Below are 72,089 nucleotides of genomic sequence, written 5' to 3'. Positions count from 1 at the left end.
GTGGATTCATGGACAGAAATCATCCTTGTAAGACTTGACTTTGAGCAGCTTCACTGAGTCTGGCCTTGGGCTCACTGCTACCATTGCACCAACTTTTTTTTTTTTTACAAGAGGATAAGACTGAATTTTCCTGCCTGTTTGGATTCAAATTGTGATCTTCAGATCTCAGCCTCCTGAGTAGCTAGGTTACAGGCGTGAGCCACCAGTGCCTGACAAATATAACAAACTTGGTGATTAGAACTTGTTTTAAAGTTAAAAGCAGAATAAACTGCTCTAGTATATGTCTTCTGCTAATGAAAAATGAGTTATTTTTATGTGAATGTGTGGGGGTGGGTGGGTGAGAGAGAAAAGAGAGGCAGACCACAGAGTTATTGAAGACATACAAAATAAGTCAATATAAACAAACATCTATTTTTGGACAATGGTGGTTCACAACTATAATCCTAGCTACTCAGGAGGCTGATATCTGAGGACTGAGATTTGAAGCCAGCCTAAGAAGAAAAATCCGTGTGATTCTTGTCTCCAATAAACCAGCACAAACCTGCAAATGGAGGTGAAAAAACAGGTTGTAGGCTGGCAGCCTTGAGCAAAAACGACAGTGCCCAGGACTTGGGTTCAAGCCCAGGTAAACATATATGCACCTGCATCTTTGAAGGCATATGAGAGAAAAACATATTTTAGGGCTTCGGATGTGGTTCAAGTGGTTGAAAACATGGCTAACACTCCACATGCTTCCCACTACTAAGTAACTGACAATACAAGGTTTCCTTTCCATAAAGCAGTCACGTTTCTCTTTAAGGGATGATTTGCTGAGATTAAGCATCTTTCTCATCAGTATTTAAGACAGGAACTAATTGTGCTGTACTTTTAGGATTATACACATGATCCTTATTTTTAACTTACTATTAAGTCTCCCAAATCTATTTCCTCCTCTCCTCGCCCAAGTATTGAAAGTGCAGGTTTTGTTTATAAATGGCATAGATTGTTTTCATTTCTGCTTATAAAGTTTCTATATGTTTGTCAGAAACATTTTGAGCAACAGAAAGAACAGAACTCATAGCATAATAATAAAATGACGTTTTTTTGGTTGGTTGTGGGGATTGAACTTTGGGCCTGAGCGCTGTCCCTCAGCTCTTCAGCTCAAGGGTAGCGCTCTACCACTTGAGCTACAGTGCCACTTCCTAAAATGACTTCTTACTGGATAATTCTTGGTGTCAACAATTTGTTTCTTTCACAAGGGATTTTTCTTAATGACTCTCTTATAGAAAGAGAAGGGGACACATATACACATTAAAGAATTTTTTTTTGCAAAAGATTGTTTTGTGCCAGTCATGGGGCTTGAACTCAGAGTGTGGGCCCTGTCCTTGACCATTTTTTGCTTAATAATATCGCTCTACCACTTGAGCCATGGCTGCACTTCTGACCTTTTGGTGATTTATAGAAGATAAGAATTTCATGGACTTTCCTGCCTGTACTGGCTTTGAATCATCCTCAGTTCTTAGCCTCATGAATACTTAGGATTACAGGTGTGAGCCATCACCAACAAATTAACACATTCAAGTTTGAGAGGCTCATCCTACACTGTCAGGTCTCCAAGGTCTAGAATCAAGCTTTCTTCAAAACTCATTCTAAAAATAGTTTATCTTTCCAAAATAGAATACTTTTGAAAAGGCTAAAGTTCATGTGAAGTACAGAAGGCCTGAGGCCTGAAAAGCTCACATTCTAAGTTCAAATCCTCCTCTACTAAGGTGAGAAGAACAATCAGTGCTAGAGAAAGAGGAAACATGGAAAGAATATTTGTCATGAAATCTGGGTGCTTCTAGGCATGATGACTACAAAGAGAAGGCTGAGCAAGATGGAATTTCCAGACAGAAGATGGAAACCGTCACTTGCCCTTTATTCCTCTCCAAGTTCTCCCTTCCATGACCATGGTTCAGCCGAGTTACTCCTATGGAATCTTCCCCATCCAGCGAAATGTTCCCTCTGGGTAAGGAGTTGGGGAAAACAGAAGAACTCCTCGGCTGCATTTCCCCTGAAGATGAGCATTACCAGGGCCTCTAAGTATGTGAGATATGGGGTAGCTCCAATATCTGCACTCTTCACCACTATTACAGAGGGATCAAGGTATCAAATATTCTTGGGAGTATATATTTAAATCAGGAAGTTACAAAGCTTACAGTTGTTGAAGATAAAATCACTGAAGGTGAATGGACAGATCAAAGATGGGTAACGACAAAGACCAGGAGAAGCTTTGTGCCAATTAATCAGAAAGAAGCTGGAACGGGGTTGTGGCTCAATGGGTAGAGAGGCAACCTTGAGTGAAAAGTAAATGTGAGCTCAAGGCTCTAAATTCAAGCCCCCGTGCCAGTACACACAATAAATGAGAGTGGAATAGTAGGCCAATTACAAAAAAGAACAGGAATAATTGTATATGGGAATGATTCTGCATAAAGAACCACTGAGAAGATGAATCAGAAACCAATACCTGCACGTATAGGAGCCAAGTTGGGGTCAGAAGTGGGAATGACAAAAATGAAAGGTTCCAAAAACAACCAAGACAAAGAAATGGAAGGCAAGCCCTCTACCACTGAGCCACCTTCCCAACCCCAAGACAAAAGAAATGGGAATGGAACTTTCTACCTTTTATAGAATGTTGGTTTTGAACTGGGTAATTTACACCTTTTTAAATGCATGGTAACAAAACAAAGTAGTGAGCAAGCCGTCTCAGTGGATAAGCAAATGAATCACAAGAAAAGTTTTCCAAATTCTATTTGGAACCAAATTAAAGAAAAGAGGAGGATCAGTTTCCTCTCTTCAGGGACAGCTGGCATGATTTGACCTTTGGCCTGATATTCTGACCCTGGGGCCCACAGAGGAAGAAATTTCCTTGCTGACTAAGGAATCCGAGGGAACAAGTCTATCTCAGTTAAGGGACTGAAGCAGCAGCACATAGCCAGTCATCTGGCCCAACATTCATGGCTGCTCATGTGTATTCCTCTTTCTTTTCTCTCATGAAAATACTATCTGTGTCCATGCCACCTACATGTCAGAAAGGGGCTTTTAATTCTTGGCAAGGTCATTTGGTGTTTTGGTTTTGTGTTGTAAGCTGGTACCTGATAGCCTCACAATTGCTTGGCTTTATCACTCATGAATGGTGCTCTATCCAGCACTGGAGTCACATCACAGTTCTGCTTTTACTAGGTAAGTGGAGATGGAGATTTCTGCTCCCTGGTGGCTTGAAACCTCTATTCTCCTGGTTCAGCGTTGTAAGTAGCTAAGATTACAGATGTGAGCAACTGGTGCCTTATTGATAGGTGGGTATTTTTTCCCTGTGGCATTTTTCACTATAAGTGAGCCATGTTCTTCAAAACACCCTCCCCAACTTGGTTCTTGGTGATACTGAAAGCAGTTACCCATCATCTCCAAATTCACTAACTACTGCTCCTTCCAGCAGGTTCTATGACATACTCAGCTTCGCTACTTCTTTGAGGCTTAGTCTCTTTGTTTAGAGAACCCTCTAAACCCTCTAAACCTCTGAAGCCAGAAAATGAGCAATAATGCAATCTCTTCAGTGCCTTCAAAGTGCAAGGCTCCTCCTACCTTCCTGCTCTGACCTCTTAAACCTGTGTTCTCTTCATGCTGCTAAGTTGCTCTCTGTCCACTACTAATGGTGAAGTGAGTCAACAGCCAAATGCCTGCTATGTGTGTCCAAATTCAACCAGAAAACACTAACCCTCTTAGACTCCAATATCAGGAGAATTTTACATCTTTTGTGCCAGTGCTGGTTCATATGGATATCCTCACTTCCAGGGAGGCTAGAAGGTGAGCCTCTTTATTAGGCACTGGGAAAATTTGAGGCTGTAATGGAAAAGATAGGAAGAATGGACACCAGGTAAGAAATACTCATTAATTTCCATTTAACGCTTATAGTTTACAGAGCCCCTCAGACAGTTATCAAACATCAGGGCTTAGGGATACAGAGGAGGCCCCACACCACATACATGTGTATACTCTTCTTACTCCATTTGCCCTGCCAATGTCTACTCTATATCAATATTCAATGAGGATCCTTGGCCTCTGACACCATACATCTGCCTTTCTCCTCAGGACAAAGTATGGCCTCTAGTAAAGCATTAAGGAACAGGAAAATTGTTGATAGGTTGCACTTACAGATATAACCTTCAGGAGTTAGGAGAAGGAAAAAGAAAAATAGTTGAAATCCCCTACTATCTGAAAATGTCTTTCCCTCTCTTTCTCTCTCACTCATTTTCTTTCTCTCTCACTCTCTTGCTCTTTGTTGCTCTCTTGCTCTCTCACTCTCTTGCACTCTGTGTGTGTGTTGTGGTGTGTGTGTGTGTGTGTGTGTGTGTGTGTGTGTGTGTGTGTGTGTGTGTGTGTGTGTGTGTGTTTATGTGTGTCCTGGGGTTTGATTGAACTCAGGACCTAGACACTAGCCCTTAGCTTTTTGCTCAAGGCTGGTGCTCTATTACATTGAGACATAGTGCCCATTTTGGGCTTTTTGTACTTGACTAGAGATAAGACTCTCACAGACTTTCCTGCCCAGGGTGGCTTTGAAAAGGATTCGCAGATCTCAGTTTCCTGAATAGGTAGGGTTACAGGAGTGAACCTGAAATGCCTGCCTTAAAAATTTCTTTTTAAAACCTTGCCTGAGGTTTGGGATTAATGGCATCATTTTATGAATTGGAAAAGAGCCCAGGAACCCATGTGCCTGTGCTTCATGCAGCTTCATGCATATAATCCTAGATATTCAGGAGGCTAGGGCTGAGATCTGAGAATTGAGATCCAAAGCAATATGGGAAGGACAGTCCATGAGACTATTATTTCCTATTAACTACCAAAAAGCCAGAATTAATGCTATAGCTCAAAGTGAAAGAAGACAAGCCTTGGGCACAAAAATTCAGAGACAGTACCCAGGCTCACAGTTCAAGTCCCAGGGTTAGCACAAAAACAAAAACAAAAGAGCTGGGGGTTGTGTTGTCTCAGCCTTGTAATCCCAGCTTTTCAGGAGGAAAATCTTGGGATAATTTTGCCTAGGCCAAAAAAGAATAATAAAATCATTTATTAAGTCTGCATCTTAATGAAAAAGGTTGTGTATAGTGGTTCTCATCCAAACTACATGACAAGCCATAGCTAGGAGGATGGCAATCCAGGCCAGCCCCGGGCAACAATACGACATCCAATCTGAAAACTAGCTAAAGAGAAATGGTTGAGGCATGGCTTAAGTGGTAAAACTCCTGCTTAGCAAGTGCAAGACCTTAAGTTTCAACCACAAAGCCTCCAAAAATATCAACACACATAATGAATAGTATAATATTAAAAGATATGTGGCTTACAAGGAAAACAATAAATTACATACTGCAAAAGGTTTATGGGTAAACATTGAACCAACTGTTTAAAAGGATTATAAATATTTTGTAAATGTTGGAATTTCCCCCCCCCACATGACCAGAATATATATGCTATAGCATTAGTGTGTGTGTGTGTGTGTGTGTGTGTGTGTGTGTGTGTGTGTGAGAGAGAGAGAGAGAGAGAGAGAGAGAGAGAGAGAGAGACAGACAGACAGACAGACAGACAGAAAGAGACAGACAGAAAGACAGACAGACAGAGACAGACATTGAGAGAGAGAGAGGGGCAGAGAGATATTGAGCAGCAGATAGAAACAGAGAGAGAGAGAGACAGAGAGAGAGACAGAGAGAGAGACAGAGAGAGACAGAGAGACAGAGAGACAGAGAGAGAGAGAGAGAGAGAGAGAGAGAGAGAGAGAGAGAGAGAGAGAGAGAGAGAGAGAGAGAGAGAGAGAGAGAGAGAGAGAGAGAGAGGCTAAGGGTGAGGGCTTAAACTGAAGGCCTGGGTGCTTTCACTGAGCTTTTCTGCTCAAAGCTAGTGTTCTACCACTTGAGCAACAGCTCCACTTTCTGCTACTTGGTGGTTAATTGGAGATAAGAGTCTCAAGGAATTTGGTGGCCAGACTAGCCTTCAACTGGATTCTCAGATCTTAGCCTCCTAAATAGCTTGGATTACCACCATGGGACATTAATACCTGGCTAAGCCTAGATTTTTTTAGTGGCTATTGGAGATGGAGTCTCACAGATTTTTCAGGTTGGGCTGGCTTTGACCCTCAAATCTCCACATCTCAGCTACTGGAGTATCTAGGATTCCTTTTCATTTTATATCACACACATCTTATACTGGGTGCTGAAGAGCTTGTGATCTCAAACTCAGAGAACAAACAAAACACAATGAAACAAAACAAAACCAAAGAAAATTCTCTTTATTGGCCAAAAAAATGAAAAAGTAGGGGAAAAAACAGAACTGCGAAGAAAAACACCTGTTGCTTCTTTTTGATGCCTTTTCATTTTCTCAATAACATGTAAGAAATTCTGAGGCAGGCATGCTCTGACTAAAGTCAGGTATCCAGTACTATTTGCTATATATTTATGTTTCCCAATTGACTCTCTAATTTTCCCATGATAATGTAGAGATACTGTCCCTATAAGCAGCTCTGCACTCTGCCATTTTATATTGAAGTAAGGTCTGAAAAACTAATTGCTTTTGCCTGACTTCAAACTACAATCCTAAGGACCTTCACCTCAACAGTATCTATTATAGTAGTAGTAAGCCAATCAGTTAAAAATAACAAAGCTAAAAACCATACAGGCCCTAAGGTAGCATAAATTATAATGTCTCCAGAGATTAAGTACGGCACAGAACCTTCAATCCCCTTTGGACATTGTATTCAGGTGAAAGAATTGTTCTCTACTTTTCAGGGGGCATTAGTGAAGATTCAGATGACCTAGTGGCACTAAGCAGCCTAGGACAATATTTTTCTAGAGCAATGGCTGCCATCATCAGCCAAGAGCCAACCTGAACCCCAATTACAGCATGTATGAAGGGATGTGTATACTACACAACTGCTCATATCATTGCACAGCACAGGAGGAATCCAGACTGCCTGACCCAAGACCCCACAGCAGAAGTAGGTAGCCACAATTATCACTTTAAACCTGCTCCCAAAGACACCTCAAAGATACCAGAAGATAGCTCCTACCTGGTTAAGACCTCTAGCGCTCCCAGTGGGGGTCTACAGAAATGCATGTAGGGACTCACCATTCCCAATACAAACCTTATTGCCATGAACAGTACGAGTTGACAAGCCTAGATTTGCACACAGACTACCATTCAGAAATCCTGCCCCTCATTCTCCTACATTAAAGTGAGTAATCAAAAACAGACAAATGTACAGGAAAACTGGTTCTTTAGGTTTTGTGTTCACGAGCTCCCACTAAAAAACTGGAACTACACTTCTAATCTTTGTAGGTTGCATTATAGTTTGAATAAAGTCTCACGGTGTTCCCTAGGCAGCCTTGGGCTTCCAGTCTAGAGATACAGACAACAACACATTGTGTGTATGTGTGTGTGTGTGTGTGTGTGTGTCTGTCTGTCTGTCTGTCTGTCTGTCTGTGTCTGTGTCTCTGCTGTCATAGATAGCGGATCCAGGGATTCTTCAACTCTCATTTGTCTTTTTTCCTTTTGGTGGTTGTTCTACCACTTGGGTCAGGCCCCCAGAGCCACTTTTCTGGAGTGGCTGAGGTCTGCCATCATTGGTCTTGATTAGCCTCAAATAAACATCATCCCACTGCAGCTTTGCTCTACAACTAGCTAGAATAACAGAAGATAGGCCTTAAAAAAAGTCAGAAAAATACTGGGAGATTTCACTGAAGTCAGGCTCCCTCTTTAGTTTCATAATGCTTCCTTAATTCTCTATAGTCTCTGTGCAGAACTTACAGGTGGCCCAGTAGGAGGTAGGCAAGCAGGCTGGGAGACCCTGCTAAGATCCATCCCATCCCTGCCAAACTGGAGATTCCATTTAGACTAAGAAGTTTATCAGACATGCCCTCACCTCTGCTTGGAAGGGACCCTACATCATTATTCTGAGCACCCCCACAGCGGTGACAGTAAATGGGATCCCTGCCTGGCACCATCATACTCATGTGAAGTCTGCTGATTCGGGATGGAAAGTAAAAGCCACTTCAGATCTCCTGAAGCTCAGACTTCTACATGGCCCTGATTCTTTGCCCTTTTCTAAGTCCCCCAAATGTAGGCTAGGCCATGAAAATCAATGATTCAAAATATTTTTCTCTGTATTGGAATCTTTCCCACCCATGCCCAAGATATACTCTAACATTACTGTCTCTGTGTCCCTGTGTGTCTGTGTGAGTTTCTGTATCCTAGAGTTTGAACACAAGGCCTATGCACAGTTGCTGAGATTTTTCTGTTCAATACTGGACTTCTATTACATGAATCACAACTCTACTTCCTTCTAATTGTTGATTGATTGGAAATAAGAGTCTCAAGGCCATTCTAAATCACTCTGGCTTGGAACCAGGACCTCACACCTTAGCTTCTTGAGCAATTATGATTAAAGCCATGAGGCACTGGTGCCTTGGTCAGCCTAATTTTTAGTGGCTATAGGAGATAGGATATCACAGACTATTCTGTCTCAGCTGTCTTTGAACTTCAATTTTTTCAGGTCTAATCACCTTGGTAGCCAGGACTCCCTTTCAGTTTATATCCTTCACATATTTTACTGGGAGCTGAAGAGCTTTTCATTTGGAAATTCAAATAACCCCAGACAACAACACAAACCACACCAATACAAAACAAAAAATTCCCTTGAGAATGTCAAATGGAACAAGAAAATAGGGGGAAAATTCCAGCAATAGAAAATAGTTTCTTTTTCTTGATGATTTTTCATTTGGACAATAACAAGAAAGGAACTCAGAGGTAGGCACTCTACCACTAAAGTCAGATATCCAGCTATTTGTTATTCATGTTTGTTTCCAATTTGGGGTATGTGCATTGTTGTGTATGTGTTTTTTGTATTATTGGTGATTGTGAGACTTAGAGTTATGGATTCACATAATTTTACTGTAGTTTCTTCTATGGGTATGTAGATTTCCTATGTAAATTATACAGTATTTATAAAATGTAATTTGTAAAAAATATTCAAATAAAATGGTTCAATACTAATTTTTGAACAGCACATTTATAAGCTACCTTTACTCTAATATGTGCCAACATTTGACAATTTTTTGTGTGTTGATCCTACAGCTGGAACATAGGGTCTTAAACTCATCTCTGAGCTTCTTTGCTCAGACTAGTGCTCTACCAAATTAGTCAGAGCTCACTTTGCAAATATGCTGGGGTAGTTTATTGAAAATAAGACTCTTGTGGAATTTCTTCCCCTGACTGGCCTCAAATTGTGAGCCTCAGATCTCGGTCTCCTGAATGGCTAGAATTACAGCTTGATGTACCAGGACCTGACAAATGTTCCAAGCTCTGTGATTTGACTTTTTGTGTAATGTTAAAAGCACAATAAAAGAATGTAGTTTATGCCTTCTGGTGATTATGAAAACACTATTTGGTGTGTGTGTGTGTGTGTGTGTGTGTGTGTGTGTGTGGTGTGTATACCCGTGTGTATGTGCACATGCACAAGAGAATGACAGAGTGTGTAAAAAGTAGAGAGGTATTGAAGAGATGTAAAGTAAGTTTAAAAAGTAACACCTATTTCCATGCACTGAAGGCTCATAGCTGTAATACAAGCTGCTCCAGAAGCTGTGATCATAGGACCAAGCTTTGAATCTAGTCTGGGCAGACAAGTCCCTGAGATTTTTATCCCCAGTTAACCAATACAGAGCCACAAGAGGAGCTGTAGCTCAAATAATAGAATGCCAGCCTTAAGAATAAACAGGGTTAATACTTGTAGAAAACTAAAGCTAGATCCTTACATATCACCCTGCACCAGAATCAACTCCAAATGGATCAAAGACCTCAAAGTCAAAGCAGACACTCTGAAAACATTACAGGATGGAATAGGAGAAACCCTAGGTCTCCTTGGCACAGGCCGAAATTTTCTGAATAGAGACCCGGAAACACAACAAATCAAAGAAAGGTTGGACAAATGGGATTGCATGAAGTTGCAGAGCTTCTGCATGGCAAAGGACATAGCTAGCAAGATCAATAGAAAGCCCACGGATTGGGAGAAGATTTTCACTAGCCATACAACAGACAAGGGTCTCAGATCTAAAATATACTTGGAACTCAAAAAATTAAAATCCTCAAAGAAACAACTGCCCAATAAATAAGTGGGCTAACGACTTAAAGAGAAACTTCTCTGAAGAAAAAAGAAGGATGGCCAATAGACACATGAAGAAATGCTCAACATCCCTAGCCATAAAAGAAATGCAAATCAAAACAACATTGAGATACCACTTCACTCCAGTTAGAATGGCAAAAATCAAGAACTCTAACAACAACAGATGCTGGAGGGGATGTGGACAGAAGGGAACCTTACTTCATTGTTGGTGGGAATGTAAACTTGTTCAACCACTTTGGAAAGTAGTATGGAGGTTCCTGAAAAGACTTCACATAGAGCTCCCCTATGACCCAGCAATCCCACTTTTGGGCATTTACCCAAATGTTTACAAACAAGACCACACTAAAGCTACCAGCACAACTATGTTTATTGCAGCATTATTTACCATAGCTAAGATACGGAACCAACCCAGATGCCCCTCAGTAGATGAATGGATCAAGAAAATGTGGTATATATACACAATGGAATTCTATGCCTCCATCAGAAAGAATGACATTGCCCCATTCGTTAGGAAATGGAAAAACTTGGAAAAAATTATATTAAGTGAAGTAAGCCAGGCCCAAAGAAACATAGGTCCCATGGTTTCCCTTATTTGCAATATCTAGTATATGTATGAGTCAAGCGGAAAAGGTCAAATAATGTGATGTTAGGAAAATGAACCCTTAGATATGTATTTTAATGTTTTTTCTTTCATGCATTTGTTTCTAACGCATTTATAAGATTATCTCTTTGTTGCTTTGTATGTCCCTCCCCCACAGTATAACCCTTGCCTTCACTATATTTGATGTCAGTATAACTTGTGGAGGAGATGGGGAAAAACACGTCGTTTAAGGATACAGGTGGACCTGTTGCAACAATGAGAAGTACAAGTTGTCATGTCAAAAATGAGCTTTACAACGTTGGTGTGGGGGGGGCCGGGGGGGAGGATGGGGGGGTAGGGGGGGAGGCTGGGAAGGGATGTGAAGGGTAAACAAAGGAGAAGGCTGCACTGCTTGATAAGAAATGTACGCATTATCCTGCCCATGTAATTGTAACCCCTCTGTACAGTATGTTCACAAAAAAAATAAAATTAAATTTAAAAAATAAAAAAAAGAATAAACATGGTTAAGGAACAGTTCCCAGACCCTGCTTCAATTGCCTATCTACATACATAGATATACTTGCACAGGCTCATGCACCCACACACATCTCTTTGAAGAAATCCCATATACTGTTCAGTTAATATAGGCTAATAAAATGTAACAGAAAAGCTTCTCTTAGTGCTTCATTCAGAACTGATTGGTTCTGAACTTGCCTAACATTCCACATGCTACCCAGTCAGCTAAATAAAAAGCTATTTAAATCCAAGAGACATCCAATACAAGGTTTCCTTTGCCTAAAATAGTTACATTTCTCTTTGAGGGAATACTTGCTAAGATTAGGCATCTTTCTCATCCATATTTAAAACAAGAATTTTGTTGACAAAATTTGTGTCCAACTTCTCCCTCTCTTAGCCTAGAAAGCAAAAGGATTGAAAGTGAAGAAATTTTAGGTTTGTAAACTATCTGGATTGTTTATATTTCTGCTTATAAAGGTTCTACCTGTACATGGTGACCATTTGGAGTATTGGGAAGAATAGAACTCACAGCATTATAATAAAGTGACTTTGATTGGATAATTCTTGGTGTCTGCAATTCGGTTTTCTCAGAAGAGATGTTTTAAATTGTTCTCTTACAGAAAGAGAAGGGGACACATGTACATAAAAAGGGTGTGTGTGTGTTTCAATTTGTTTTGTGCCAGTAATGGGGCTTGAAATCAGGGCTTGGGCTTTGTTTACAAGCTTTTTTTTGCTCAATGCTACTGCTCCAACACTTGAGCCACAGCTCTACTTGTGGCCTCTTGTGGTTAATTGGAGGTAAGTTACTCATGGACTTTTCTGCCTGGAAATGCTTTTTAACAGGATATTCAGATCTCAGTATTCTGAGTAGCTAAGATTTAGAGGAGCAAAAAACCTAATTCTCACTTGTCCAGCAAGTGCAAGGCAATGAGTCCAAGTCCGGGACATATGGACCTATGTCTCAGCCCACATGCCTAGTAGGAAAAAAAACCTGCTCCTGGCTATCACAATGAAGTTTGAGATGTGCATCCTGTACTGTTAGGTCTCCAAGATCCAGAATCAATCTTTCTTCCAAACCCATTCTAGAAACAGTTTTTTATTCAAAATAGAAAAATAAAAAAGCTGAAGCGCATGTGAAGTAGAACATTGTGCTATAGTTTGGATCTGCAACAGTCTGCAATGTTCCATGTATTAAAAGCATGGTCACTGTGGACTGTTGGGAAGTGGGGAAACCTTCATGATCTGGACCTTGTGCAGAGGTAGCTCACTTCTGAGACACCATGAGATGTGAAGCTTGGCTTCACTTCACACTGCCTCAGCCTGTGCAGAAAAGTCCATGAGATTCAAATGTCTAACTAACCTGCAAAAATCCCCTGCCACAAACTGCAAAGCAGTGGGGCTGAGCAATTGTGGACTGAGACCTCACAAACAGTAGGTTATAAGAAACTTTTCCTCCAAATATTTAGCTAGGCAGTTTAACCCAGGGCCAGGTTGCTGTCCCTTGGCTGATTCACTTAAGGTTACTACTCTACCATTTGAGACACATCTACACTTCTAGCCCACAGCTAGTTAATCAATGATTAGATTCTCATGGACTTTCCTGTCAGACTGCCTTGAAACAGATCTCAGCCTCCTGAGTAGTTAAATATAGGCACGAACCACTGGTTCCCATTTCTGTGTATTGTTTTTTGAACAGAGGCAGAATTCCTTGCACAGTGGGACCTAGAAATTTGTTGAACCCTAGTACCCACTCCAGACCTGTTAATTACACATTTATATATTCATATAACTCCCATGCACATTAAAGATTGCGAAGTCCATTCTCTATTGTTAGTCTTTAAGTTCTAGAATCAGAGTTCATAAGTCTTTATATTCCTGAGATCAGGATCCAGGATCCAGTAATACATGTATGTATATAATATTTTTGATTTAATGATTTATAAAATAATCCTTTGTTATACTAAGCCAAACATTAAACTCTTCTGAAATAACTCCTAACATGTATGCTCCTTTATTGGTTTTGGAATGAAAATAGATCCACATGATAATGAATTCAGCGGGGGCTCACATCTTCAAATGAAAACAAAGCATCTTTCTTTATTCATTTTGATTTTGGTTGATTTTTGGTTTTAGTAAATATCTTGGAATTAACATGTGTTGCTAACTGCAAAATGAGGCTGCACAACAGGATACTGGACACTAGAAATGAGAAACTACAGAGACAGGTATATACAAAGAAATTTGGTGGGAACCGGGGGATCCCAGGCTCACTGGCACTTGGGCTCCACGTTCCCACAAGCAAGCATATGTATTTGAGTTCACAAAAGGAAGGTTAAAATGGATATATGCAAAAAATAAAGCATCTCTACTGATATTACAACCAGAGCCCAGAAAGAGCTTGTGAAAAACTGTTTGGAGAAAGGAGAATGAACACAGGCAAAGTCCAGATATGTATTCCATTTTATCTAGCTTTTACAGAGTAGCTCTCAGCCCTTCATGTTGCCTTCAAGGTCTAGCTCTCAGCCTTTCCAGTACTAAGGAAGGGGGAGGAATTCAAGTTTTCTAACCCTCTACAGAGCTGCCTGTTTTAATCCTGGCCAGTCCTCAAACTTTTTCCACATTTCATGTCAGCTTCAAAGGTCCCTACAGGGACACCTCTATACTCTGGTTCAGCCTCCCTCTTGAATGATAGCAACACCAGTGAAGATGGAAAATATTTCCTCTGGATGCTTTGTGTCACTGGGATTCCTACTCATTCTCAACTAATGATGCCTAAGGGGAGAGGCCAGGTTCCCCATCACCATCCGCTACATGGCTACAGCCAGTGAAGGCACCCAAAGCCTAGAGACCCCATTTAATGTGTGATGACACAGTGGCATTATTGTTCTCTAGGGCCAGAGTTGTGAATATATGTTCTGTGCTGGTATGATAGACAGCATGATCTTGTTATCCTAGATACTCAGGCAACAAAATTGAGGATTCTCAATTTGAACACGGCCCAAGAAGGGAGATGTTTTGACCTCAATCTCAACAAAATAACAGCTGATTGAATTGGAAGTACGGAGAAGGTGACCAATTGGTTCCCAGGAGCAAGAAAGCAGATTAAATTTTAAGATTAAATTAATCCCTAAATAAGAGTCCTATAATCTCCCCACCTATACATGCATGGATATATACTTCAAGGTACACAAACCAAAGGGATATCAGATTGGTGGTTCATGTTTTGCTTCATTGAAGCAACAATTGATTGAGGAAGATATTCTGAAACCCTATTCAAAATATAACAACCTAAAATGAGTGGTGGTGTAGCTCCAGTGGTACAATAATGCCTGTTTTCAAAAGAAGATCACCTAATGAATCATTCTTTTCAGGAATCCTACCCTGTGGTGTTTTCATTCTGGACCAAGAAAAAAAAAAGCATGGAGGGAAGTAGAGATGTTTTGGATTTTGATTTCCAACTGGATCATTTGAATTGTTCTTGGGAATCATATGAAGAACCAGTCATATTGGCATAGCAATTCAAGGCAAAAGAGGAGTAGGTGGAGATAATCTGTATGATCTTTCTCAAAGATGTTCTGTCCAGCAGCCAGATCCTCAGCCAGCTTCGTGACTGAGTAATCTTCGACACCCAGTATAGCATAGAATTTCTTCATTATTACATGGTGGGCCCTATGTAAAAAGTGGCCCACCAAGTCCACTCAAATTATAGAACTGTGACAGTTAAATACCAAGTAAATACCAAGACAGCTTGCTATCAAACAACAAACACAACACTCTGAAAGGAAAATAATGTTTTTCATGATTGCATTTTGAAATTAATCCAAATATAGTAATGTTATAAGCATATAAATATATTTATCTGTTTCACTGAAAGTCAAATAATTTTGCTATTAAAAAAAGTTACTCAGATAAAAAAAAAAGAAGTGGAAACATTTCCTTCCCCCTCCCCTATAAAGTACTATATTTCTTCCTCCCTGTACTACTGATTCTGAATCGTTTCTAGACTAATTGGGAAGGTGAGGTCCAAGTGTCATGCTTGTGTACTGTGGGAAAATCCAGGCTACTGAAGACTCCATAGGGATAGCACAAGGCCCAGTGGAGGGGGTGGGGGTGAGCTTTCACCTGCAGTGTCTGCTGACATCGCTGGGGGAGCTACAGATTCAAAATTAATAAGAACTCTGTTCTGGCACCACTATGGCAGAGGGAATTGCCTTCTAGTATTTTTTTCCTGACACTTGGGTCACAAGTCTTCCCCACAAGTCTTCTCATGATGAGGCCACCAGGTAAAGATGAGTGGGATGATAATTGCTCTTTGGATTAAGGTTCTAGTTGTGGCCACCTGCTTCTGCTGTGGGATCCTGAGGTCAGTACTTCTCCAGTGATGCCAATAATTGATCAGAATACCCCTGTCACTCCTGCCTGGTACAATTATTGTTCCATCTTGTTCTTGAACGTGGAGGCCAGCCAGTGGAGGAGGGAAGTATTTCCCAGGCCATCAGGTGCCACTTGATCTCAGCTAATGCACCCAAGAAGGGCATGGTTCCTGCACTAGGTTAAATATACCAAAGAGCACTACATAATACCTCCTGAGTATGTGGTGGTGAGGTGGCATTTTGATTCAGTAGGGCCTGTGTTGTTCATGTGGTATTTATCATGGCTATGGTGCCCAATCCTTGTATATAACTAATTTGGAAAGGAAGGCCAACATGGGTGAAACTTGCTTTTATCTATGCCCAGGTAAAAACTTTGCATGCCCTCTATCTACCCCAAAAATTGGATGTGAGTACTGGTAGTATTGCTCAAGGAATAGAATGACCCTCAAAGCAAGAAATCTAAGCTAGACCTTAATCCAAGTCCTAGGTCCAGAGTAGACACATCAAGTGTCCCTTTCAGGTGGTGCTCCTCTTGCTAGACTTGAAGCTCTAGATGGTATAGGGAAAATTGTGAGACCTCATTCAAAATATAATTCAGTTTAAATGACCTGAGTATAGGTACAGGGTCAGTTTATGAGTACAACTCTGAATGATACTCTGACACAACCCCCCACCCCCAACAGAAAACTACAGTCAGTTCTCCATATCTTCCCATCTGTATTTGGTTTCTCATCCTAATTGGGAAGATGAGGGACAGTGGTTACTGCAGGCCAGCTACTTGAATCTTAGGGCATCTGAACACTTTCAAAGGGTAGGGCAATGGTTTGTCATTTGAATCGCTATTTACAAGGTCTGCAGATGCCTTGATTTAGCTCTAGAGGTCTTGGCCGCACACAAGCTCTGAGTTGGCAGCAGGAAATAGCCTCCTAGCTGTGTGGAGCCACCAGGTGGAGAGAAAAGGGAAGACCAGTGCATGTTTGGGAGCAGATGGAAGTTCCAACTGTGGCTACCACCTTATGCTATGGAGTCCAGAGTTAGGCAATCTCTATTCCTTGGTTTTCTAAGTGTCTTCTGTTGTGCATAATAGCTCTCCTCCTAGTGTATTTAGGTTTCCACTTCCCTTAAGGTGATTCCACCAGCCAGTGAGTGAGGCAAGGATGAGCACAGACACAGATACATAGTGCCCAGGTGCCTTCCCACTGAATTTCAGCTAATGCAGCTTGAGAGGACAAATGCAGTTCTTCCTCTTGGCTGCAGAACCAAATGAGGAAAGAAGGCTGTAGGTGAAATCAATTTATGGTGACAGAGTGGCGTTGTATTTTAGTATATCCTGTGCTATTAAAATAATTATTCTGGGGATTGTGTGGTGCTCACTCCTTTTATCCCAGCCAAGTCTGGAGCGCAGGTAGGGGTTGAAGAGGGAGTGTGAGAAGCCAGGTCAGGCAAATGTATATTCCTGATTTAGTTTTCTGAAAAAGTGTTTGTGTGTCCTGATTGCATGGGCTGATGTATAACAACTCCTGGTAAATGGAGGAAGGTAGACCCTAGGCAGAGAATTCTGCATCCAATAAGGCCAGAACTGTGCAGCAAACACAGTTCAGCTTGCCATGATGTTGCAATTCTCACTTAAAAAGAAGCAGAATTCAGCTGTGGGGTAACTGTGAGACTTTATGGAAACCCTAAGGAAACATGAAAGGCCTGGGGTGTGTCTCCACTGGTGCAGTGCTGGGTTGTGAGGACACACCTGAATATCTCCCAGCCCGATATCAACCCCCCCATTTCCCCGCCTTCTCATGTTTGTGATTGGTCCCTCACTATGCATGGTAGGTGAATGGCAGGAGTTGGTGTTGGGTCAAGTATGCTTCAATCACGGTATCTAGATCATCCACAGGGTCACAATGACCCATGTGTGCGTGGATGCATAAGCTTGGGCTTGGTGCGCAGGCGCAGGTGAGAGCGCTAGAGGTCTAACAGTCGGCGTGGTGTCCACTGGCAGTCCCGGCGCTGAGGAGATTCCCGCCTGGCTGTTTGCCGCGTGGCGGCTGCAGAGGTCTGCTCTTCAGTGGGTTCTTGGAAGACGCCAGCAGGGAGAGAAGAGGGGGGCACGTGGTTCTTTGGGAGCGGGGGTACAGTGGTGAGGGTGACTCCCTTCTCGTGCTGGGGCTAGGCCGTAGGCGTTCCTGTCAGGGATCCCGGATGCCAGCAGTAGGGGGAACACGTCTGGCTCCTCAGCCTGGTGCCATTGGGGTGCGGCTCTCTCTCGAATGGCGCCGCCGGGCAGTGGAGGGGAAAGGATGAACCCAGGTCATGGGGGACCCTGGGTCACCTCAGCGAATGCAGTCCAAGTGGAGGGACATACATGTCAGGGTGGGGACGGGGAGTAGAGACATTGTGTGGACGCCGACTCTCTGCCTTCCTCATCCACAGACACAGCCGGCTGCAGGCACAAAGGCCCTAAGGGCTCCCAAGATCTGCTCTGGCTGTACTAGCTGGGTCCACTTTCCCGCCTGGCTGTTTGCCACCTTGCTGAGTCCACAGATCTGGTCACCAGGTGTTGCTTTGAAGACACCGTCAGGTAAAGAAGATTGGATGACAAGTGCCCGTATGTGAGCAGTGTATTGTTTTTGGTTTGTTTGTTTGTTTGTTTGTTTTAACATGTGGCTTGAATTGGTGGTCTGGATGTTGTTCGTGAGCTTTTTCACTGAAGGCTAACGCTATACCACTTTCACCCACAGCTCCACTTCCCGATTTCTGGTGGTCAATTGGAGATTAGATTAGATTCTCACTCTTTCCTGACCAGGATGCCTGATGCCTTCTAACGATTCTCACTCTTTCCTGACCAGGATGCCTTCTAACCCGCCATCCTCAGATCTCAGCCTCCTGAGTAGCTATGATTACAGGCATGAACCACCTGGGCCCACTTCTTGGAGCAGGTTTTAAGTGCTTCCTGTAGTTATTTCTTCTGCTGCCGTGGTCCTAGGTCTGGTAATTTGGAGTTTTCACTGAGGATATATCCACTGATGCCAGCAGTTGGGCAGAGAGAGTCTAATTCTGGCCTGATCCAATTGGCATTCCACCCGTACTTGATTGGTGTCAAAGGAGTATTATTTCCCAGGTCCCTTTCTTCTACTGGGCCTTCCACCTGAATTTTAGCTAATGTACTCTGAGAGGTGGCTGCCTGAAGCTTCCAGAAGAAACCCAAAGTCTCTATCCCTACTTTTTTGTGGTAACTACATGTAATTATGTTTCAGTAGGGCCTCTGATGTTCAAACAGTGTTTCTAGTGGCTGTGCTGATCCACTCATGTTATCCTAGCTACCTGGGGAGCAAATTTGCTATGGGTTGATGTTTGTATGAGGCCAGTCCAGGAAATGGCATGGCCTCATACTCTCTAGCAATGGGGCTGTGGCACTGGAAACCAAGCCCAAATGATAGCACACCCACGAAAAAGAATAAAGACAAGTCAGAGTGGGAGAATCCATGGATCCATCACCTATGGCCAACAGAGACTCAGACACAGACAGACAGATATACATGCACAATGTGCTATTGTGCCTCTTGCTGGACTGGAAGGCCAAAACTGCCTAGGGAAAATGTTAAGACCTTATTCAAAATGTAACCTAAAAAGATTAGGAGCACAGGTCCAGTGCTTCAGTGCTGGCTCATGAGTAGGAACTCTAAAGCACCAGTTTTTCTGCCTTCTATCTGTTTGGTTCCTCACTCTAATTGGGAGGGTGAGTGGCAGAAGTCCCTGATAGTTGGCAGTGTACAAATCTGGACTTCTGAGGTTTTTCATAGGGGGAGGGGAATAGGGTTTGTGTTCCTGTCTGCCTTTTCTTTAAAACATCACTGGGAGTGCCAGAGATCTTATGCAGGTATGAGCTATCTTCTGGTAGCATTGAAGCTGAAGGAATTGCCTCCTATCCATTTGCCACCCCCTCCCCTGGTGTGAAGATCTAATCATCAGTTGGTCTTTTGGTGATGCCCACATGTTGGTATGTGGGGCATGACAAGTGCATCTTTGGGAGTAGGTTTAAAGTGCTAATTGTGGCTATCTGCTTCTGCTGTGGGGTCTGGGTCAAGCATTCTGGGTTTTCCCGTGTTATCTAATGATTTGAGCAGTTGTGTAGTATATATCCCCCCTCGTACAAGGTAAAATTGTGGTTCAGGCTGGCTCTTGAATGATAATGGTAGCCAGTGCATTAGGACAATATACAGACTGCTTGGTGCCACTAGGACTCCCATTTGAATTAAGATTAATGCTGCCAGAAAAGAGGAATACAATTCTTCTACCTAGATACAGCATCAAAATGGAATAGAAGTTTTTGTTTTTTACTTTACTTTCTGTTTTGATATAGGAATATATTGTTTTCAGTAAGCAAAAATCTCATAATCAAACAAAGGAACCGACTCATATAAAGAAAAATATGAACAAATTGTAAAAATGAATTTAAAGATACTTTTCTCTCATTTCCTGTGGGTTTTTTTGAGTCCTTGGGCTTGAACTCTTGGCCTGAGTACTATCCCTGAGTTTCTTTTGCTCAAGGCTAGCTTTTTCTGAGCATTTGGTTACTAGGAAGTCTCACAGCCTTTCCTTCTAATGTTGGTTTTGAATGGCAATCCTCAGATTTCAGCCTGCTCAGAAGTTAGGATTATAGTCTTGAGCCCCCAGGGCCCAGCTTCTGTTTCTTTTTTTTTTTTAATAACAAGGTCTTCGTATGTAGCCAGGTGGGCCTTGAGCTCTCCATAATTTGTCTTCCGCCTTTCTGTCGCTAGGATTAACATGTATGTACCAACACATGTGTCATATTTTTTTGAGAATTTCTCATATGACATTATAGCTTTATGCTTCCTTAGGGTCTGTGTAGTTTTAGCCTGTTTTTTTTCTCTGATGGGCTTACCTTTCGTATAAAGATTGTGAGGAGTGTGGTTTGAGGCCATCCACAGAAATTAGTTTTTCATATCATATCTCGATATAATGTCGCACAATATGCAGTTGCATATTGAGGCAGTGTCTCCAACTGGGAAAAAAACATGTATAACAAATACTACGGGATACCTGACTTTAGTCGTAGAGCACCTGCCTCTGAGTTCCTTTCTTGTCATTGTCATTCCCTACTCTCTCATTCCTTTGGCCATAATCAAGTTTTCTTTAGTTTTGTATTATTGTTTTGTGTTGTGTTTGTTTGGTTGTCTTGTGTTATTTGAATTTTAAGATCACAAGCTCTTCAGCTCTGAGTATAACATGTGCAGGATATAAAATGAAGATGAATCCTTGCTACCCTGGTGGCTTAGACCTGAAGAATTGAGTTCAACAACAGCCCAGGCAGGAAAGTCTGTGAGACACCATCTCCCACAGCCACTAAGGAAGGAGGCTGACCACTGCCTCATGGCTTTAAACCGAGTTACTCAAGAAACTGAGTTCTGAGAATCTGAGTCAAAGCCAGACTGGCCTGGAAAATTCTAAGACTCTTATTGGAAATAAGACATTATTTCTAATTTAGCAACAATTAGGAAGAAGTTGAGTTGAGATTCATGTGGTAGAGGTCTAGTATTGAGCAGAAAAGCTCAGTAACAGCACCCAGTTTTTGAGTTCAAGCTCTAGGATACACACACACACACACACACACACACACACACACACACACACACACACACAAACATGCACACACATCCCCAGATGATAATGCTAGAGCAAATCCTGGGCATGTGTGATGAAAATTTCAATATTTTAAAAAGTATTTATACTTATATTCAACAGTTGGTTTTTAAATTTTTTCTCATGGATCCTTAGAACTGTGTAATCTTTTCATTTTCTTGCAACTGCTAGAGAAAATACAAGTCACATAATTTCACAATTACACTCATTAAGTTTCTGTTTTAGGTGGAATTGGGGTTTAAATTAAGGGCCTTTCCTTTGCTAGGTTGGTGTTTTACTACATAAGCCATTTCCCCCAACCTTTGCTTCAATTTTCAGTTTGGATGTTGTATTCTTGCCAAGGGCTGGCCTGGATTGCCATGCCTATCTATGGCCTGTTATGTAGCTGGGGTGTGTACCACTAGACCCAGCACTTTTCATTAATACATTGTTTTGATAATTGTTTTCTTTTCTTTTCCCTCTGCTGCTTTCAAACTCCAGTTCTCCCACGGTTTGCCTCCAGGATAGCTAAGATTACAATCCTCAGCCAACATGAATCTCCAGGGGTTTTATTGTTTTTGTTTTTGTGCCAGTCCTGGTGCTTGCTCCAAGGGCTTGGCCACTGTCCCTGAATTTTGTGTTCAAGGCTAGCGTCCCACCACTTTTAGCCACAGCTGTTTCTGGGTTTGTAATTAAATGAAGAATCTCACAGTCTTACCTGCCGAGGCTACATTTGAATCATTATCATCAGATCTCAGCCTCCTGAATAGCTAAGATTATAGGCACAAGACACCAGCAATCAACTTCCTCCAGGTTTTTTTTTCCCAATAGCAATGTCCCTAACCCCAAACCTCACAAAAGTTGTAGAAAACATATTTTCAAACTGGTCATCACTGGCTCATGCTTATTATCATTGCTACTCAGGAGACTGAGATCTGTGTCTCACCATTCAAAGCCATCCTGGGAAGGATACTCAATGAGACTCCTATTTCTGGTGAACTACCTAAAATCTGGAAATAGCACTATAGCTCAATGTGGTAGAGCACTAACCTTGAGCACAAAATCTCAGGAACAATGCCCAGGCCCTGATTCCAATCAGGCCTAGGACCAGATCTCACACACACACACACACACACACACACACACACACACACACACACTTTTCAGGTAGCCACAGATTTCAACTATGTATTCTTTTCTTTCCTCTATTAACTCAGAAAGACTCTATCAGCTACTGCAAAACATAATGATTTTTCCAATTCCTTAATGCTTTAGTAGAGGACCTACTTTTTCTTGTGAAGATAAGCAGATATATAGAGTCAGAAAACAAGGATCCTTATTAAATGTTGATCTAGAGTGTACATCAGCAGGGTAAATAAAATAAGCAATGTATACACATGTATGTGGGGGTGTGGTACTCTTAAGTTGAATCCCAGGTGCTTGATACATGTCTAAAGGTCTTTGTAAACTAAACAAATTATAAGCTTTATGTTGGTAGTAATAAGAGTTTCTTACTATATATCTATTCTTTTCCATCACAGTCTCAAAATTTTCAACATGCCTAGAAAAGAATCTCATCTTCAAGCCTCTCTTGAAGCAAGGGTATCTATTTGATCCAGCTCTAGCAAACAGGATGTGAGAACCTCTTGATTTTGGCTTCTAAGAGAGTTATTGTTTTCTGGTTGAAATTGGGAAGCACTGGAGGGCGTTTGGCTGTTCACCTGCTTCACTATAAGTAGAAGACAGAGCAGGAAGATAGGAGACGCCTTGCACTTTGAAGATACTGCAGAGATTGCATTGTAGAATGACCAGCATGTTTCTCATTTTCTGGCCTCAGGTGAAGGTCCTCTACTCCCTGCCGCATTCCTCCAATAGTAGTCAGCTCAAACTCAGCATTCAGTGTCCCTAGAGTAGCAGAGTCCCTTCCAACAGATTTATATTTGCATTAATCCAACTACTGTTTGCCTCAGGCAGTGTCCATTTGTCTGAAGTCAAGAGGAAGTGAGTAGAGAATTTCTGTTATAGGTCTACAGAATGCTTATGCCCTTTGGAAAAGAATGACATGGAAATCAAACTTTTGAGGCAAGTCATGGTGTCCCTCTCTTGTTGTTCTACCTATTCAGTGGGTTGAGATTTGGCAGAGTGTGGTTTGAAACCAGTAAGGTGAACAAGTCCACTAGAATCTACCTCTACTTAACAAGCAAGAGTCAGGCTGGAGTTATGGCTCAAGTGGTAGAGCTGTAGGTGAACAAGGAATTTGAGTGAGCACAACAAGATCTAACAGTCCAAATCCTGGTCTTGGCATGCACGTGTGTGTGCACACATGCATGCACACACACATCCACACACACATACAAAATACAACAACAAAACGAAATAAGCCCTCTGAATTAGGGGAGAGCTAACACTGGGGCTAGTAACTTGTATTTCATAGAATGTTCACAATGTCTAAAGACAAGGAAACTAGACATTTTATTCACAGGTGGTTTGTAGCAGAGGTCAATCAAACTCAGATACAATGCTTCCCAGATAAACCCTTGGTGATTGCACCTCTGCCCTCAGTAGTGCTGGAGGATGGGTAGCATTGGGACTTGGAAAGTAATCCCAGATATGGAATGGAACAGAAACATAGCCCAGATTTCATCACATCCAGCATTCATGAGGGAAAATGGCTAAAAGTTGGTATTCTTTTTATTTTTGCCAGTTATGGGACTCGAACTCTGTGATTGGGTGCTGTCCCTGAGCTCTTTTGCTCAAGGCCAGAACTCTACCAGTTGTATTACAGCATGACTTTCAGCTTTTTTTGGATTAACTGGAGATAAGAATGAATCAGACATCCTGACTGAAGTGGCTTGAACCAAGATCCTCAGATCTCAGCTTCCTGAGTAGCTGGGATTACATAAGCCAGGCAAGAACCTGGCAAGTTTCTGTTCTTTAAGCAACAACTCAATGTCCTGTGACATTCACTGTGAGATATGCTGTTCTGGGGAAAATACAAGGCAAGTATGTGTTGTTCAACCAGCCTTGTTCTCTTCCTCCCTCCCTCCTCCTCCTTCCTGTATTTGTACTTTCCACTTTCTTCTTCATATTTTCCTTCCTCCTCCATATTCATTGTCCTTCTCTTTCTTCCTTCCTCACTTCATCCCTTTTGCCCGTTCGTATTTTTCTTCCCCCTTCTCCTACCATCTTCTTTCCTCTTCTTTTTCCTACCTCTTTGTTTTCTTCCTCTCTTCCTCCGCTGCCTCTTGTTGCTGTCTTTGCCCCTTCTCCCCACTCTCTCTTCTTTTGATGGAAGCCAGGGTCTTCCACATGATAAGCTTGCACTCTCCCACTAAGCTTCACCACAGCTTCCTATTCCATGTTTGAATTTGTTTCTTTGTGCCAAATGAGAGACTTCAACTCAGGACCCCAATGCTGTCTTTTGTTGCTCAAGGTTAGTGTTCTGCCTCTTTAGCCAAAGGTCCACCTCTGGCTTTTTGGTTGCTAGGTATCTGAGGCTCATGTACTTTCTAGCCTGTGTTGGCTTTGAGCTGAATTCTGAGATCTCAGGCTCCTGAGTATCTAAGATTACAGAAGTGAGTAAATAACACATGTGATTTTTCACATATATGATCTATAAGAAAATAATTATCATCTGACTTACACAGAATTCCAATGATGCAGTTAGGGAGACATTTCAGTTATTTAAGATTCCCAGCATGGAAAGTGTCACAAGATGATTCAAAACTAGTAATAAGGAAAGGACCACAAATTCTACACTCTGCCTGTGGGGCCTCTTTTGCCACAGAATGGGAGATGCTCAGTAGCAAGAAACTATAAAAACCCCTCAACTCAGGATCATGAAAGAACACTGATGTGGTCAGAAAATGGTGAGTGGGATACAAAATGCAGGACGAGGCTGTGAAAATAAGAGGATGTAGAGACATTGGTATTTTCTCTTGTTACACTGACAAAGAATGAAATTGGGACCATGTATTAAAAACCACCCTCGCAATACTTAACATCTGTTAAATAGCTACTTAAGAGTCTGAAATCTGTGTATTGTGATTCAAAGACACCTTGAGTAGGAAAGTACATGAGACCCTTCTCTCCACATAACCAAAAAGAATCTGGAAATGGAGCAAGGACTCAAGTGGTAGAATAGTACCCTTGAGGAAAACAGAAAGAACAAAAGAGAAAGGAAAAAGGAAAGAAAAAAGGAAGGAAAGAATGAAGGAAGGAAGGAAAGAAAGAAAGAAAGAAAGAAAGAAAGAAAGAAAGAAAGAAAGAAAGAAAGAAAGAAAGGAAGGAAGGAAGGAAGGAAGGAAGGAAGGAAGGAAGGAAGATAGGAAGGAAGGGAGGGAGGAAGGGAGGAAAGAAGGAAGGAAGGAACGAGGAAGAAATAAAGAAAGAAAAGAATGAAGGAAGGAGAGGAAGGAAGCAAGGAAGCAAGAAGGAAGAAGGGGAAAGAAAGAAATGAAGGAAGGAAATAAGGAAGGAAGAAAGAAAGAAAGAAGGGAGGAAGGAAGGAAGGAAGAAGGAAGGAAGGAAGGAAGAAAGGGAGGAAAGAAAGAAAGGTGACTAAACCCTAAAATCAGACTTAAGTACAAAGAGGCTCAGGGACAGTGCCTAGGCCGAGTTCAAGCTCCAGGATTGGCAAAAATGAAAAAAAGGACTTGTAGGTGTGACTCCAGTGGTAGAGTATCAGTTATGAGTGATAAAGTCAATCAAGTGTGAGGCCCTGTGTTAAAATCAAGCTACCAGGTACTGGCATACAATATCCAATAAGTAACACTAAAGAACATTGACAAGATTTAGAAGATCCCTTCTCCAGTGCAGATAGAATTGACACAGATAGGATTCTTCTTGGAGGAAAGGAATGCACATGAACAGCTATGAAAGTTGTGCCAAATGACTTGCTGTGTGCTGCGGCTCCCTGTCCCTTAACGAACATAGACTTCTAACACAACTCTTTGGTCAGCAAGTTCAGGCTAGGGTCCAGGACTAGTCAATGTTATCAGGCCGAAGGTCAAATCATGCCAGCTTTCTCTGAGAAGAGGGAAATGATCTTATTCCTTTCCTGAATTCAGTTCCAAGCAGTATTTGGAAAACTTCCTGGGCTTTTATTTCCTACACTACTGAGACTACTTTCTCTTGTCTTTGCTTACCTTCTACTTTTTCTGTTTTGTTAGCATTCATTTTAATTTTTTTCATATTACATGGAGAAATGTAGAATCACTTCTATTTTTGAAGCAATTCATTTGAAAATGCAAATTTATTTATGAAGTTCATAAACCAACACTATATAAAAGGCAGAGTTCCAATGCTATTTCTTTTTTCCTGATAGGATTTGTAAGGTTTCAATTTTGCATTCCCATATCTGAGCCAAGTCTGTGTGCTACAGATGCATGCATTGGATTCTGATTCATCTTTCAGTGGTTCTTTATTCAAAATTGATCACATATACTGGTAGAATTTAACCTTTTCTGAAGTTGTCACACTGCTCCATTCTCATTTTTGTGTGTGTTGGTAATAAGGCTTGGACTCAGAGCCTTGAGCTCACACTTTCCTTTTTTTTTTTTTACTCAAATTACCACTCTACACATTAGATCATACCTTCACTTCCAGCTTTTTCTGGTTAATTGGAAATGAGGCACTCTCAGCCTTTGCTCCCCAGGCTGCCTTCCATCTTCCAACCTCAGATCTCAGCCTCCTTATTAGATAAGATTTTTTTTGTGACCCACAGGCTCCAAACTCAGTCATGGAGTTGGAGCCAAATAGCATGATTCACTTCAATATAAGCAGAATGATTTGGGGGTCTTGTTTTGAACCTCATGCTTATTTTAGTGGCATTGTTCCTGTCTTTGATCTGTTCATTCACTGTCAGTGCTTTGTGTATTCAACATTGGTAGGCTTTGTAACTTCCTGATTTCTATATATACTCCCAAGAGTATTTGAGACCTTGTTCCCTCTACAGTGGTAGTGAGAATACAGATATTGTGGTGCCACATGTTTCACATATTTACAGGCTGTGTTACTATAGTCTTTGGGATAAATGTAGCTGAGGAGTTCTCTTCTCTTCTCCCCAGCTCTTTGCCCAAAGGGAACACTCAACTGGATTGGGAAGATTCCACAGCAGCAGGCTGAACCACAGTCACAGAGGGCAGAACTTCCAGAGGAATAAAGGGTGAGTGACTGTCTCCATCTTTTGTCTGGAAATGCCCTTATTGTCCTAGCCACCTTCCTAGAGACGATTCGAATGTGGGCTGTGCAGGCCTCAGCCTTCTCCAGCATAGGAGATCTCCATCACCAGTCTCACTCCCCATGGGTGTCTACGGGTGTCTACTGGAGTTTGAGGTCAAAGTTCTAGATTATGATCAAGGGTCTCTCCCTAAGGCCTCATGGAAATGGATGATGTGGGCAGGATTCATACTGGCTCTAAAATACCCTAGTCAAACATATACTATGTCATGTTGATTTCATCCTTTGATAGATTCCCCAGTGCCTCAGATCAACCATGTGACCCTGAAGAAAGCAGATTCTTAACTAAGTTTCTGCCTTCTTCAACTGGTAGAGTGGGACAGAAACTGTAGTTTCACTTTGTATATGAAAGTTGGTTGACTTTGTGTATGTCACACACTAAGGCAGTGCCTGGCTATTCTAGCAGGTGCTCTGGAATTTGACTATTTTTACTGTTGAAGAGTCCAGCAGAGTAGTTGCAGGTAGGAGTTTTGGAGTGAAAATCTCTGGCATTGGAACCAAACACTGCTTAATATATTTTTGACCACAGGTATCTTAGGTAAACTGTCAAAGCTTTGATCTTTTCAATTGTAGCAACATGAATATTTGTCATGCCTATTTATTTGCTGAAAGATTGGAGAAATACAACAATTAGCACAAATGCTCACAGGTAAGACGTGACCGTACCTTAGCAGCATTTGAAAACGTAAGCCTAAATATCCTTAAAGCTTTGTTCCCCTGCTGCTATGGTGAGACACCTCTTCAAATTGTGAGAAAAAACACAGTGACTCAGAAAAGTGCACTTACCACATTATACAACTGCCCATGTACTGAGAGCCTCTTTCTTTTCCCCAAAGGCAAGCACACTGGAAAGAACACAAGCAGCGGCCTAGGCAGAGCCCTGCCCTTGATGAACTCTGGCTTTCTGCATTTGGGACTTTGCCTGAACAGACCAATGAAACAAACAGTATGTTTGTACTAGATTTCCTAGCTGCTGTGTGAATGTACTTACTTTCTGACCTGAAAAATGGCAAGCACCCCTCTCCCCAATGCATTCTCTCTCTCTGCTGAAGCCCCTGTTAATAAACAACAGGAAATGGTCAGAGAGAGAGAAACCCTGCACTTTCACTCATGCAACTCCATACATTTTGACAATGTAGCCCTAGATTTTACCAAGGACAAGTGGATTTTATTGAGTTCAGAACAGACAACCATGTATAGGGATGTGATATTGAAGAACTGTGAAAACTTGAGTCAGGTAGCATTTTACTTCAGCAAACCTGTCATGCTTAGTGAGAGTGAAGAGGACAGAATGGACAGAGAAATTCCTCTAGGTTTCTGTTCAGGAAGGATGACTCCCCTTATATCCCAACAAGCACAACTTACTCAAAATAGTTTGCAACCTGAAACACAGAACAGCAAGGAGGAGTCAACACATGAACACAATCTTCCCGAATGTAACTCCATTGGCGAAGCCCTGTGCACAGAAGCTACCATTGCTCCGAATAGGAAAATGTATAGTGGATGGCAAAGCCATGCATGGGATGACTCTGAGGTTGATTCTGGAGAGTTCTTCCATGGTTGGTCACATAATAAACTTTGTAGTGAGGAAAGATCAAAAGAAAACGACAGAGATACAAACCCATGTGGTATAAGCTCTTCTGTAGCTAAGCAGGATAGAAATCAGATAGAAACAAAAATTTATGAATGCAAGGACTGTGGGAAACTCTTAGTTTCATTCACACAACTTTTGGAACATAAGAAATATCATACTAGCCAGAAATTGCTTAAATGCAGTCAATGTGAGAGAACATTCCTCTGTCCCAAAGCTTTGCATTTGCATCTCAGAGTCCACACTGGTAACAAACAACATATATGTAACAGTTGTGGAAAATGCTTCAGCTCAAGTTCTAACCTTAAAAGACATGCAATGATTCATACAGGGGAGAAACCTTATGAATGCCCAGAGTGTAAGAAAACCTTTAGAGATAGCTGTCTTCTGATGCAACACAAAGTAATTCATTCTGAACAAAAGCAATATGAATGCAATGAATGTGGCTTAGCTTTTCATAGGCGTGCTCATCTTACCAAACATAAGCTAATACACACTAGAGGAAAAAAGACTTCCCTGCACTGTGTATACTAGAACATTCAAAATTGTTTTGTTCCTCAATAAACATAAGCCACAGTCTCTGTGGAAACATTTATGGCACTCCATCAAATCTTAAGAGATACCTGAATAATGCTGCAATAAACATAGTTGTGGTGGTAGCTTTAGTATGGTCTTGTTTGTGATCATTTGGGTAAATGCCCAAAAATGGGATTGCTGGGTCATAGGGGAGCTCTATGTGGAGTCTTTTGAGGACCCTCCATACTACTTTCCAAAGTGGTTGAACAAGTTTATACTCCCACCAACAGTGTAGTAAGGTTCCCTTCTGTCCACATCCCCTCCAGCCCAATTTGTTAGGAAATGGAAAGACTTGGAAAAAGTTATATTAAGTGAAGTAAGCCAGGCCCAAAGAAACATAGGTCCCATGGTTTCCCTCATTTGCAATAACTAATATATGTCTGAGACAAGCATAAATGGTCAGATAAGTTGATGTTAGGCAAAATGAACCCCAAGATAAGGACTCAAATATTTTTCTTTCTTGCTATTGTTTCTAACATATTTATAAGATATTTCTTTGTTGCTTTTTTTTACTTTAAACTTTTCTTTATTTTTTTATTGTGAAAATACTGTACAGAGTAGTTACAATTACATGGGCAAGATAATGAGTACATTTCTTAGCAAGCATTGTAGCCTCCTCTTTTGTTTCCCCTTTCCATCCCTTCCCATCCTCCCTCAACCCCCTACCCAATCATCCCCGCTACACCCCCCTGCCCCGCACCAAAGTTGTAAAGTTCATTTTTCGACATAATGACTTGTACATCTCATTGTTGCAATGGGTCCACCTGTATCCCTAATTAAACGATTTGTTTTTCCCCTTCCCCTCTACAAATTATGCCGACATCAAATGCAGTGAAAGCAGGGGTTATACTGTGGGGGAGGGACATACAAAGCAACACAGAAATAATCTTATAAATGTGTAAGAAACATTGGCATGAAAGAAAAAAAAATTTGAATACATATCTTAGGGTTCATTTCCCTAACATCACCTTATCTGACCTTTTCTGCTTGACTCAGATATAATAGATATTGCAAATAAGGGAAACCATGGGACTTATGTTTCTTTGGGCCTGGGTTACTTCACTTCATATAATTCTTTCCAAGCCTTTCCATTTCCTAACAAATGGAGCAATGTCATTCTTTCTGATGGAGGCATAGAATTCCATTGTGTATATATACCACATTTTCTTGATCCATTCATCTACTGAGGGGCATCTGGGTTGGTTCCATATCTTAGCTATAGTAAATAGTGCTGCAATAAACATAGTCGTGCTGGTAGCTTTAGTGTGGTCTTGTTTGTAAACATTTGGGTAAATGCCCAAAAGTGGGATTTCTGTTCTTTGTTGCTTTGTATGTCCCTCCTCCAAGGTATAACCCCTGTTTTCACTGTACTTGATGTTGCTATAATTTGTGGAGGGGAAGGAAAAAAACCAATTGTTTAAATAGGGATACAGGTGGACCCATTGCAACAATGAGATGTACAAGACGTTATGATGAAAAACGAACTTTACAACTTTGGTGTGGGGAGGGGTGGTGGTGCAGGGGGTGGTAGTGGGAGATGGAAAGGGATGGAAAGGGGAAACAAAGGAAGAGGCAACAATGCTTGATAAGAAATGCACTCATTACCTTTCCCTTGTAATTTTAACCCCTCTGTATGGTATTTTCACACACAAAAAAGAGAGTTACCTGAAGATACACAACAGGAGAAACATCTCTGAGGTGTGTTTACTGTGGGAAAGCCTGTAGAGCAAAGTATGCTCCTCTTGTACATGCAAATCTTCACACTGCATAGAGCCCACATAGGCGCCTTTGCTGTTAGATATCCTTCAGGGAACACTGTCAGCTTAGAAGACGCCTAAAAATTCATCCTGGAGAAAAGCCCTTTATATATGAGCAGTATGGGGAAGGCTTTGGTATAAGTCTTCCCTGACTTATAATAGGACAAATGACCCATCAGATTGAAAAAGTGTCTCTAAGTATGTGTGAGAGTTCAGGGATCTTATACCTCACAGGGAAACAAAGCCTTTAGCAAGAATGCAGACGTTCCTTGAGAAATCCCAGTGTAATCTATGGGAAAAGTTTCAGGGGAAAGTGGTATTGTTGACCAGATAACATATCCTGTGCATAAATGTAAAAATTGAACTTTTAAATGTTTTATTGAACTTTTAAATATTTTTGAACCTGTATTCTCTGTGTGTGTGTTTCTTTTCCTTACAATGTTATTGTAGTCATAAGCTAGTGTGGATGAGTTCAGGTTTTAAAATTTGTTATATAGTTGATAATGTGCACTCACTGTAACACTAGTTACCGAGGAGGCTGAGATCTCAAAATTAGGGTTTGTGGCCAGCTTGGGCAGAGAAGTTCACTGGCCTTCATCACCTAAAGAACCATAGAAAAGCCCAGCTGGATACATGGCTCAAATAGTGGAGTGCCAGCCATGAGCAAGGGTTACTGTCAAAAAAATTATATAAGTTTTGTAAATTGGGTAGGGCTTGAATTTAATAGGTATGTATTGAAAGCTTTTAAAGCAAGTATAATTCATTATAGGCATCCCATTTCTGAGTGTTTCTTTTAAGAGAGATTGCTGCAGAATGTGTAGAATGGCTCGAAAGGGGTAGGAGGGACATGGCAAAATCAGGGAATCAGTATGAGTGGACATAATGAGTGTATAACCTATGTAAGTAGTGAAATTCCTGTATAGTTCATATTGTGTTTACTTTAATAAACAACTTAAAATATATGTTGTGATATGTGTTATTATAATTTTTAAAGTATTGGTCACAAATACAAATTTAGAGGAAAGAAAGAAGAGCCTTGTAAGACTATGAGCACCTACTACCTTATGGTTGACATGTAATGCTGATGTAACAACCAGCCAGCACTTACCTCAGTGCTGTGACAATCAGTATGAAGGATACAAATAGGTCACAAATACTAGTCTATCTATTGATTTTCTTAATTGTTCTACAAATACATGTTAATTCCAAGAAATTTACTAACACCCTGTCATCCAAAATGGATAAAGAAAGGTAACTTTTGTTCCCAATGAAGAGTTGTGCCATGGGAAAATTCAGAATCATGCAAATTTTTCTTTTTTTTTCATTTCAAACCCAAGCATGGAGAATACACAAAAGGAGGAATTGCACTGGAGATTAATCTTTGGTTTAGTACAAGAGACTTGTTTGTGAATCATTAAATCAAAATATTATATATATATATGTGTATGAATCACTGATCTACTCAGGTATATAACAATTTCTGAACTCTGAGAACTTTGAGATGAACAATAAAGAATGGAATTTTCACCCTTGTAATGTACACATGAATTATTTGAATATGTTTTAGTAAATACGCACAGAACAGTTCTAGAGTGGGGCACAAGGGTCCAAGCAGTTTCTAGGTTATGCTGATGGTGCTGGTCCCACTGTGCAGGGAATGGGCCGTTCAGCCTCTGTTCAAAAAAATAATGCACAGAAATGGGACTTAGTTGTTCATGCCTTCAGTCCTAGCTATTTATGAGACAGATGATAGTTTCAAAGCAGTCTGGGCTGGAAAGTATATGAGAACCTTTCACTGATTAACCAGCCATAGGCCAGAAGTGGAGCTGTGGCTCAAGTGGTAGAGTGGTTATCAAGAGACAGCAACCTGGCCTGGGTTTAGCTGCCTAGCAGCATGTTTGGAGGAAAGGTTTCTTTTGACCCACTGTTTGTGAGGTCTTAGTCCACAATTGATCAGCCCACTGCTTTGCAGCATGGGGTATGGAATTTTTGATGGTTAGTTGAGATTTGAATATCATGGACTTTTCTGCATTGGTGGAGGCATTGTGAAGTGGAACCAAGCTTTCCTACCACATGGTGGCTCACAATTTGATTAAGACAGGAGGGGCTCACTGTCAGTGAGCTAATCTCTTCACAAGGCAAGCTCCTGAAGGTTTCCCAACAGCCCACAAGTCTGGTGTCCACGCTTTTCACACATGGGACTTCACAGACCATCCCTGCTCCAAACTATAGCATAATGCTGTACTTCCCATGGGCTTTAGCTTTTTTATTTTTCCATTTTGAATGAAAAATTGTTTCTAGATCAGGTTTGGAAGAAAGCTGATTCTGGATCTTAGAGACATAAGAGTATTGGATGAGCCTCTCAAACTTCAGTGTGATAGCTGGGCACAGGTGACTCCTGCCTCAAATCCCAGCTACTCATGAGGCTGAAACCTGAGTATCCCAATTTGGAATCATTTCAGTCAGGAAAGTCCATGAGATTTTACCTCCACTTAATCTCCAAAAGGCCAGAAGTTGAGCTGTGGCTCAAATGGTAGACCAGAGGCCTTGAGCAAAAAAGCTCAGCGACAGAGCCCAAGCTCAGATTTCAAGCCCCATTTATGGCACAATCCTAACCCAAACACAAAAACAACCTTTCTGTTTACATGTCTGCCCATCTATTTCTATAAGAGAACCATCTTTTTTCTTTCTTGCTATTGTTTCTAACGTATGTATAATGTACCATGTGATTTTTTTGCTTCTTTGTATGTTCCTCCCCCATAGTACAACCCCTGTTTTCACTGTATTTGATGTCAGTGCCCTGCATCTTGTATATACACTTCGCTAATTCAGGGAGGGGAAGGGAAAAAACAAAATACTTAAATAAGGATATAGGTTGACCCATTGTAACAATGAGATATACAAAACACTATGTTGAAAACAAACTTTACAACTTCTGCTGGGGGGGGGAGCTAGTAGTTGTGGAGGTGGGAGGGAAGGGATGGTGGGGAGGGGAAACAAAGGAGGAGGCAACAATGATCAATAGGAAATGTACTCATTACCTTGCTCATAGAACTATAACCCCTCTGTACAGCATTTTTACAATAAAAATGTACAAAAATGTCCCTTCTGAACCAAGCAAATTGTCAACACTTAGAATACCCAATAAGAAGTAATTTTATACCTGGGCACCAGTGGCTCATCCCTGTAATCCTAGCTACTAGGGCAACAGAGATATAAGGATCACGGTTCAAAGCTATCCCAGGCAGGAAAGTCTGTGAGACTCTTCTCTCCAATAAACTAATCAGAAAGAGATGGAATTGGTGCTATGGATCAAGTGGTATTGTTCTAGCCTTGAGCACAAAACGACTCAAGGACAGTGCCAAGTCCCTAAGTTCAGGCCCCAGGACCAGCAAAAAAAAAAAGTTGTTTTATTATACTTCTGTGAGTTCCGTTCTTCCCAATACTCCAAATGGTCGCACAATGTACAGGTAGAACCTTTATAAGGAGAAATAAAGAAACAATCCAAGTAAGTTACATAACTAACATTTCTTCACTTTCAATCCTTTTGCTTCATGGGTTAGAAGGTACAAGTTGGATACCAATTTTTCAGCGCAATTCTTGTTTTAAAAATGGATGAGAAAGATGGCTAATCTTAACAACTATGCAAAACAAACCTTGTTTTGGAAGTCTCTCAGATCCAAATCTCTTTTTGTTTAGTTTCCTGGGAAGCATGTGGACTGTTGGCCAAGTTTTAGCCAATAACTCACATACATCCTAAGCACTAATAGAGACTTTTCTGTTACATTTTTATTAGCACATATTAACTGTGCAGGATATAAATTTTCTTCAAAAAGATGTGTTTGGTTACACATCCTCTGGTACTCATGATCATACCCAGGTGTACTTACGTAGGTACACTGGTGTTTCAACTACAGTATGGTCTATATGAACTATAGTATGAACTATAGTATGGTCACTGTCCCTTAACCATTTTTTCCTTAAAGCTGGCACTCTACTACTTGAACTACAGCTCCTCTTGTGGCTGTGTACTGGTTAACTGGGGATAAGAATCTCAAGGACTTTCCTGCCCAGACTAGGTTCAAAGCTCAGTCCTGGGATCTCAGCCTTTGAGCAGCTTGGGTTATAGCTATGAACCATCAGTGCATGGAAATGGATGCTATTTTTAGACTTACTTTGCATCTCTTCATTACCTCTCTCTTTCATACATACTCTGTCATAGTCTGGCACACACACACACACACACACACACACACACACACACACACAGAGGTATACATGCACACACATTTACCCATGAAATAGCAACTCCATTACCAGAAGACATAAACTACACTATGTTGTTGTGCTTTTAATGTTAGACACACAGTCAAATCACCAGGCTTTGAACCATTGGTCAGGCCCTGGTTGCTCAAACTGTAATCTCAGGTACTCAGGAGACTAAGAACTGAGGAACACAATTTGAAGCAAGCCTGGGCAAGAAAGTCCATGAGAGTCTTATTTACAATAAACTTCCCCAAGTAATCAATATGTACTTTGCTGTTCTGTGAGTAAATACTACTTTTTGAGCAGCACATTTATAAGCTACATTTACTCTAATATGTGTCAAAATTTGACAATTTTGTTGTGGTGATCCTTCAGCTTGAATTCAGGGCCCTGAACTCATTGTCCCTGAGCTTGTTTTGCTCAAGGCTAGTGCTCTACCTAGAATGTGAAGTAAGTCACACTCAAAGAACCATAGATCCCATGGTTTCCCTCATTTGTAATAATTAGTATATGTCTAAGATTAGCAGATTAGCATAATAGCTCAATAGCTATGTATATATGACCATATAAGATGATGCTAAGCCAAATGAACTTCAAAACTTGGCAACAAGGGTTTTTCATTGTTGTTGCTGCTGTTGTTGTTTTTATTGTACTATGTGATTTCTTTTTTTCTTTTGTTTTTTCTTTTTCCTATGGTTTATCACTTGTCACTGTATTTGAATGTGATATTCTGGACATTGTATATATATTTACCTGAATAAGGGAAGGGAAGAGGATCAACAAAATGGTGAGACAAAGGACAAAGATTGAACCAATGGAACAGTGATACTCACAAGACAACATGTTGGAAATGAACTGTACAACTTGTTGGGAAGGAAAAGTGAGAGCAAGATGAGGAAGGAGGTCACAAGTTCCACAAGGCGAGTACTCACTACCTTGGGTATGTAACTGTAACCCTTCTGTCTATCACCTTGACAATAAAAATTTTAAAAAAGAAAAAAATAATATTTAGCCATTTTCATTTATATATGAAAGCTACACACCCACAAAAGAAAGTTAGGTGAAAATTTCAAATATCCAAGTCCCACAAACACCAATAACACACACGTACACACCCACATACATATTCAAACACATGAACCTACACCAACTCACAGTGGAAAAAGGTTTCAGTATGAGGGTGTACTTTGTGTTCAATCGCAAGAAAAATTTGGTGTAGAGAAAATCTTTATGCCTTATGCAAAATGTATAAACCTATAAAATACAGTGGTGTAGCTCCAGTGAGACAAAGTAGGTTGGGGATGTTACTGGACACCTGCAGGGTCTGTAGATGCCAGCTTTGATTGCAAGAAGTCATAACCATGTAGAAGCTATGGCCTGTCAACAAGATGGAAGAAGTTGCCTCTTAGCTATATGCCAAAGGCAAGGTCCAGAGCTTGAATCCTTGACCTGTTGGTTGTGCCACCTGGTGGAGAGGAGGAGTATGGCAAATGCATGTTTGGGAGAAGGATGCAAATAACTAAGGCCACAGGCTTCTGCTGTGTGATTCAGGATCATGCAATCTGCATTGTCCTGTAGCTCTCTAAAGGATGCCAACAATTAGGCAACATACCTCTCCATTCCTTCTTTGTATATTGGAGGGTTCCACTCCCCTTGAGGTGATGAGAGGAGGAAAGTAGAGAAAATTTGCTTGTTTCCACTACACCTTTACACTGAATCTCAGCTAATACAGACTGAGAGGAAGAATGCAGTTCCTCCACCCAGCTGTAGCCACCAAATGGAGAAAGAAGGCTGTAGCCAGAAATAATTAGTGATGGTAGAGTAACATTGTGTTACAGAATAGCTTTTGTAAAGTAGTGATTTGTGTTATTGTGATGCCTAGTCCTTTATGCTACCTAATGCTGGGCCATAGATGCGTGTGTGTGTGTGTGTGTGTGTGTGTGTGTGTATGTCTGTGTGTATGTTTGGGTCCAGACCAGGAAAACATATGTCTGGATTCACTCTTTGCAAAAAAAAAAAAAAATGGTTGTGTGTGCTGATTGCATGCCACAACTAAAACAACGTCCTCTAAAAGAAGAAAACAAAGCTGATGCAGCAAATCCCTGCATCCTAGTCCGCAGATCAGCATAGGACTCACAGAGCAGATTGGCGTGGTGACACAACTCTGGCAAACAGAATCAGAAGGCAGTTGATGGATAATTGTGAGCCATTATGAAAACCCTAAGGAAATGGAAAAGGACTGGTGTGCCTCCACGGGTGCAGTGGTGGATTGTGAGTACATATCCGAGTATTTCCCAGCCCCATATCAACCCCTCATTTCCCCACCTCCTCCTGTCTGTGATTGGTCCCTCACTGCATGGTAAGCTGAGTAGCTGGAATTGGGGCTGGGGGAGTGTGTGTCAATATGGGGAACTACATCATCCATAGAGTCACAACAACGTGTGTATGCGCATGGGGTTATGAGCCTGGGCGGCATAGTGCGCAGGCGCCAGTGCTGGGGGCGTGTACGTCAGTCCCGGAATCTAGATCTTCCACAAGGTCACAATGATGCGCGTGTGTGCGTGGGGTCATGAGCCTGGACAGCATTGTGCGCAGGCGCCGGCGTGGGCGCTCGAGGTCTAACAGTCGGCGTGGTGTCCACTGGCAGTCCCGGCGCTGAGGAAATTGCCGCCTGGCTGTTTTCCGCGTGGCGGCTGCAGAGATCTGCTCTTCAGTGGGTTCTTGGAAGACGCCAGCAGGGAGAGAAGAGGGGGACACGTGGTTCTTTGGGAGCAGGGGTACAGTGGTGAGGGTGGCTCCCTTCCCGTGCTGGGGCTAGGCCGTAGGCGTTCCTGTCAGGGATCCCGGATGCCAGCAGTAGGGGGAACACGTCTGGCTCCTCAGCCTGGTGCCATTGGGGTGCGGCTCTCTCTCGGATGGCGCGCTCGGGCAGTGGAGGGGAAAGGATGAACCCAGGTCGTGGGGGACCCTGGGTCACCTCAGCGAATGTACTCCGAGAGGAGGGAAGACGCGTGGGGGGGGGGCGGGCTCGAAGTCGAGACTCTTCATGGAAGCTGATTCTCTACCTTCATCATCCACAGACGCTGCCGGCTGGCGGCGCAAAGGCCGAAGAAGTCTGGAGATTTCCCCTGGAGGTGTTAGCGTGAACCACATTGCTGCCTGGTGGTTTGCCACGTTGCAGAATCCAGAGTTCTGGTTCTGACTTGGTTTATTGGAGACACCATCAGGTAAGAGTTGGGATGACACGAGCCTCTTTGGGAGCATGTGTTTTGGTTTCAGTTTTTCTTCGTTTGTTTTCATTAGGGGTGTTGAACTCGGGGCTCTGGGTTGTTCATGAGCTTTTTCACTCCGCCTAGTGTTGTACCGCTTTAAGGCACAGCTCCACTTCTGGTTTGCTGATTGTTAATTGGAGATAACTGTATAATAGGCATTTTCCTGCCTGGGCTGGCTTCAAACAGCAACCCGCAGATATCCACCTCCTAAGTAGCTAAAACTTGAGTCTTCAGCCGTGGACCACTGGCTTTGGGAGCATGATTTAAGTGCTTCCTCTGCTTATATCTTCTGCTTCATTGTCCTGAGTCAGGTGATCTGGGTATCCCCTAATTCGTGTCAGAAGTTGGACAGATAACTCTACTCCCTGCCTCATCCAATATGAATTCCCTCTTACTATTGGTTGGTGTCATAGGAAGAGGAAAGTATGTCATAGGCCCCTGGGTGCTACTGAGCCTCCCATCTGAATCTCTCATAAGTAGGCTGAATGGAGGAATGCAATCCACAACCTTCCTCCAGCTTCAAGAAGAGATCCAAAGTATCCATGGTGCTTATTTTGTGAGGACTGCGGGCATTATGTTTTAGTAGGGTATCTGGTGTTAAAATTATGTTTTTGGTAGATGTGATGTGTTCCTACTATTCAAGCTAATGCAGAACAAAGGTGGTTTTCATTGGATCTTTCCTTGAGATCAGTGCATGGAAAATTTACAATGGCCTTAGTTAAAAATATCATTGGCCATGGTACTACTACTAGCATGGCCTGTCTGATGGAACATCCCTCCACCCTCCCCCACAAAGAAAACAGAATGCCAAGCAAGTGTTGGTGTATCCCTCAATCTACAGACTAAGTATATAGGACCAGCATATAGACAATGTGGCCTCATGTGGCAATTGTCCTCTTTTTAGACTGGAATCCTCATGTTGCTGATAAATTGAGAGATAAGTGTGAGACCTTGGTCATATGCTACCAAACAGTAAAGGCTCTACTTTTACAGCTCTATATTATGACAAACCAGAATACTACCTTTCCACAGTTAAAAAATAACCCTCATTTCTCCATGTCCTACTGTGTGGTCCTTCTTTATAATTGATAGGGGGAGGGGCACAAGTTATTCCTGTTAAACTGTGTGAAAGTGAAGACCTCTCAATCTCATGCAGTGCCAGGAACATGTGGCAGGTTCAATTGGGGGTAGGGGTTGGTTATGGTAGGGGTTTTTGTGATGAACCTCCTCATGCTGTTGTCTCCTAAAGCCTGTTGCAGGGAGCTAAAGTTCCTAACCACTCATGAAACCTCCACTGGCAGTACTGGAGTAGATGAAGTTGCTGCCTAGATATTTGAAGCTCCGTGGTCTAGTGTCAAATTCTCAGGTTGGTTTGTTGATAGTGCCACAAGGCAAACAGGTGGGATGATGTGTGGTAATTAGAGAACAGGCAGAAAGTGCTAACTGTGGCTTCCTTGGTCAACTGCGAACAGTACTCCTTTCTGGGTTTGCACTGATGACAGCAGTTGGACAGTATACATCTCCCACTTCAGTCTGGTATAGTTGGTGCTTCAGCTTCCCAGTGCATCCTGCAGCCAGGCAGTGTAAAAGTATGGCCCCAAGTCTCTTGCTGCCTCTGGGCTTTGTTTCCTTTTTGCAGAATATCAGCTAATTAACTCTGAGATGAAGAAAGAGGTTCCTCCACCAGGCTTCAGCCTCTAAAGGAGACTGAAGATTCTAGCATGTTGTAGTCTGTGGAAGCCAGGTAGCATTATTTACAGAAAGCTGGTGTCTAGTCCCTATTGAGTAGGTAGTGACAGGGTGGCGTTATGTTTCAGTGGGACCTCTGGTTTTGAAATGGTGTTTTTAGTGGCTATGGGACCCCTCATGTTATCTTAGCTATCTGGGGAGCAAATTGCTGTTGTTTATGTTTATTTGAGGGCAGTCCAGGCAATGGCATGTCCTCATGTTTTCAGGAAAAGTGGCTATGGCATTGGACTCCTGGTCCTAGTGATAGAACAGCCAGCAAAAAGAAGAAAGACAAGTGAGAGGGGGGGAGATGGGAAGGGAGGGGAAGGGGAAACAAAGGAGAGGCAACAATGCTTGATAAGAAATGTACTCATTACCTTGCCCATGTAATTGTGACCCCTCTGTGCAGTATTTTCACAATAAAAAGTGAAAAGTGGGAGACGTGGGACAAGTGAAAGTGGGAGAATCCCTGAATTCAATACCTACAACCAACTGAGACAAAAACAGACAGATTCATATGCACAATGGGCTGTGTGCCTGTTGCTAGACTGAAAGCCCAAGGCTCCCTAGGGAAAATGGAGAGACCTTAATCAAAGTGAAATGCATCCTAAAAGGATTAGGAGCATAGGTTCAGTTCTTCAGTGCTAGCTCATGAGTAGGAATCCTAAAGCATCAGTTTTCCTACCCTTTTGTCCAGTTTGTTTCCTCGCTTCAATTGGGAGGGTGAGTGGCGGGAGTCACTGGTGGCACACAGTGTGCAATTCTGGACTTCTGAATTGTTCCTAGGGGGGAGTGGAATGGGGTTTGTGTGGGGAATGGTGAGCCCCTGACTGCGTTTTCTGTAAATCATCACTGGGAATGCTGTAGGTCTTATCCAGGTATGAGTTATCTTCTGGTGCCATTGAAGTCCATTGATACCCCTCATCCAGGTATGAAGATCTTATGGTCTGTTGGTCTCTTGGTAATGCCAAAATGTTGGTACGTGGGGGATAACAAGTATGTCTTCGGGAAATTAGTCTTTCAGATTTTATCTCAGTATAAAGTGGTACAAATTAGAGTTTCATGTAGAGAAAGTATCTGTAATGGAACCTGGGAAACTTTGAGAATAAATCAGAAAAAAGTACACAAATTACACAGGTACTGCCTCTGAGTTCCTTTCTTGTTATTGTTAACATGGAAAGGCATCAAAAGAAGCAAACACTGGGAAGGAAACTCCTTGAGACTTTTATTTTAAATTAACTACCCCACACTGGAAATAGCACTGTTGATCAATGTGGTAGAGCACTAGCATTGATCACAAACGTTCAGGGACAGTATCCAGGCTCTGAGCTCAATCAAGCCCTAGAACCAGAGAGAAAGCATGTTCACACACACACACACACACACACACACACACACACACACACACACACACACACACACACAGGAACACGTATCTGCACAGAAAAACATTTTCAGGGAGTACGACTTTCAGTATGTATTTTCTGCTTTCCTAACTCAGGAAGACTCTATCTGCAGCTGCAAATGATAATGAATCTTCCTAGTTCTTAATGCTTTACTAGAGGACCTAATTTGTCCTATGGAGATAGGCAGAAGTATAGAGTCTAGGATCCTCATGAAATGTTGATCTAAGCGTACATCAGTAAGGCAACTTTAAAAAAAGGCTATAGACATGTATGTGGTATGGTGGGCACTCTCTAGCCTGAACACCTAGTGTTTTGTACCTGTCTAAGGGACTTTGTAAATAAAACAGATGTGTTTTATGTGGGGAGTAATGACAGTTGCTTATCTGATATCTAATTTTCCTATCTTTTCCATTACCACCTCAAATTTTCATCTAGCCTAGGAAAGAGGCTCACCTTCTAGCCTCTCTTAAAATAAGGATATCCATTTAACCCAGCTCTGGCAAATAAGATGTAAGTGAGAATCTCCTGATTTTGGGTTCTAAGACAGTTGCTGTTTTCTGGTGAAACTGGGCAGATTTGGCAGTCATTGGGATGTTCACCTGCTTCACATTTAGTAGTGGGCCTCTGGAGAGCTTTCTTAGCAGTATGAAAAAATACATGTTTAAGAGGGCAGAGCAGGAAGATAGGAGGAGCCTTGCAGTTTGTAGACATTGCAGAGACTATATTTAGAATGACCAATAAGTTGTTCATTTACTGCCCTCTGCTGTCAGTCCTAACTCATCTACCTCCCTCCCACAATGTTCAACTCCTGCTCCATATGCAGTGTCACTAGGACACTGGAGTCCCTTCCAGGAAGTATATATTTGCATTCAAACCACTGTTTGCCTCAGGCAGTACTTAGTTGTCTGAACCCAGGACTAGTTGGTTTGAGAAGGCCTGCTATAGGTCCAAAGAAAGTTTGTGACCTTTCAGAAAAGTATGACACAGAAATTAAATTTTTGAAGCAAGTCATGATGGCTCACCCGTCATCCTATCTACTCAGTGGGCTGAGATTTGGAAGATTATGGTTTGAAGCCAGTCAGGCAATAAAGCTCATCAGAGTCTACCTCTGAGTAAAAAGCAAAAGGTCAGACTGGATGTGTGGCTGAAGTGGTAGAGTTCTAACTGAAAAGCAAGCCAAGCAAGAGCAACAGGCTCTGAGTCCAAACCCTGGTCTTGGCCATGCATGTACACGCCTGCACACATGCACACACACACACACACACACACACACACACACACACACACATGCTACAATAGAACTACTCAGGATTAGTTGAGTGCTAACACCAGGTCGAGTAGTTTTTACTGTATTTCATAGAATGCTCACAATGACTTCTGAGCAGGCAGACCTCTTAGAGATAAGGAGAGTAGACATTGGATTGTGGTGGAAGTCTTCACAGGTGGTTTGTTACAGATGTTAGTCAAACTCTGGTGTGAAGTCTCCCAGATCCACCCTTCGTTTTTGTACTCTGGCCTGATTAGTCCTGGAGTTTGGCTAGAATTTGAATACTTGGATGGAGACTTTGGAAAGGAAGCCCAGAATGGAAATGAACAGAAACATTGACAGACTTCATTGATTGCATCCCATCCAGCAGTCGAGAGGCCAAATGGCTAAAAGAGAAGTATGTGTTCTGCAAACGACTACATATTTGTGGACACCTAAATATCCTATGGCAGTCAGTGTGGGATATGCCCTTTTAGGAGAAAATACAAAGCATGTACTCCCTGATCAACAAGTCTTGCTCTCTCCCTCTCTCCTTCATCTTCCTTCATGCCTTTCTTCTTTCCACCTTCTATATCTTCTCTATTCTCTTCTATATTCATTGCCCCATTCTTTTCCTTCCTCACTCCTTTCCATTTTTGTTGCTAACTGCACCCCGAGGCAGGACAATGGGGGTACCAGAGCCTAAGAAATGAGAAAAACATAGAGATGCAGAGAGAGAAGGAAATGCAGTGGGAAACAGGGAAACCAAGGTTCACAGGCCCCTGGACCCAAAGTTCCCGCAAGCAAGCATATTTATTTGAGTTCATATGAAGAAGGTTACCATGCATATATGCAGAAAATAAAGCATCTGTACTGTTATTACAATCAGAGACAAAACAGAGTTTATGAGAAAAACTGACTCCCTTATTGTTTTGTGAAGAAGATGGTAAGCCAGGCAAATTCCAGAAATATATTCCACTTTATCTAGTTTTCAAGGTCTAGCTCTCAACACTTCCAACACTAAGGAAGGTGGCAGCATTCTAAGCTCTTAACCCTCTTCAGAGCTATCTGTTTTAACACATCCATGGCCAGTTCTCAGCATTCTGAGTGTTGCTGAGGGAGCATTCCAACCTCACAAACCTTTTCCAGGTTTTCCAGCGCAGCTTCAGAGTTCCCTACACTTTTTCTCATTCTTCTTTCCTCTTCCCCCTTCTGCTACCCTCTTCTTTCTTCTTCTATTAACTCTTTAGTTTCCTCTATTAACTCTTTAGTTTCCTCTTCTTTCTGCCTTCCTCTCTTTTTTCCTCTGTCTCTTCTTCTTTTCTTCCATCCCTCTTCCCAACACTTTCTCTCTTCCTTACCTTGAAGCCAGAGATTTCCACATGATAAGCTTGAGCTCCCCCACAAAACTACACATCAGCTTCTTATACCATGTTTCAATTTTTGTCTTTGTTCTAGTCCTGGGACTTGAATTCAGGGCCCCAATACCTTCCTTTTTAGCTCAGGGGTAGTGTTCTGCCACTTTAGCCACAACTCCACTTCTGGATTTTCGCTGGTTAGTTGGAGATATGAGGCTCATGGACTTTCTAACCTGTGTTGGCTTTGAACTGAAATTCCTACATCTCTGGCTCCTGAGTAGCTAGGATTACAGGAGTGAGTAACCAGTGCAGAATTTTTCATATTTGTGGTATTTGAGAAGGTGATTTCCCTTTCCTCGACGAAGGGGCTTATCATCTGAATTACTCAGAAAACCAATGGTGCGCTTACAGATACATTACAGTTATTTAAGCATCCCAACATAGAAAATCTCACAAGATTATTGAAAAATAGTGATAAGGAAAGGACCTCAAAGTCTATGTTCTACACATTGGTTCTTTTTTTACAATGCAATTGAAGATGCTCAGAAGAGAGGAATTATAAAACCTCTCAGCTCAGAATCAAGATAAAAGCCTGGTGGAGTCAGGGAAGGATGAGCAGGACACAAAATGCAGTATGAGGTCATGAAAACAAGAGGATGGATTGTAGAGACACTGAGAATTTCTTCTGCTACATTGCCACAGAACAAAATTGATACCATGACTTAAAACCCAACATTGTACTCGGATACCAGTGGCTTATTCCTCAGGAGGTTGCTCAGACCTGAGGATCATGGTTCAAAACCAACCCAGGAAGGAAAGTCCCTGAGACTCTTATCTCTAATTAATCACAAAAAGCCAGAAGTTGCACTATGGTTAAATGGTAGAGTGCTAGCCTTGAGCAAAAGATGATCAAGAACAATGCTCAGGCCAAGAGTTCAATCCCTAGGACCTGCAACAAACAAACGGTGATTGTTATTCAACTTCTGTAAACTAGTTATTTGTAAGTCTGAAATCTTAGTATAGTGGTTCAAAGCCAGACAAGACAGGATCATCCCTGAGACTCTTCTCTCCACTTAGCCAAAAAACATTCCACAAGTAGATCTAGGACTCTAGTAGGAGAACAGTAGCCTTGGGACAAAAATAAAGGCAAAGACAGAAAGAAAGAGAGACACAGAGAGACAGAATGAAAGAAAGGAAATAGAATGGAGATAGAAAGAAGACAAAAGAAAAGGAAAGAAAACCTATCTTATAAGAATCCTAAATCCTCACTCCTTCCGATATTTCTTTCAGGTGTTTGGAGGTACTAAGTCCAGACTTATGGTCTCTATGAGTGAACATGTCATTTATTGAATAGTCCCCTTGCACTCTCCCCCCTCTCTCTCCCCTCTCCCTCTCCCTCCCTCCTCCCTCTCCCTCTCTCTCTCTTCCTCCCTCTCTCTGTGTCTCTCTCAATTACAAACCTGATGGGTTTTATACAGCTTATCACATACAAATAATACTGATTTCCTAATTTAGAGATTGTACCAAATACTTGTTAAACATTTGATATAAAACTTTGTTGTTTAAAATAATAAAACTTAATATGTAGGCTACGGGTTGGTAGGGGAGACTAACAATCTTAGCTACTAGACAGGTCTCAGGATCACAGTTTAAAACTAGCCCAGGCAGGAAAGTCCACTAGAATTTAGTGTCCAGTTAACCAGCAAAAGGCCAGCAGTGGAGTTGTGGCTCAAGTGGAAGAACACTAGCTTGATTTTTTAAAAAAATCTCAGGGACAGCATGTTTGCTCTTAATTCAAACCTTATGAGTATAACCCACATAAAAAAATCTAGAAGGGGCAGGTAGGAGACTGCAGGCAGGAGACTCATATCTCAGGAGACTGAGATCTGAGTATTGTGGTTGAAAGCCAGCCCAGGCAGAAAAGTCTGTGAGACTCTTACCTCCAGTTAACCACCAAAAACCCGGAGTGATACTGTGGCTCAAGTGGTTGAGCACTAACCTTGAGCTAAAGAGCTGAGGGACAGCACCCAGGCCCAGGCCCAGGGTTCAAGCCTCACAACTGACAAAAAAATCAAGAAGGGAAAAAGAATGGAGATGAAATTAGAGGAGTAAGGCCTGGATGTTATACCATGATGACAGCTGATGTGGAGAGGTGAAAGGAGGGCTGAGAACATGTGGAGCCAGCCAAAGAGACTAAGCCTCAAAGAAGTAGGAAAGTAGAGTATATCACAGAACTTGATGGAAGAAGCAGTGGTCAGAGAATTCCTAGATGGTGTTTCACTTCTTTCAAAATCACAAAGAACCAAGTTGGAGAGGGTATGTTGAAAAACATGGGTAATTCACAGGGAAAAATGCCACATGAATAAATACCCACCTGTCAGCCACGTGTCTGTGGCGTACATCTGTAATCCTAGTTCCACAAGAGGCTGAGACCTTGAAAACAGAGGTTTAAGTCCACAGAATGAGGCAGAAATGTCCAAAAGACTCCATCTTTAATTAAACAGCAAAAAGGAGGACTTGGAGGTAGAGACAAGTCATGAGTGATAAAGCAGAGAAAGTATGAAGCCCTGATTTCAAACTAGCTACCAGGTACTGCTGTACATCACAATACCAAAAACACCTAGGGACCGTGACAAGATTGAGAAACCCCCTTTTGAAGTATACTGGTATGGACATATACTTCTGAGAGGAAAATGAAGAGGAATGCACATTAGCAGCTATGCAGGTTGTGCCAGCTGACTTGCTAAATTCTGCTGCTTCCTGTACCTTAAAAGGTGGAATTCTCCTTCAGCTCCCTTGGTTCACAAGGAATTTCTTCCTCCCTGGACCCCAGGTCCGGGCCAGTCTATGATCAAAAGTCATAGCTCATCTCATGTAAGGTATCTCTGAGAAGAGGAAACTTAGCCTCTCCTTTTCGTGAATTTGGTTCCACTAAATATTTGGAAAACTGATCCTGGGCTTGTATTTAACCTACAAAGACTTCTTTTCTCTTTTGCTTTCCCACTACACTTTTCTGTCTTGTTAGTATTCATTTTTAAATACAAATCTACTTACTAAGTTCTTAAATCAACATTGTATAAAAGATAAAAAGTTCCATTCCCCTTTCTTTTCTTCTGGTTTTGGGAGGTTTCATTTTTGCATTCCCATATCTGACCTCTGGTACAGGTACATGTATTGGTTTCTGATTCATCCTCTCACTGGTTCTTTTTGCAAATTTAAGCACATATACAATTATTCTCTAAGTTTCTGTGATGTTGGCACACTATTGCACTCTCATTTTAGTGTGTGTTGGCACTGGGTTTTGAACTCAGAGCCTTGAGCTCATACTTGTCACGTTTATTCAAGGCTGCCTTTCTACCCCTTCAACCACACCTCCTCTTTGAACTTCTTTCTGGTTAAATGGAAATGAGGCTCTCTCAGTCTTTGCTGGACAGGCTGCCTTCTATGTTCCAACCTCAGATTTCAGCCTCCTGTATAGGTAAAATTATTGTTGTGACCAACAGTATTCAACCTCACGCTTGGTGATGGAACCTAACAGCCCTACTTGCTTCACTATGCAGAGAATGATTTGAGTGTCTTTTGTGAACTTCATGCTTACATTAGTGGTATTATTTTCATTTTTGATCTGTTCATTCACCATCAATGCATTGTATATTTGACATCTGTAGGCGTTGTGACTTCCTGACTTGGATATATACTCCCAAGAGTTTTTAATACCTTGTTCCCTCTGCAGTGGTGGTAAAGAGTGCGCATACATGTTACTCAATCACACACATACTTGTAGGCTCTGGGAAGGCTGTTCTTTGATGGAAATATAGCAGAGGGTTCTCTTCTCTTCTCCCCAGCTCCTTGCCCAAAGTCAACATTCAACTAGACTGAGAAGATTCCACAGCTGCAGGCTGAACCACATTTACGGGAGAGGAACTTTCAGAGGAATAAAGGGTGAGTGCCAGTTTCCATCTTCTCTCTGGAAATGCCCTCTTGCTCAGCCTTTCCTTTGTATTTATTATGCCTAGAAGCCAAAGCACCTGGGCTTCAGGATAAACATAATTTTCAGTTTTTTTTATCTTACTGTAACACTCATTGTTATTGTCACCTTTATAGAGGAGGATTCAAAGTCAGATTGTGGACTATGAAGGCCTCAGGCTTCTCCAGCATAGCAGATCATCACCCCCAGTCTCAATCCCCATTGGTGTCTTACTGGACTTTGATGCCAAAACTCTAGATAATGATCAAGGGCCTCTCCTTGAGGCCTCATGGAAGTGGATGATGGGGGCAGTATTCATTCTGGCTCTACAACATCCTAGGCAAATTTATCCTAAAACATATTGATTTCATTCTTTAATAGACTCCGCAGTGCCCCACATCAAATATGTGAGCCTGAACAAAGGAGGTGATTGACCTAAGTTTCTGCCTCTTTTTCCTGGGATACGAACTCAAGCAAGGGAAATAACAAAATGCTGAAATAGGGTTACAGGATGTACCATTGTAACAATGAGAAATGTAAGACACTATGTTGAAAACAAAATTTACAACTTTAGGAGTGGGGAGGGAGAAGTTGTGGAGGGAAGGGACAGTAGGGGAAAAACAAAGGAGGAGGTAACAATGCTCCATAGGAAATGTACTCATTACCTTACTCATATAACAGTAACTCCTCTGTACAGTATTTTTACAATAAAAATATATACAACAAAAGAACCCAATCCTCCTGGTTTCCAAGCAGTCCTGACAGCTCTACTTTGGCAAATCAAATCTCTAGATGGGTGTTCCCACCAAATCTGTCTGGGACTTAGAATTCTGACAGTTCATCTGGGTTCAAGCCATTTGTACAAACAGTGTGGTTATCCTGTGGTTTTCTACTAGGAGTTGGACATTTTCTCAAGTGTTAGACAGGGGTGTCCTGTGTTGCGGATGTGACCAGTCCCCAATAATATCTCAAGAACTAAATTTCTAACAAGCTACTCTGATAGACAACATTTCCCTCATTTTGTTAGGACTCATTGCTGCAGGAGTAGCACGTCCTAGGTAACTAATGGGAAAGGCCCCTTGGAAGTCTAATAATTTTAATATATAACCATCATGCTCCTAGTATTTAAGGTTAGCATAATATATTGTTTTTTACCCTTTTAAGCATTTGTGCTTTTACATAATTTCTTTTAGACAGCATATACTATTTTTAAAGATATATTTTACAGAATGACAACATGTGTTAAGTTACATGGCATCTGTCTAGCAGGTGCTAAAGAGAAGAAACATTTTGTGAATATCTTCTCATTCATTTATTTTGACTGTTTAACCTGAACCTAATTATTGTGCTTAGGTATAACTTTTTGTGGAGTGAGGTTTGAATCCAGATCTTCACACTTGCTTGGCTGTTTCTATAACACTGAACCACTCTTAACTGCTAAGCTTTTGCTGGTTACTTGGAAATTGAGTCTAGAGCACTTTTCTTCCTGTGCTTGCCTCAAACTGAGAGCCATCAGGTCTCAGCCTCCTGAGTAGCTAAAATTACAGATGTGAGCACCTGGGAAATTCTAACATTTTCTTATATTTTGTTTTCTGTCTGTTTTTCTGTTTCTCTTTCCTGTTTTCCTTTCTTACATTACTGTGAGGTGTTTTAATATTTTGATTTAATTAGTGTTTTGAATATACCTTTTATATTTTCAAAAGATACTTTAGATATTAAAATATCTGAATAATTAATCATAGTTTACAGTTGTTAATATTTTTTATGTCTGCCATAGCACTGAAACACAGACTAGTCGCTGTTCCTGAGCTTCTTTTGCTCAAGGCTCACACTCTGCCACTTTTGCCACAGCTCCACTTCCAGTTTTTCATGGTTATTGATAATGAATGTCACAGACCTCCGCCATCTGAATAGCTAGGATTAAAGACATGTGTTACCAGCATACAGCTTTGTTATCAAAATTGTTGATTGCTACTAAATGGAGAGAACTTATTTTCAGCTAGGTAGGTTTTTATCCTCCTATTTGAGAATGTGTTTTGTTTTGGTGGTATTGAGATTTGAACTCCAAGCTTTGTGTTTAGTAGGGATTATTCTATTCCATCATCCACATATCCAGCTCTTAGAATATAAATTTCTCATGTATTTTTGTATAGATGGAACCCATTATCAGGTCATATTATAATTTTTCCTCATCAGTTCAGCATGATTTAAAATTAGTACAAGGAAAGGTGTGTCTATTATAACCACCCTGATTTATACATATTTCTTGGTTTTTCTTTCTAAGGTTCTAAGCCTCTTTCTAATACTGCTTTCTTTTTGTATGGAGAACTTCCTTTAGCTGGACATTATTGATACAACATTAGTGAAAATTTTCTGAATTTGCTGTCATCTGAGAATGCCTTATTTTCCCCACTTTTCATGAGGATATTTTCCATGAGCCTGGAATTCAGAGCTGACAGTTCTTTACTTTCACCCATTTGAACAATGTAACCCTACCTTCTAGACTTTTCTGGATTCAGGGAAGAAATATGATAGCATTTAAACCATTGCCCCTCTGTAGGTAATGTGAGCATTTCTCTCTAGCTGCTTTGAGGTGATTTTTTTTTCCTTTTATTTTTCATAAGTTGCTTATGGTATGTCTCATTAGGGATATTTTTGGGGTTTGCCTGTCTGGTTTTGTGGTTGTGATTCCAAGGACAATTTAGATTTAGCATCCTGGCGGTGTGTGTCTGGTTTGCTTCGTTTGTCTCTTACTCAGAAGCCAGGGTGAAGCTGAGGAAAATTCCACATGGATGTATGGTTTTTAGGTCTGTATGCATGGTGATTTGGGAAGTTTCACAATGAGTCTGACTGGTGTTTTTTTTCCCCTAGGAATAACCATAGAAATTTGACAGAAAACCCCTCGGTGGTGTCTGGAGCTTGAGGCTTGAGAGCCAGAGTTGCTACAGAATTGTGACCTGGAGCATCTGAGGTTAATAATAGCTCTTCATATCCACAATTAAAAATGACCTCCAAGGAAACTAGAATTCCCAAAAGAAAGAAAAAGAACAGAAAACCTGAAAATGTTGAAGAAGAAGAGCTTGAAGAATTTGAAGTGGAGAAAGTAGTGGGCAAACGTATAGTAGCTGGCAAGGTAGAATATCTCCTGAAATGGAAGGGATATTCAGATGATGATAATACCTGGGAATCAGAAGAGCATTTGAATTGTCCAGACTTAATCGAGGCTTTTCTGAATTCTCAGGAAGCTACTAGTGAATCTGAAGGTAGCGTAACAACAGAGAATAGCGAAGCTAGTGATAATCCAACGGGGTTTTCTAGGGGTCTAGAGCCTGAACGAATAATTGGTGCCACAGGAAGTAGTGAAGGATTGATGTTCCTCATGAAGTGGAAAGATTCGGATAAAGCTGATTTGGTGTTGGCAAAAGAGGCTAATGTTAAATGTCCTCAAATTGTAATTAAATTTTATGAACAAAGGATAGTTTGGGATCCTTCATCAGAAAGTGATGCTCAGTGAAAAATACATTACATACATATAAAAGTATAAACAAACTTTGAGTCTTGGCTCTTGTGTTAATGGTTTGAAACAATAACTACAATCTAATAAAATCAAATTTGATATGTTGGTTTTGAAAACAGTGACAGAGTTGAGATTTTTTTTGCTTCAGTTGTGCTGTTACTTTGAAGAAGTATAATAAAGACTTTCTGTAGTTGCTTCCTCTTTTTGGTGTATTTTATTCCTCTGCATTCAAAAACAGTAATTTTTCAAAGTTTCGACGAACTATTTAATTGTTAATTAATCAGAATTACTTGCCTTTAACTGCAGTTTTCAAGGTCCACTCTGAATTTGTGTGTGTTTGCACACGTGCACATATGAAAGATTCTTACATCGAAGTTTATACTTTGGGAGATTTTGTTTGTTTACAAGTGCTGGGCTCCAAACCCATGCATATGACAGGTAAAGTATATTACCAGCAAATGATATATTAATGAGTGACATCCCTGCCTCCCCTCCTTTTTGAGACAGGGTCACTGAGAAGCTCAGGCTGGTCTTACTCTTGCTAGATAGCCTCACTTGCTTCAAATTTTAGGTACTCTGGTATTGGCCATAAATATGTAAATGTAATAGGTTTTTGCAATTTTTCCTGAAAGGAATAGTTATCCCTATCAAGAATATCCTAGCTTACAGGTGGACCCATTGCAACAATGAGATGTACAAATCATTATGTCGAAAAACGAACTTTACAACTTTGGCGGGGGGTGGGGGGGACGACGACAGGGAGTGGGGGGTTTAGGGGGGTGGGGGGAAATTGGAAGGGGTGGGAAGGGGAAACAAAGAGGCAACAATGCTTGATAAGAAATGTACTTATTATCTTTCCTATGTAATTGTAACCCCTCTGTACGGTATTTTCAATAAAAAAAGAAAATCCTAGCTAGATAAGATTAAGACAAATCTCCTTTCCATTAATTAGCTAAACAAAACTCAGTGGACATTGAAAATTTTGTCTATTGAGCCATTTCTTTACAAAATATTGGAATTGTTTAGTGAAAGCTCTTGAATTTGGAGATATCTTAGACTGAGCTAATGGAAATGTAGTCACCTGCTTACAGATTTTGAAACTGTACAACCTCCTGGCATAAATGAATGAACAAAATTTCATAATTATTGACTGGTATGCCTTTCTCATTAACTCAATTCAATCCTTATGTACAGGTTCAATCTTCTCAATATTGGATTACTGGTTCTAAAAAAGGCATAAAATCAACTTTTTAGTAAGCAGAATGCTACCTTACTGTTTATAAATAATGGGGAACTGTGGTCAATAATATTTTCTTATTCTTTAAACAAAATTGAAGTGCTGGTTGCCAGTGGCTCATGTGTGACATTGTAGCTCCTCAAAAACCTAAGTTCTGTGGATCAAGTATGGAGGCTAACCTTATTAGGAAAGTCCCTGAAACCCCCATCTACAATTAACTTCCAAAAACACCAAAAGTGTAGCTGTGGATCAGGTTGTAGAGAACTGCCCTTGACAAAAGTAAACACAGTGGCAGCATCTAAGCCCTGAGTTCCAGCCCCAGGACATTGGCACACACTCTCCCCCCTTTCTCTCTCTCTCTCTCTCTCTCTCTCTCTCTCTCTCTCTCTCTCTCTCCCTCCCTCCCTCCCTCCCCCCTCTCTCACTGTGACTTCACACACACACAGTTAATTAGAATTACCTTTCCCCATGCTCTGAGCTCTGCTCTCTGATATTATTCTTTCCCTCTGCTTGGAAGTTTGAATGACACAAGTAGCCCCTGTGAAAATCCTAGTGTTTACTGTGATTCCTGGCATGGTAAAAGTGACAGAAAAAAAGGAGGAAATACCTGTGTGCAACTTTTCCAGGTTTCCTTTGTTCAAGAGCACAAAGAATCTACCTTCTCCCAACCAGCTAAATGTTGACAACAATGTGGAGGAGGAATCTGACAACAATGTGGGGGAGGAATTTGACTCCTTGCTATATACCTGAAGACTCTGGTATGCAGTCTGATCCTTACTTGGTATGGTAAAAGTACCTTCAGCATGTGGATATGAAAAAGTTAATTAGAATTACGTGGGTGCTCTGGTTGGGAGAAGAGTTAAAAATACAAACTCTGGATACCTGTTGGTGTCACTGGGAAGTCATGTGAGCAGAGGAACTGGGGCCACCTCAGAAATGCACTGATGCCAGTACTTGGGGCAGAAGACACCTTCCCATGGTGCTTGGTGCAATTGAGCCTATTCTTGGTTGATGATCCCAGACAACAGAAGAGGAAAGTATGGCCCCAGGCTGCAGGAGGTAACAAGGTCCCATTAGTGGGCTCTGCACCCAAAATAGACAAAGTCTGTAGTTATTCTGTGGTTAACCAAGTAGCAATAGGGCCTGTATGGTTAAAGTGGTGTTTCTAATGGCTGTGGCAGCCCATTCCTATTTTGCTAGCTAATGAGCGAGCAAAAGTGTATTGGGTTGGTCTAGGCTTGGGAAAAGCCCAGGCAAAAAGATTTCCTGCCCACAGTCTCAACAACAACAAAGAAACAGTATCTGTTCAGAGTGGAATCATGGCAAAAGTGATAGAATGCCTCCTGAAAGCAAAAAAGACAAGAGGAGGGGAATGGCTGAATCTAAGTCCCATGACCACCTTATACACACGAGCATGCACACAGGCAAGCAGGCACAGACAGTCATTTGTTGTGATGCTTACCTCTCACAATGGGAAACATAAGGCAGCCAAGGGAATATTGGAAGACTTTATTCAAAGTGTAAGTAAAACAAAAAGGCCTGAGGATATAACTCCAGTGGCAGTGCGCTGGCATATAAGTTCAATCTACAGCAGACCTCCCTGCTACCCCCATCCCCCCAGAAGAGACAAACCCTCTGATTTCCCTCTGCTCACCAGCCCATGATTGGTTTCTCATTCTAATTGAGAGGCTGAGAGAAATGAGTCAATGCTGGCATACTGTAAAATATAGCTTTTGAAGCACTCTTCATGTGCAGGAAATATGGGCAGAAGAGTAATAGCCACCTGCATCAACCTGCAGAGGATGGAGGTTCTAACTCATGAGTTTGTGCTAGCATCCTGTGGCAGAAATTGACTCCTGGTCAATGGATCCACTGTCATAGCTCACAGGACTGATCCTTTTTTGATCTGGTGATTTTTATCTCAGGTAAGAATATGGGAAATGAAAATACTTGTTTGGGAACCGATTTAAAGTGATGAATCTACGTGATTCGCCTGTGGGGTGGGGGAGGATAGGGTAGGTGGTGATCCTCTCTGGGTATGCATTAATGACAGTAATTGGTGGAGTATATCTCTATATTGTTTCAGCCTTCCTCTTAGATGATGCCAGAAACCAGTGGAGGAAGAATATCTTTCCCCAGGTTGCTTTGTGTAACTGGGATTCCCCACTCAATCTCAGCTAGTGATTCCTAAAAGAGACAAGGGATTCCCCACCGCAGCTTTCCCACTGGCTGCAGCCAGAGAAGGTGCCAAAAGTATGGAAGCTCTATTTAGTCTGTGAAGACACATTGACACTGTGCTTTGGTAAGGCCTGTGTCATCCAAATGTGGTTTCTGCTAAGTATTGTGACTAGTTTTCATTAGCCTAACTGTTCATGGAACAAAATCAGAGATTCATAGTTTGAGAACAGCCCAGGAAAAGGCTTGGACTGGCCCCAATCTCAACAAAAATGCAGGTGTCTGAACTGGAGGCTTACTACAGGTGATACATCAGACCCCTCAAAACAAGAAAGCAAGATGAAATTGAGTTAATCCCTAATTCCAAATCACATAATTACCCCCTCCTTGCACACACAAACCTGTGAACACACACACACAATTCACACACACAAGTTCTCAGTGTGGAGGTGCATGGTGTGCTGGATTAGAAGCACATGTTGGTCTAGGGGAAAATTTAAGACCTTATTCAGAATATAAGTAAAACTATTAATGTCTGTAGTGTAGTTCCAGTGGGACAATATTGGTTTGGGATGTGACCTGCCATCCACATGGTCTGCAGATGCCTGCTTGGAATGCTAGAGGTTAGAACTTCATATGAGCTTTGAGTTGGCAACAAGATGGAAGAGGAAATGACCTATCCTACGTCTTTTTTCCCACTGGCCTTGAATAAAAAGAGTGCAAGGACAGCATCCAGGTCCTAAGTTCAAGCCCCAAATGGCACCAAAAAAAAAGTTGGTCTTTTTGTTCCCTTCACATATTAAAGATACCTGAAGCTATTTTATGGTAGTTACCATAAAATAGCTCCATAACTATCAGTCTGAGGCTCTTGTCTTTCTTAGTGTGTTCCATCTTAAAATCTACCCCATGGCCCAGTGTAATTGCTGGAGGCTAATGTCACTCTGGTCATTTTTGTCTATTTTCTTCAGAGTGAAGAAAGGCCAAGATATTGGAAGGGAGTGGGGTTGTTTGTTTGGTGGTGCTTGTGCTTGAACCTAGGGCTTGTGCATGCTAGATAAGCACTCTACCACTGAGCTACATCTTAGCTCTTGATTTTTTTTCAAAATTTTTGTATATTTTTTATTGTGAAAATACTGGTTTTTTAAAATTGTGATTAAGTGGTTACATAATTTCCCAAATTTTACAGTATTGTGGGATAGTGATACTCAGTTAAATTCACAAACACATTCCAACTTTCCTGGAGAAAATTTTTTATCATGGTCTATAACATTTATGAGTTCTATGAGCTTTTTGTGGGGGGGGGTCCGGTCATGGGGACTGAACTCTGGGCCTGGGTGCTGTCCCTCAGCTCTTCAGCTCAAGCCTAGCCCTCTACCACTTGAGCCACAGCGACACTTCCGGCTTTTTTTCTTTTTGCTTATGCGGTGCTGAGGAATCGAACCCAGGGCCTCATGCATGCAAGGCAAGCACTCTACCACTGAGCCACCTTCCCAGCCCCTTCTATGAGCTTTGCGATAGCTATTGGTTGATATGTACATTTCTTTTGTTTTGCATAGCATCAGCTGTTCCCTCTTTTCCACTTGTTCCCTCCCTCCCATCTCTGGCATTGCGTTGCTTAGTTCATTTTGGTCAATGTCCAGTGCAGCTGATGGGTCCCACTGTTTTATGTTTTTCCCTCATTCCCTCTAAGTTCTGTGTCATCTTCCTGGTTCCCCTCTGGTGTACACATATATACCATACATGTGATCAGCAGCATGGGGCTACTTAGTAGTGATTTGACCAGATGAGTGGAAGTCCTTTGTTTCTTAAGTCCTGTTAATTTTGTCGTATCACCTAACATTTTGGATTTAACATCCACTTATCAGGGAGACTATGTACCATTTGTCTCTTTGCTCTTGGCTTACCTTGCTCAACATGATTTCTTCTACTCCATCCATTTCCCTGCAAATGCCATTATTTCATCATTTCTAATGGCTGCATAATATTCCATTGTGTATAGATACCACAATTTTTGGATCTATTCTGTGGTGGGACATCTGGGTTGTTTCCATATCCTAGCTATTGTGAACAGTGCTGCAATAAACATGGAGGTGCACGTGTCCTTGTATACTGGTTCCTGTGGTTCAGGGTAGATGCCTAGAAGTGGTATGACTGGGTCATAAGGGAGGTCAATATTTAGCTTTCTGAGGACCCTCCAGACTGCTTTCCAAAGTGGTTGTATAAGTGTATATTCCCACCAGCAGTGTAATAGTGTTCCTCGTTCTCCACATCCCCTTCAGCATTTGTCATTGGCTGACTTGAGGATGTGGGACATTCTGACTGGGGTAAGGTGGTATCTCAGGGTTGTCTTTATTTGCATTTCCTTCACAACCAGGGATGGTGAATATTTCATGTGTTTCTTTGCCATTTTTATTTCTTCATCTGAGAAGTCTCTCTTTAGTTCCCTTGCCCATTTAGTAATTGGTTTGTTAGGTTTGGGAGGGATTAGTTTCTTGAGTTCCCTGTATATACTGGATATTAACCCCTTGTCTGATATATTGCTGGTAAATATTTTTTCTCAATTAGTTGGTTGTTTTTCTAGCTTTGTTGCAATAACTTTAGCTGCGCAGAAGCTTTTTATTTTAAGGTAGTACCATTTGTCGAGTCTCTCTCCAATTTATTGTGACACTGGGACTCTGTTCAGGAAGTTCCTGCCTGTGCCTGTGAGTTCAAGTGTCTCTCCTATTCTGTCCTGCAGTAGTTTCAGAGATTCAGGTTTAATGTTAAGGTCTTTAATCTATCTTAAGTTGATGTTGGTGCATGGTGATAGGCTGGGGTCCGCTTTTAGTCTTCTGCATGTGGCCGCCCAGTTTTCCCAGCACCAGTGGTTGAAGAGGCTGTGTTTCTTCCATTGTATGTCTTTGGCTCCTTTGTTAAATATCAGCTGACTGTAGGCATGTGAATTTATTTCTGGATCTTCTATTCTATTCCATTGGTCTTTCGGTCTGTTTTTGTGCCAGTACTATGCTATCTTTGTTATTATGGCTCTATAGTAGAGTTTGAAGTTCGGCATGGATATCCCTCCCATGTTGTCTTTATTCCCTAGAATTATTTTGGCTATTCTAGGTCTTTTGTTGTTCCATATGAATTTTTCGACTGTTTTCTATATTTCAGAGATGTATGTCATTGGGATTTTCATAGGAATTGCATTGAATTTGTATATTAATTTTGGCAGTATGGCCATTTTCACTATATTAAGTCTGCCTATCCAAGAGCATAGGAGGTCTTTCCATTTCCTAGTGTCTTCTGTAATTTCTTTCTTTAACTTTTTATAGCTTTCATTAAATAGTTCTTTTACATCTTTGGTTAGGTTAATTCCTAACTATTTTATTTTGGGGGAGGTTATTGTGAATGGGATTGTGTACAGAGTTGATTTTGTATCCTGCTACTTTGCTAAAGTGATTTATGATTTCTAAGAGTTTGAGGATGGAGTTTTTTGGATCGTTAAGGTATAGCATCATGTCATCTGCAAAAAGGGATAGTTTAACTTCTTCTTTCCCTATGTGGATCCCTTTAATGTCTTTTTCTTGCCTTATTGCCCGGGCTAAGGGTTCCAGGACTATATTGAAGAGGAGTGGAGACAGTGGGCATCCTTGCCTTATTCCTGATTTTAGGAGAATAGGTTGTAGCTTTTCCCCATTAAGTATAATATTGGCTATTTATCTGTCATAAATGGCTTTTATTGTTTTAAGAAATGTTCCTTCTATTCCTATTTTCTCCAGAGCTGTTAGCATGGATGAATGTTGAATTTTCTCAAAGAACTTTTCTGCATCTGTGGAGATAATCATGTGATTCTTGACCTTGGCTCTGTTGATGTGTTGGATTACATTTGTTGAGTTAGGTATGTTAAACCATCCCTGCATCTCTGGGATGAAGCCTACCTGGTCGTAGTGTATGATTTTTTTTATGTATTTCTGGATTCTTTTGAATCTTGTTGAGAATCTTTGCATCTGTGTTCATCAAGGAAATTGGCCTGTAATTCTCTTTTTTGGTTGGGTCTTTGCCTGGTTTGGGAATGAGTGTGATATTGGCATCGTAGAATGAGTTTGGGATAGCTCCCTCCTTCTCTGTTTCTCTGAAGAGCTTGAGGAGTATGGGTACTAATTCTTCTTTAAAGGTCTTATAGAATTCTGTTGTGAATCCATCTGGTTCTGGGATTTTTTTGTTGGAAGAATTCTAATTGCTTCCTGTATCTCGTTGTAGGATATTGGCTTATTTAATTGATTTACTTCTTCTTTGCTCAGTTTGGGCAACTTGTATTTCTGTAAAAATGCATCCATTTCTGCCAGGTTTTCTTTCTTTAGAGAGTATAACTTTTGAAAGTAGTCCATTAAAATTGTTTGGATATCTTGGATATGTGTTGTGATTTTTTCTCATGACATCCCTAATCCTGTTAATATGGGTTTCCTCTCTTCTTTTTAAAATTAATCTTGCCAATGGTCCATCAATTTTATTTATTTTTTCAAAGAACCAGCTTTTTGTTTGGATAATTTGGGCTATGATTCTCTGATTCTCTAATTCATTAATCTCCACTCTTAGTTTGGTTACCTGGCTCCGTCTAGTAACTTTAGGTTCCATTTTTTTTCTTGTTTTTCTAGCTGTTTTAATTGCAAAATGAGATTATTTACTTGGTCTGTCTCTATTTTCTTTATGTGGGCACTGAGGGCAATAAATTTGCCCCTCAGGACTGCTTTTGCTGTGTCCCACAAGTTTCTTTGTGAGGTGTTTTCAATTTCATTGAGTTGTAGGAAATGTTTAATTTCTTTTTTGATCTCTTCCATTAGCCAGGCATTGTTTAGAAGTGTGCTGTTCAATTTCTATGTGTTTGAGTAATTTCTGTGGTATGCTTTGTTATTGAGAACTAGCTTGATTCCACTGTGGTCTGATAGGATACAGGGGATTATGTCAATCCCCTTGTGTTTGCTTAAGTTCCTTGCATGAACTATGATATGGTCTACTTTGGAGAAAGCTCCATGAGCTGCTGAGAAGAATGTGTACTGTGTTGTTTTAAGGTGAAATACTTGGTAGATGTCAGTTAATTCCACTTGAAGTATGGCCTCACTTAATTCGGTAGCTTCTTTGCCAATCCTCTGGTTGGTAGACCTGTCCTTTGGTGAGAGTGGGGTGTTAAAGTCTCCTAGTATTATCGTATTGGGATCTATTTTATTCTGTAAGTTTGAGAGTATTTGATTAACATATCTGGGTGCACCAATGTTTGGGAATATAAGTTGATGAGGGTAATATCCTCCTCTTGGATTGTTCCCTGTATTAATATGTAGTGCTTTTTGTATTGATTTTAATGAAAAGTTTATTTTGTCAGATATCAGGATAGCTACACCTGCTTTCTTACTGGGGGCATTTGATTAGTATATCCTTTTCCAACCCTTCACTCTGAGTTTGTTTGTATGTTTGGCTGAGAGGTGGGTCTCCTGAAGGCAACAGATGGATGGCTCATGTTTTCTGATCCAATCTGCAGTTCTTTGTCTTTTGATTGGCAAATTAAGCCCGTTAATATTAAGAGATAGTATAGAGAGATGCATTGTGGTACCTGTCATTCCCTGTTTTCCTCAGTTTTTCTTCTTTCCTTTCCTCCCGTGCTTGCTCAGTTAGACTTCTATTAATGCCTGGGTCCCTGTTCCTGGTTGCTTTCTTCAGGTTGTGTTCCCCCTCTTAGTATTCTTTGTAATGCTGGCTTAATGTTTATGTATTCATTCAGTTTTTCTTTGCTATTAAAAATTTTCAGTTCTCCATCGAATGTGAATGCTAGCTTTGCCAGGTATATCAGTCTGGGTTGGCAGTTATTGGCTCTCAGGGCTTGTATGGTACTTTCCCAGAACTTACTTGCATTCAATGTTTGGGTGGAGAGATCTGCAGTGATTCTATTTTTTTTCCGTTGTAGTATAGCTCCTTCTTAATTTTTGCTGCATGCAAGATTGTTTCCTTATTATTCAGATCTATCATTTTTACTATAATGTGTTTAGAAGTGTTTCTCCTGGGATCTTGCTTGTTAGGTGTTCTATATGCTTCTGTTATGTAGGTAAGATGTTCTTTTTTGAGATGAGGAAAATTTTCACCGATTATCTTGTTGAATAGGTATTGCATTACCTTGCTTTGATATTCCTCACCTTCGTCCACTCCAATTATACAAAGGTTAAATTTCTTGGCACTGTCTGCTTGCTCTTGAATTTCCCTTTGGCATAATTTAAGTGATTTTTTTCCATATCTGTCATATTTTGGTCCAGTTGGTGTATTCTGTCTTCTGTATCTGACACTCTACATTCCATTTCGTTCACTCTGTTAACTGTGACTTCCATTGTGGTTTGCATGGAGGCAATGGACTCATTTATGGATTCAATGTTGGTCCTCAAAGTACTAATCTCACCTCTTAATGAGGTGTGTAGTGCCTCTATTTTTGCACTAATCTCACCTCTTAGTGAGGTGTGTGCTGCCTCTATTTTTGTACTAATCTCACCTCTTAGTGAGGTGTGTGATGCCTCTATTTTTGCATGCATCTCTTGTTTGATATCATGCATCTCTTTTGATATTTCAACTCTCTGTTCTTCCAATTTCTGGTCTATTTCTCGCTTTATTTCTTGAGTCATTCCGTCCAGCATCTCTTGGATGTAACTTTTGTCTTCCATTCCTGCTTTGCTCCCACTGGGGCTCTCCCCTGGGCGACTGCTGGCTTTTGGGGGATAGCTTGCTATCCTGGGTGTTGATAAATGTTGTAATTTTTCTCTGTGATTTTCGCATGGGGGTTCAGGGATTATTGGAGACTAATCTGAAATTTTGTTTTGGTCAATAGATGTCTTTCTTTGCTTGGTTGCTATTTCTCTGCTGGTAGAGTCTGTACCTGTTCTGTTGGGGGCCAACCTCCAGCTGCTGGTCTGACCCACATAGAGTTCTCAGCTCTCTGCTGTAGATCACAGGTGGTTCCCACCTTTAGAAGGATTGAGCAGCCTAGACTGTTCCTGTTTGCTCCTACAGGTGCTCTTGGTGAGATCGGATGTGCTAGATGCACTCTCCCAGATGCTGGAATCTGCTATGGGCTCCTGATGTTTTGTTTTGTTTTGTTTTGTCTGGTTGTGGGCTTGAACTCTGGGTTTGGGCCCTGTCCCTCAGCTCTTCAGCTCAAGGATGACACCCTACTATTTGAGCCACAGCACCACTTCTGGCCCTTTCTGTTTATGTGGTGCTGAGGAATCAGATCCAGGGCCTCATGCACCCAAGACAAGCACTCTACTGCTTAGCCACCTTACCAGCCTGAGCTCCTGACTATTATCAGGTGCTGGCAGCCTGTGTTGTCCAATTCCCAGCCTAGGATATATAGGTCGGGTTCTGGTGGGGTTTGGGCTTCTCTTGTCCTGAACCCCCAGATCTTTTGCTGTCACAGGCGTGATTCCCAGGGGGTGCAGTACCCTGTTTTTCCCCCCTCTGCTGAGGCGTATGCTCAGCTTCTGATTTCAGTTGGGGGGAGTTGGTTGTGTTGCTCAGGCACTGGATCTCCAGGCCTGGTCCGGGCCCCGGCCTGGGGCACGCCAGTTGGACCTGCGCTGCTGTGTATCCTGCCTAGGTTATGCAGTCTGGAGTACACAGTTCAAATTTTTTCCACAGTTGGCTGTTTTGACCCAGGGGTGCTGTTCCTGGCTTTGGCATTTAAGCTCCCTTCCAGGGGCGCTCTTGCTCTAGCCTGGCCAGCTGAGTGTGCTCCACGGGCTGGTGGAGCTCTCGAACAGTTCCCAGTTTTAGTGGGTCCTGTGGTCTGGGTGTTGGGGTAGGGAATCTGGATCAGGGTCTGGTGATTCCCACCAGCTCTGGTCTCCCTTGAGGGATACATTGTCCCCTGTGGGGTACTCACCCTGGAGCTAGTTGTAGTTTCTGTGTGATGTAGGTCGTTGGTTGCCGTTGCAATCAGAGTTCAGTTGAGGTGGTTGTGGGTGGTGGTGGCTCTGCGTGTTTCTCCTCTGTCTCTGCCTCGGTTGATGCTGTTTGGGTTGCACTGTGGGATGGGCCTCAGGCCTCCGGACGGGGGTTGGGGAGGGGCCTCCATGCAGATTCTGAGTGCCAGGGCTAGTCTCTGTGCTCTCCGGATCAGCACCAGTTCCTTGCAGGTCTTCTGCTCTGGTGCTCTGTGGGTGTCCCATGTAGCTCTGGGGTTCCCGCCATGGGGCCGAGTAGCTTTGGTGGGATGGAGCCTCTCTGCTCCCATGGAGAGTGAGGGGTGGGGGTGGGATCTTTGTGCAAGCTCCCAGCTTGGAGGTTTCTCTGTTCGTCTCGATCAGCGGGTCCAACACCAGTACCTCAGGCGGCTTCTGCGTGGGTGATCTGCAGACAGCCCCCTGTGTCTCTGGGACTCCGGCAGCCCCCGCTGTGCAGGGCTGGCCGCAGCTTGGTGCACTGCCCCACAGCCAGTAAAGGTTGGAGGAGGGGTCTTCGTGCTCCTCTGTTCTGAAATTCTTCTTTTTCTTTCTTTTTTTCTTTTTTTTTTTCCGCCTCCTGTTTTTCTCTAGGTGTTCATCTTTTTGTTGTCATCGGTCTCTTGGGGAGATTAAGCATTGGAATTCAAACTCTTTTTTTTGTTTGGGGAGAGCCATGGCGTTTCCCTACTGCCCCGTCGCCATCTTGCTCCCTCCTCCGACCTCCTACTTCTTTACCAGAGACCAGGTCAAGAGTTTCAATCCTTGATGGTCCCACCAGGTGGAGAGGAAGGGGTGACAAGTGCATGTTTGGGAAGAGGATGCAAGTCCCTACAGGCTTCTGCTGTGTGGTTCAGGCTCAGGCAGTCTGGATTCTTCTCCAGTTCTCTAAGGGTGCCAGAGGTTGTACATAGTATATATTTCCTTGTTGCCTGATAATTTGGGGGCTCCCACTCCCCTTTGGATGATGCCACCAGCCATTGAGGGAGGAAAGTATGAGTATAAACCACTTGTTGCCAAAGGGCCTTCCAGCTGAATGTCAGCAAATGCAGCCTGAGCGAGAAGATGCAGCTGATCCACCCAGCTCCAGCCACCAAATAGGGACAGAGGCTGTAGCCAGCCTTAATTTGTGGTGTAAGAGCAGCGTTGTATTTTACTATGGTCTCTGTTATTAAAGCAGTGATTCTGTTGACTGTGATGACCACTATTTTCCTAGCTATTCCTGGGTCATAGGTGTGTGACTCTGTGTGTGCATGTGTGTGTGTGTGTGTGTGTGTGTGTGTGTGTGTGTGTGTGTGTGTGTGTGTGTGTGTGTGTGTTATGCAAGGCCAGGCAAATATATGGTCAGGATACAGTCTTACAAAAAATTTTTTCTGAGTACTGATTGCATGGTCTAAATTGTAACACCTCTGACTAAAGCGAAAAAAGCAACATTTAGGTGGGAAATCTCTTCATTCAATCCTATGACTAGGGCAACACATATAGGCAGGTATGGCATGGTAGTGCAGTGCTCACTCAAACAGAAGCAGAATGCTTCATATTTGTGAGCCATTATGGAAACCTTAAGGGAACATAGAAGGACTAGTGGTGTGTCTCCACTGGTACAGTGCTCAGTGCTAGGTTGTGAGTACACACTGCAACAACTCCCAGTCCCATATTGAACCCTCTTTTCTCCACCTCCTCTTGTCTGTAATTGGTCCCTCACTGTGCATGGTAGGGTGAGTGGCAGGACTTGCAGAGTATGCGTCATTCCAGGCATTTACATTGTCCACAGGGTCACGATGACACGTGTGTGCGTGGTGTCCCCTGGCAGTCCCGGCGCTGAGGAGATTCCCGCCTGTCTGTTTGCCGCGTGGCGGCTGCAGAGGTCTGCTCTTCAGTGGGTTCTTGGAAGACGCCGGCAGGGAGAGAAGAGGGGGGCACGTGGTTCTTTGGGAGCGGGGGTACAGTGGTGAGGGTGACTCCCTTCTCGTGCTGGGGCTAGGCCGTAGGCGTTCCTGTCAGGGATCCCGGATGCCAGCAGTAGGGGGAACACGTCTGGCTCCTCAGCCTGGTGCCATTGCGGTGCGGCTCTCTCTCGGATGTTGCCTCCGGGCAGTGGAGGGGAAAGGATGAACCCAGGTCATGCGGGGACCCTGGGTCACCTCAGCAAATGCACCCCAAGAGGAGGGAAGATGCGTGTGTAGGGGGGTGGGGAAGTGGAAAGAGACATTGTGTGGACGCCGATTCTTTGCCTTCCTCATCCACAGATATCACTGGCTGGGGGCGCAAAACCCTAAGGGCTCGACGATCTCCTCTGCTCCACATTGCGGCCTGGATGTTTGCTGCCTTGTCGAATCCACACGTCTGGTTCTCAGGTGCTCCTTTGAAGTAGCCATCAGGTAGAGAAAACCAGATTACAGGGGCCTCTTTGGGAACAGGTTTAAAGTGATAACTCTGGTTATTTCTTCCGCTGTGGGGACCTTGTTCAGGTGATCTGGGTCCGTCTCTGGGTATTCACTAATACCTAATACTAGCAGTTGGATTCTGTCCTTCCTGCCTGGTACAATTGGCATTCCCACTCACTCTCATTTGGAGTCATAGAAAGAGGAAAGAATGTCCCATGCCCTCTGTTACTAATGGGCATCCCATCTGAATTTCAGATAATGCATCCTGAGATGGGAAACACAATTCCCCATCTGCCTGCAACTTCAAGAAAGATCTGAAGTTTCTGTCCCTACCTATGTGGCTGTGTCAAAGTGGAGTATGTTTCAGTAGGACCTGGGGTGCTAAAATGCTGCTTCTGGCAGCTGGGATGTCTGATTTGTCTCATGTTAGCTGATCAGTGAGCAAATGTGTTTGTTGGCATATTTTTGTTTGATGCTAGGTAGGCTTGGTAAAAATATAGCATTATTTTAGCTTTCAAAAAATGGTGTAGGTACTGGTGACACATCACAATTGATAGAATTCCCCCTTCAAAAATAAAACCCTAAAGAACCATGTGAGTGAATCCCTAAATCCATAATCCAGGACCAGTGAACACCCAATGTGGCTTGTGATGATTCTCCTCTCCCAACAGTGCAAGCCCATCTTCTCCAAGGCAGAACTAAAAGACTTTGTTTAAACTCTACCAAAACAGTGGAGTCCTGTGGATGTAGCCTCACTAGTATAATTCTTGGTTGATAAAAGCCTGAATACACTCCTTTCCCCTGTAAAAAAAACACACAGAAAATTCCTCCCCCAAACAAACAAAAAACCCTTAGCCAAAAAAACAAAAACTCATTCTTCACTGTCCTGCTGTGTGGTCCTTCATTGTAATTGGTAGGCTGAGAGACAGGAATTCCTGCTTACAAACTGAAAATCCTGCGTTGTAAATTCTCTGCAGTGTGAGGAAGGTGCATGGTGAGGAGGGTGGTGTTGGGAGTATGGACGAGCCTGGTGAGCCTCTTACTGCATAGTCTCCAGACCTCCTACCATGATGCTGGCATATAGTGCAGAAGAATTTGACATCTAGCTATTTGCAGTATGTACAGGTCTACCACTTTGATCCTCAGATTAATTTGTTGATGGTGCCACCACATAGAGAAGGAGAATAAGTGCTTCTTGGAGAACAGGTGTAAGTGTAGTATTCTGGGATCAGGCAAATAGTATTCCTCTTCGGCTTTCCACTGATGTGAGCATTTGGGCAAAATACATCACCCACTTCAGTTTGGTGGAGTTAGGGCTCCAGTTTGATCATGTACTACCAGGCAGTGGAGTAGAAATATATGGCCCCAGGTTTCTTGGTGCCACTGGGTCTTTTCTTCTGTATCTCAGCTAACGAATTCTGAAACCAGGAATAAGATTCCTCCACAAGGCTTCAGCATCCAAAAGAGGACTGAAAATTCTAGTCCGTCTTAGTCTGTGGAGGCCATGTGGCATTATTGAAAGAATGCTGAAGTGTCTAGTTCATATTGAGTAGGTAGTGACAGGGTGTCATTATGTTTCAGTAGGGCCTCTGGTGATAAAATGGTGCTTCTGGTGGCTGTGGTAACCCACTTTTGTTATCCTAGCTAGTTGTGGAGCAAAATTGCAGTGTGATGATGTTGGTTTGAGGCTAACAAGGCAAATGTTGGCACAGCCTCAGCCACACCAGAAAAGTGGCTGTGGTGCCCTGACCCAAATTGTAGAACAACCACCAAAAGGAAAAAAGACAAATGAGAGTTGGAGAATCCTGGATCCACTACCCATGACCGGCAGAGACACAGACAAAGACACAGACAGACACGCAGACAGACACACACACAGACAGACAGACAGAAACACACACACACACACACACACACACACACACACACACACACACAATGTAATATGTTTCTCTCTAGACTGGAATCTCAAGGCTGCCTAGGGGAGAATGTGATGCAACCCTCAAGGATTAGGAGTGTAGTTCCAGTACTACAATGGGGATTCATGAGCACAAAGCTTAAAACACGAGATTTCCTATCCTTCTGTTTGTGTCTGATTCCTCACTTTAATGTAGGAGAGTGAAGGGCAGGATTTTTGAATGGTAGTCTCTGTGAAAATCCAGGCTTCTCAACTCATACTGTTCATAGCAATAGGGTTTGTGTTGGGAGTTTTGAGTCCCTACATGCATTTTCTGTAGACCCCCACTGGGAGAGCCAGAGGTCTTAACTAAGTAGGAACTATCTTCTGGTATCTTTGAGGTGTTTTGGGGAGCAGGTTTGAAGTGCTATCTATGGTCAAATGCTTCTGCTGTGGGGTCTTGGGTCAGGCAGTCTGCATTCCTCCTGTGCTGTCTAATTATATGAGCAGTTGTGTAGTGTACCCCTTCCCTCATACAGGTTGGCTCTTGGCTGATAATGGAAGCCATTGCTCTAGGAAAATATTATCCTAGGCTGCTTCGTGCCACTGGGTCATTCATCCAAATCTTCACTAATGACCCCTGAATAGTGGAGGACAGTCCTTTCACCTGAATACAACATCCAAAGGGGATGGAAGTTTCTGTACCACACTTAATTTCTGATAACATTATGGTTTATGCTACCTTAGGGCCTGTATGATTCTTAGCTTTGTTATTTTTAACTGCTTGGCTTACTTCTGCTATAATAGATACTCTTGAGGTGGAGATCCTTAGGACTGTGGTTTGAGGCCAGGCAAAAACAATTAGTTTTTCAGACCTTACTTCAATATAAAATGGCAGAGTGCAGAGCTGCCGATAGAGACAGTATCTCTTCGTTATCCTGGGAAAAATAGAGAGCCAATTGGGAAACATAATGTATAGCAAATTATACTAGATACCCGACTTTAGTCATAGCATGCCTGCCTCTGAATTCCTTACTTGTTATTGAGAAAATGAAAAAGGCATCAAAAAGAAGCAACAGGTATTTTTTCTTTGCAGTTCTGTTTTTTCCCTACTTTCTCGTTGTTTTGGTAAAAAAAAAAAAAAGAGTTTTCTTTGGTTTTCTTGTGTTTCATTGTATTTTGTTTTGTTCTGAGTTTGGGATTGCAAGCTCTTCAGCACCCAGTATAAGATGTGTGTGATATAAAATGAAAAGGAATCCTAGATACTCTAGTAGCTGAGATGTGGAGATTTGAGAATCAAAGCCAGCCAAAGCTGAAAAGTCTGTGAGACTCCGTCTCTAATAGCCACTAAAAAAATCTTAGCTTAGCTGGGCTCTGGTGGCTCACACAGATAATCCCAGCTACTCAGGAGGCTGAGATCTGAGGATCACGGTTCAAAGCCAGCCTGGGCAGAAAAGTCCATGAGACTCTTATCTCCAATAAACCACTAGAAAACCAGAAGTGGTACCATGACTCAAGCAGTAGAGCACTTGCCTTGAGCTGAAGATCACAGAGATAGAACTCAAGTCCAGAGTTCAAGCCCCATGACCAACAAATAAAAATCTAGGCTTATCCAGGTACTAATGTCCCATGGTTGTAATCCAAGCTATTCAGCAGTTAAGACCTGAGAATCAAGGTTGAAGGCCAGTCTGGCACTAAATTCCTTGAGACTCTTATGTCCAATTAACCACCAAGTAGCAGAAAGTGGAGCTGTGGCTCAAGTGGTAGAGCACTAGCTTTGAGCAGAAAAGCTCAGTGACAGTACCCAGGCCTTCAATTTAAGCCCTCACCCTCAGTCTCTCTCTTTCTCTTTATTTTTTGGTCTCTGTCTCTGTCTGTGTCTCTCTGTCTCTGTCTCTGTGTCTCTCTCCATCTCTCTCTGTCTCTGTCTCTGTCTCTCTCTCACACACACATATGCTAATGCTAGAATATATATATATATACAATCTCCTGGGCATGTGTATGTATGGGGAAAATTACAACATTTGCAAAATATTTGTAGTCCTTTTCAATTGTTGGTTTAGTGTTTACCCATAGACCTTTTGCAGTGCATAATTTATTGTTTTCCTTATAAGCCATATATCTTTTAATATTATACTATTCATTATGTGTGTTGATATTTTTGGTGGCTTTGTGATTGAAATTTAAGGTCTTGCACTTGCTAAGCAGGAGTTTTACCACTTAAGCCATGCCCCAACCCTTTCTCTTTAAGTTTTCAGATTGGATGTCATATTGTTGCCCGGGGCTGGCCTGGATTGCCATCCTCCTATCTATGGCTTGTCATGTAGTTTGGATGAGAACCACTGTATCCAGCCTTTTTCATTAAGATGCAGACATGATAAATGTTTTTATTATTCCTTTTGGCCTAGGCAAAATTATCCCAAGATTTTCCTCCTGAAAAGCTGGGATTACAAGGCTAAGGCAACCCAACCCCCAGCTCTTTTGTTTTTGTTTTTGTGCCCACCCTGGGACTTGAACTGTGGGCCTGGGTGCTGTCTCTGAATTTTTGTGCCCAAGACTTGTGTTCTACCACTTTCAGCTACAGCATTAATTCTGGCTTTTTGGTAGTTAATAGGAAATAAGAGTCTCATAGACATTCCTTCCCATAGTGTTTTGAATCTCAGTTCTCAGATCTCAGCCGTAGCCTCCTGAATAGCAGGATTATATGCATGAAGCTGCATGAAGCACAGGCACATGGGTTCCTGGGCTCTTTTCCAATTCATAAAATGATGCCATTAATCCCAAACCTCAGGCAAGGTTTTAAAAAGAAATTTTCAAGGCAGGCATTTCAGGCTCACTCTTGTAACCCTACCTATTCAGGAAACTGAGATCTGCGAATCCTTTTCAAAGCCACCCTGGGCAGGAAAGTCTGTGAGAGTCTTATCTCTAGTCAAGTACAAAAAGTCCAAAATGGGCACTTTGTCTCAATGTAATAGAGCATCCGCCTTGAGCACAAAACTAAGGGGCAGTGTCTAGGTCCTAACGTCAATCAAACCCCAGGACACACAGAAACACACACACACACACACACACACACACACACACACACACACTGTGCAAAAGAGTGAGAGAGGAAGAGAGCAAGAGCAAAAGAGCAAGAGTGCAAGAGAGTGAGAGAAGAAAAGAATGAGGGAGAGAGAAAGAGAGAGAGACATTTTCAGATAGCAGTGGATTTCAACTATTTTTCTCTTTCCTTTTCCTAACTCCTGAAGACTATATCTGTAAGTGCAACCCATAATCAATTTTCCTGTTCCTTAATGCTTTACTAGAGGACATACTTTGTCCTGAGGAACTGGATGGAGTCAGAGATCAAGGATCCTCATTGAATATTGATCTAGAGTGGACATCAGCAGGGCAAATAGAATAAGAAGGGTATACACACATCTGTAGTGTGGGGCCTCTTTCTCCTGAGGCGCTGATGTTTGATAGATGTCTGAGAGGCTCTGTAAACTATAAGCTTTAAATGGGAATTAATGAGTGTTTCTTGCTTGATATCCATTTTTCCTATCTTTCCCATTATAGCCTCAAATTTTCCCAGTGCCTCATAAAGAGGCTCATCTTCTAGCCTCCCTTGAAGCGAGGATATCCATATGAACGAGCACTGGCCAAAAGATGTAAGATTCTCCTGATATTGGAATCTAAGAGAGTTAATGTTTTATGGTTGAATTTGGACACACATGGCAGGCATTTGGCTGTTGACCAACATCACATTCAGTTGTGGGCAGAGAGCTACCTTAGCATCATGAAGAGAACACAGGTTTAAGAGGGTAGAGCAGGAAGATAGGAGGAGCCTTGCACTTTGAAGACACTACAGAGATTGTACTGTAGAATGACCAGCATGTTGCTCATTTTCTGGCCTCAGGTGAGGGTTCTCTAGACAGAGACTAAGCCTCAAAGAAGTAAGAAATCTGAGTGTATCATAGAACCTGCTGGAACTAGCAGTAGTTAGTATATGTGTAGATGGTGGGTCACTGATTTCAGTATCACCAACAACCAAGTTGGGGAGGGTGTTTTGAAGAATATGCATAACTTACAGTGAAAAATGCCACAGGGAAAAAATATCAACCTGTCAATTAGACACCAGTGGTTCACATTAGTATTCTTACCTACTTACAAGGCCGAACTAGGAGAATAGAGGTTTCATGCCAGCAGGGGGCAGAAATCTCCATCTCAAATTAATTAATAAAAGCAG

General features: G+C 41.9%; 1 long non-coding RNA gene and 1 pseudogene across 1 annotated transcript; both read left to right on the top strand.

Moving 5' to 3' along the window:
* Window positions 1–17,620: 17,620 nt before the first annotated feature.
* On the top strand, window positions 17,621–28,458 carry LOC138839632 (uncharacterized). Its single transcript, XR_011376002.1, has 4 exons — window positions 17,621–17,696; window positions 18,074–18,221; window positions 27,352–27,449; window positions 28,360–28,458. It is a non-coding gene; the product is annotated as an uncharacterized lncRNA (long non-coding RNA).
* A 9,872-nt stretch (window positions 28,459–38,330) lies between these two features.
* On the top strand, window positions 38,331–52,251 carry LOC138839631 (chromobox protein homolog 3 pseudogene; annotated as a pseudogene).
* Window positions 52,252–72,089: the final 19,838 nt, after the last annotated feature.

This window comes from Dipodomys merriami, unplaced genomic scaffold (genome assembly GCF_024711535.1).
Source record: "Dipodomys merriami isolate MVZ:Mamm:240054 unplaced genomic scaffold, mDipMer1.0.p SCAF_3, whole genome shotgun sequence".
NCBI classification, from domain to species: domain Eukaryota; kingdom Metazoa; phylum Chordata; class Mammalia; order Rodentia; family Heteromyidae; genus Dipodomys; species Dipodomys merriami.
Note: the sequence above shows the minus strand (reverse complement) of the source record. Positions and strands in the feature narration are given on the sequence as shown.